Raw genomic sequence first — 72,089 nt, forward strand, 5'->3', positions numbered from 1 at the left:
TCATCTGCACTCCTTGGTACAAACTATGGAGCCTCGAGACTTAGTTCACTCTCCTGAGGATGGTACATCCCTCTCCTTCCCGGTCCGAGAAATACAACGGTGTGCTCTTCTTCATCGGAACTTTCAAGGTCACTGTCCACCACCAGAGCTTCAATCTGTGGTGGTCTCCTAGTCGACCTTGGTCAATGTCGGTCTGCTTCTGGGAAGTCTTGTTGTGGTGGGAGATAATCACAGGGTAAAAATAAATTCCGATGGACTATTCTGGTTTTCTCGTCCCCTCTTTCCAATCGGATTTCAGACACTGGACTGTCATCGGCTTTCCTCTTTATGACCACATACACCATGTCTTCCCAGTATGAACAAAGTTTTGCTGGACCACCTTTCTCACGTACGTTCTTGACTAGCACCCGGCTTCCCGGTGCCAATTCTGCTCCATAACATTTTCGTTCATAGTGCTCCTTACTCTTGCTCTGTCCTTGCGTAACCACTTTGGATGCTATGTTGTATGCCTCTGCCATCCGTTCCTTCCATTTCTGAACGTACTCCGGATACGTTCTTTAAGTCTCTGACACTGGAGTATCAAACATGATGTCGATTGACAGTCTTGGCGATCGTCCATACAATAGGAAGAAGGGTGAGTAACCCGTTGCATCGCTCTTTGTGCAGTTATAGGCATGTACCACTTTTGACAGAGAACTCTTCCAGCCTTTCTTCTCGTCAGCTGTTAAAGTGAGCAAGATTGACAATAATGTCTGGTTAAAATGTTCCACTTGTCCATTACCCTCTGGGTGATAGGGCGTTGTGTGGGATCTCTGAATTCTACAGTACTTTCCTAGCTTGGTAAAGAGCTGGTTCTCAAATTCTCTTCCTTGGTCGTGTTGCAACCTCGTAGGGAACCCAAACCTCAAAGAAAAATCATTGAATATCTTCTCTGCCACTGTTCGACCAGTTTTATTGGTGGTGGCATATGCTTGGGCAAATCGAGTAAAATGGTCCATCACCACCAATATGTATTCGTAACCACCTTTGCATGTCTCGAGATGTAGAAAGTCTATTGAGACCATCTCAAACGGATACGTAGTTTGGATGTTGCCCATAGGTGCCCGGGTTGATGTGTTGGGACGTTTATCTTTCAGACACCCACACTCCCTGGTCACGTACCTCTCAATATCTCTCTGTATGTACGGCCAGAAGAAACGTTCACGGATCAATTTGGTTGTCCTTTCCACTCTCAGGTGTCCCATGTTTTCATGGAGTTCTTTGCAGACCAACCTACGGAATACTCTGGGTAGTACCAACTGCCGGTTTTATCCTCCTTAACGATACAGGATACCGTCTTCACTGAGATAGAGCTTCGTCCATTCTTTAACTAAAACAGACACTGCTGGTGACTCATTATCTCTCTCCCGTTTACTTGGAAACCGATTTTGGTCCACATAAAGTAGTATTCTACCAATTATCTGATCTTCCCGTTGTGCTCTATGGATTTTTCCTTTTGGTAGTTGTTGAATGGACAAGGGGTGATCTTGTTCTCTCGCTTTTATGGTGGTTACCACCGTCAACGGACAGCACAATGGTGTGTCTTCCTCTTGATAAGCTAGCACTGCTTGGTTAGTGCTCTCAATTGCTTTCAGACTGACTTCCTCCGAGCATTGTTGCATGACCTTCTCAGGCTCTAGTGGCATTCTCGACAATCCGTCAGCATCCGCATTGCATTTTCCTGGCCTGTACTTGATGCTGAAATTGAAGTCAGCTAGTTCAGTGACCCATCTCTGACCCGTTGCATTCAGTTTGGCTGTAGTGAGGACATAGGTCAAAGGGTTGTTGTCAGTATATACCTCAAACTGTTTGCTGTAATAGAGATAATCTTTAAATCGTTCACAGATAGCCCATTTCAATGCCAGGAACTCCAATTTTCCGGAATGTAGATGGTAATTCTTCTCGGCGTCTCTCAACGTTCTAGAAGCATAACTGATGACTTTCAATTTTCCATCTTGATGCTGATACAGGGCAGCTCCCAGTCCAACTTGAGAAGCGTCACAATGAAGAACAAATGGTAAGTTGAAATCCATATATCCCAAGATGGGTGGTTTTACCAGGTAGTCTACTAGTTCTTCCAATACCTCTTGGCGGTCGGCTGTCCAGAGAATGGGCTGTTGGGACGAAAAGGCGTTATTTCTTTTAAGTCCGGTCCTACCCGCGTTCTTCTTTTTCTTCGTGGGTGTTGTTGACTCTGTCGTCCCCCCCCAAGAGGAGTTATAGCGGGGCGGCAATCCTGGAGAAGTTCCGAACATAAGTACGATAGTAGGAGAGGAATCCTAAGATCAGCCTCAACTCCCCAACAGTAGAGGGCCGCTTGTCTTTTAAGGCCAGTACCGGAGGGATTTCTGCTGGGTCTATAGTTTATATTTCTCCGGACAAATCATTTTCCCTAGAAATCGGACTTGCCTTTTGAGCACTTCTTTGGGGTTCAACTTAACTCTGTGTTGTTGATACCGCTGTAATACGGTCCTCACGTGTTCAACATGCTCCCGGAATGTTTTGCTGTGTACCACATTGTCATCCAAGTACGGCTGGCAGATATCGTCCCTCAATCCTTCCAAACAGGTCTCCATGCTCCTCTGAAATTCTGCTGGAGCTGAACTGAGCCTAAACAGTATGCGGATCCAATCATATAACCCCCAGGTTGTGATGAATGCTGTCAAGGTTCTACTGGACTCTTCAACAAACCCTTGATTGTATGCTTTACCCTGATCGATGACAGAGAACCTGGTACTTCCTGATAGGCTAGCAAGCATATCTAGAATATTTGGTATCAGGTGCCGATCAGGTACTGACTTTCGGTTTAGTTCCCGGTAATCACAGCAGTCTCAACATACCGTCCTTCTTACTGACACAAACAATAGGAGAGGAATAAGACGACTTCGACTTTTGAACCCAACCTCTGTTGATTAGATCTTGTAAATACTATTTCACTTCACAGTGTAATGGTTTCGGCACAGACATGTAACTTCTGGTTACTGGGGTCGTGTCTTTCAAATTGATTTTCAATTGCAACGACGGGATACACCCTATATCAGAGTCATCTTTAGAGAATGCGTGACACACTTCTCTCCACATATGTTTTGCTATCGCTCTATCTTCAGCACACAAGTGTTCCAGGGATACTGGGGGATCCCAGGACGCTGAGATGGGTTGTACAATTTCCTCCCTTGGGCAACTCCTGTTCCTTGGTGGGGAGACTGAATTCACGATAGACCCCTGGGCGGGTCTCACACTGGCTGGATATACCGTTTTAATGGTTTCAATGTGACCTAACACAGTCTTTGGATCCAGTCTATTTTCGTGTTTCATAGTATTCATCACTGGTACTGTCACTGGAGCAAACCCACCAGTAGGAATCGTAAGCAGTCTCACCTTGAACTAGGGCTTCCGGAAGTTCTGAGGAGATTTTTGGCATGAACAGTCTTTTCTGGACTTTTCTTCCCGGTTCTACCCGGACTCCACACGTCACCCTCACCATTTGGTTTGCAGGGATGATGGTTGGGCGCCAGCCTAGCTTGACTTATTTTAGGTCCATTGTATTCTGTGCTTTCCTTACTCTATGAATCACATTTTCCGCCACGGCATTGGGTATGGCAAGTGATGTGGCAATAGCATCCACCACCAGCGTCCCTGACTTGTGTTTCGTGATGACCTCACTGATTACATTATAACCCAGGATGGGATCCTCTGCCATGTTCTGATCACTGGTCACTAGAAAAGGTACCAAAAGCTCAATGGTGTTGCTGTTGTTCGCGCCAAAAAATCGGCTCCGCACATGAACATCCCTGATGTTATCTGCGTGACAGCGTGGCAAATCAGGGACGTTCATGGGCGGAGCCCATTTTTTGGCACGAACAAGCCGGAACCCCGAACATTAACCCGAATTTGAAATGCCAAACAAATTCGTTCAACACTAATTACTTCCTCCCAGTCAGCGCTGGCGGTCCTCTCTTTTGTTGGTGATTTAAGGTTCCCTCTCGGAGGTGGCACTGGAGGGTCTCCATGATGATCTTCGGACTGGCCACCGAGGGTGTACAACCTCAGCTGACTCATTCTGGTGATTTTAGGAGCAGAGCCTTTCTTTAACTTCTGTTTGCTCTCTAACTACAAACTAGCTGCCTCATTCATTTTTTCATTTAGGACTCCGTCCAGGATCTTCTAGGTACTGTTTCAGCTGCAACTTGATGTCTTTGCTGATTAACCCCATTCCCAAAGATCTCAAGAACTTCTTCTGGACTAGTCCAGCATCAAACTTCTCCTCCGCTTCTACATCTCTGGATGCAAACAACAGTCTATCCTTCAGTTCAATTGCTCTGAACAAGAAACTTTGGAGTGATTCATTATTTTTCTGTGAGAGGTTAATGAGTCGGTGGAACAATTCTGAAGTATTCTCTTCTTTATTGTGCCCTTTTAAAATCATCTTCAGCTGTTGCAAGGTCAATTGACTCTTCATTTCTAGCATACTACGGAGGTTCAGTCCTGGGCTGATCGCTTTCACCACCCCCTCGACGATCTTATCTGGCTGGTAGCCTTTAACTGGTGTAGCAAAGTTGAATTGAGGTGCTGTGCTGCTGCATTTTTCCAGACACTTTTCCTCTTCTCCCTCTACACACTAATTCCCACTCAGGATTCCCCATACGGGCCACCAATGTTACACGCACGCCGCTAGGTTCAGATAGTGCGAGACGGGTTTCATTAATTTTTTGGAATCCTGGGGGAACCGTTACTCAGGGCGACCATAGGCTGCAGCTTCTCTCAGGCACACGATAGATTCAATTGCTGACCAGACACATCTGACAAGAGTCTTTTTCAACAGTTTAACAGTGGAATTTAATCTGAAGCACGGCCAGTGTAATTCAGGGATATTACAGCAACAATCTTCATTACAGTACAGTCTGAGTTTCTTGAGCAACTGGCTCCAGTAACAATACAGTAGTTTCTTCACAAGGCACAGTATTACAGTCTCTTCAGTAGCATAATTCAGCATAGATTGGATCTCTTAGCAGCACCTTTCTATTCATACACAACCACAGGCTTTTCCTTCACAAGGACACAATAGTACACAGCATTCTTTATCCTGCATGGAGATGGAGAGGGGGAGGGTTTGATGAGGGAGATGATCCCTGTGACACAATTCCTTCCAGTCCTAATCTTCCTGCCTGATAATACTCTGCACTGTTAGTTCAGGGAGTTTATCTGACCTGTGTTTAGCTTCTCTCCTGATCTGAATCATGTTCAGTTGCCTTCTGTCAGACACAGATAACACACCACCTTTGTCTTCGGCTTCAGCCTGACTTCAATAACAAGTTCCCCACAATCCCCATGCGGCTCTGCTAAAATACTCCCTGTCTCCTGTGACTGTGTTAACCCCTCTAGTCGCTGGACGCTTCTGAAGCACAACACTTCCTGTCTCCTGTGCTTGTGTTATTTGTAACAGTTGCTGGATACTTTTGAAGCAACAGCACTACTTCTGCATGTCACATATATAGTGAATATATGGGGTCCCCCCTGAGGGTGCTATGTCTTGGAGACCTCTAGAAGTCATAATGGGCTTTATTGACTGTTCTCCAGTGGGGTCTAAAGGATCTATTAGGGGTTTCCTTAAATGGTTCTTGTGAGAAACTGGGGAAGTATGATTGCAGTAAGGATGGTCGCCCCAAAAACATATTGGTGCTTGTGATTTCTCTGAGAGATGAAAGCCATGTTGAAGCTCCTGAGTGTCTAGGGGTCTCCAGTGCTGCTGTGAGGGTCTTCACGGTGTCCTCTATATTGGAGTCTCCCCCTTAAGTGACCTGTATATTGGGGTCTTCAGCTCAGATGTCCTGTATATTGCGGTCTCCCCTTCAGATGATCTGTATATTGGGGTTCTCGGTATAGGGGGTCACCCGGGTATCTAGGGGTCTCCCCCCTAGATGATCAGTATATTGGGGCCTCCCCCTCAGGTGACCTGTATATTGCGGTCTTCCTTCCAATGATCAGTATATCGGGGTCTTCCCCTCTGGTTATCTGTATATTGGGGTCTCTCCCTCAGGTGACCTGTATATTGGGGTCTCCCCCTCAGGTGATCTGTATATTGGGGTCTCCCCCTCAGGTGATCTGTATATTGGGGTCTCCCCTCCTCAGGTGATCTGTATATTGGGATCTCCCCCTCAGGTGATCTGTATATTGGGGTCTCCCCCTCAGGTGATCTGTATATTGGGGTCTCTCCTCCTCAGGTGATCTGTATATTGGGGTCTCTCCTCCTCAGGTGATCTGTATATTGGGGTCTTTCCCCCTCAGGTGATCTGTATATTGGGGTCTCCCCCTCAGGTGATCTGTATATTGGGGTCTCCCCTCCTCAGGTGATTTGTATATTGGGGTCTCCCCCTCAGGTGATCTGTATATTGGGGTCTCCCCCTCAGGTGATCTATATATTGGGGTCTCCCCCTCAGGTGATCAGTATATTGGCGTCTCTCCTCCTCAGGTGATCTGTATATTGGGGTCTCTCCCCCTCAGGTGACCTGTATATTGGGGTCTCCCCCTCAGGTGATCTGTTTTTTGGGGTCTATCCCTCAGGTGATCTGTATATTGGGGTCTCCCCTCCTCAGGTGATCTGTATATTGGGGTCTCCCCCTCAGGTGATCTGTATATTGGGGTCTCTCCTCAGGTGATCTGTATATTGGGGTCTCCCCTCCTCAGGTGATCTGTATATTGGGGTCTCCCCCTCAGGTGATCTGTATATTGGGGTCTCTCCCCCTCAGGTGATATGTATATTGGGGTCTCTCCTCCTCATGTGATCTGTATATTGGGGTCTCCCCCTCAGGTGATCTGTATATTGGCGTCTCTCCTCCTCAGGTGATCTGTATATTGGGGTCTCTGACCCCTCAGGTGACCTGTATATTGGGTCTCCCCCTCAGGTGATCTGTATATTGGGGTCTATCCCTCAGGTGATCTGTATATTGGGGTCTCCCCTCCTCAGGTGATCTGTATATTGGGGTCTCCCCCACAGGTGATCTGTATATTGGGATCTCCCCCTCAGGTGATCTGTATATTGGGGTCTCTCCTCAGGTGATCTGTATATTGGGGTCTCCCCTCCTCAGGTAATCTGTATATTGGGGTCTCCCCTCCTCAAGTGATCTGTATATTGGGGTCTCCCCCTCAGGTGATCTGTATATTGGGATCTCTCCCTCAGGTGATCTGTATATTGGGGTCTCCCCCTCAGGTGATCTGTATATTGGGGTCTCGCCTCCTCAGGTGATCTGTAAATTGGGGTCTCCCCCTCAGGTGATCTGTATATTGGGGTCTCTCCCCCTCAGGTGATCTGTATATAGGGGTCTCTCCCTCAGGTGATCTGTATATTGGGATCTCCCCCTCAGGTGATCTGTATATTGGGGTCTCCCCTCCTCAAGTGATCTGTATATTGGGGTCTCCCCCTCAGGTGATCTGTATATTGGGGTCTCCCCCTCAGGTGATCTGTATATTGGGGTCTCTCCTCCTCAGGTGATCTGTATATTGGGGTCTCCCCTCCTCAGGTGATCTGTAAATTGGGGTCTCCCCCTCAGGTGATGTGTATATTGGGGTCTCTCCCCCTCAGGTGATCTGTATATAGGGGTCTCCCCCTCAGGTGATCTGTATATTGGGATCTCCCCCTCAGGTGATCTGTATATTGGGGTCTCTCCTCAGGTGATCTCTATATTGGGGTCTCCACCTCAGGTGATCTGTATATTGGTGTCTCCCCCTCAGATGACCTATATATTGGGGTCCCGGTATAGGGGGTCGCCCGGTATCTGGGGTCTCCACGGCCCGAGGTCTCCTCCCCCACCCGGAGGTGATGTCACGGTGACAGACCGCTGCTTCCCGCCTCCCGCTCGTCTCCTCCTCCTTCATCCCTCACACATAGAAGAGGACGAAGCCGACACCAGCACAACCGGGACACGGAGGACAGGACCGGGACACGGAGGACAGGACCGGGACACGGAGGACGAGGGCCGCGCACCGGTCAGTGTCTGTGGGGCCGGGGGGCTAATGAGACGAGTGTGTGGGGGAGGGGCGCAGAGTCACGGGGGGCTGTGTGACTATAGAGCATGTCGGCGGCAGAATGTGTGTGATTGGGGGTCGTGCAGGAGGTCACGGCAAGATGAGGAGGGGATAAGGGGTTATATACTGAGAGGTGGGGGGGTGTATGAGGGGGCACGGCGAGGTATGGGGAGAGATATATTGTGGGACAAGGAGGGGATACACAGAGGTGGGGGGATATAGATGAGTGGGGACATTGAGGTGTGGGGGTATAACGAGGTGGTGGGGGACATGGAAGGTGTATATTAGGGTTGTGGGGGTGAGGTAGAGGGTGTTTACTAGAGGGGATGCAGTGAGGTATGGGGGTGTATGAGGGTTGGGAAGCGGTGGGGTATGGGGGTATATATGGGGGTGGCATGTGTTGGGGTACTGGGGTACATATGAGGGTTGTGAAGCGGCGGGGTATATAAAGGTTGGGATGCTCTGGGGTATGGGGGTATATATGAGGGTTGGGATGTGGTGGGGTATGGGGGTGCATACGAGGGTTGGGATGTGGCGGGGTATGGGGGTATATAAGGGTTGGGATGTGGTGGAGTATATGAGGTTTTGGGAAGTGGTGGGGTATGGGGGTATAGATGAGGGTTGGGATGCGGCGGGGTACGGGGGTATATATGAGGGTTGGGATGTGGCGGGGTATATGAGGTTTTGGGAAGTGGCGGGGTATGGGGGTATATATGAGGGTTGGGATGTGACTTGTGCATACGAAGGTTGGGATGCGTCGGGATACGGGGGTGCATACGAGGGTTGGGATGCGTCGGGGTACCGGGATGCATACGAGGGTTGGGATGCGTCGGGGTACGGGGGTGCATACGAGGGTTGGGATGCGTTGGGGTACGGGGGTGCATACGAGGGTTGGGATGCGTTGGGGTACGGGGGTGCATACGAGGGTTGGGATGCGTTGGGGTACGGGGGTGCATACGAGGGTTGGGATGCGTCGGGGTATGGGGGTGCATACGAGGGTTGGGATGCATCGGGGTACGGGGGCGTATATGATTGGGAAGCGGCGGGTTAGGGGGAACATACTGAGGTATGGGGTGACACTTCAAGATATGGGGATGTACAAGGGGGGGACACGGCGAGGCGTGGGGTATATACTGGGGTCATGGTGATATACGGGGAATATGGAGGATTCCAGGGAGACATGGTGAGATACTGGGGTGGGGGGCTATCCTGCTGGTGATGTTTCCTGAATACTATAGAGCAGCGGGCCTTAATGGCGCTGTGATACGGTGGGACATGTGGTGAGATGCTGCAGTCTTTATTGGGGGAGATGTTTGTGTAGTGGTACATCTTGTAAGACTTTGCAGTGTGTAGCGGTGTTGTGTAATATTGTGGCATACCTTTTGACTAGAGCGATGGTGATTTGTGGTTAATATAGTACATGGTAATAGGTTGCAGTGTATAGTGGTGAGATATTGGGGTGAGGGGGGAGCTGTTGATGTAGCTATTGATGGGCGCTGGTGTAGGGCCGATTATTACACCCCATGTAAGATCTCTGATGTGCTCGGTCAGATGGTTATTGCTCTTATCTGGAGGGACGTAAAGGAACCGGCGGGCACAATTCCACCTATTTGGATCCTTGTTTCTCCTGGTGGCCCCTGCTCATCAGGCCTGTAGCCATTGGCAGTGTCTTGGTATCGCATAGACCTGGAGTATTGGTTTCTCATATCTGTGGAGTTTTCAGGGGAAAGATGTGACCGGCGAGATGTAATACTCTGCTGGTGGTTTGTAGGATTACATGGCGGCCTATGTTTCCGATCAGCAGCTCCACTTTCTGCTTGTCCTCGACTCAAGTTGCCCGTGTTGGCGCGTGATCAGAGCTATGTGGAGGGGGCTGGCTCGTTGCTCATTTCAATAGTTAAGCCCCCCTATGTTCTGTAATGGCTGATGAATAGACAGAAGATGGGGGCTGGCTTAGCTGAAGTTTATCCTGTAAGCCATTTTGGACACGTGTGATGATGGTGCAATTGCATAATTTTTTTATTATTATTCTAAAGCCTAATAAACCCATTAAGTAGCCGTTATGCCCCTGATGGCACAGGGAGATCTCCTAGATGTTGCCTTTCTTCAGGTGCTTTTAGCTCAGCTCCTTACTCCTTTCAGTCTTTTGCGTGGGAATGAAGTGACGACCCCTGGGGGTCCTCAGTTGGCACATTTCCCCCCTCTGGAACCAGGTCATGGTGCAAATCATGAAGTGTGAAAAGCTATGCATGATATAAGGGGGTCAGGAATTTTATTTCTATTCCTGTTGTCAATCCCAGCACTGCAGCTGGCTTCTCTTTGGCTGATAGCAGGGAGCAATAGATTGCATTCAGAAGTGGGCAGACTGCAGGTGTAGTGTCCCCTTTAAGGCCTCGTTTTCCTTCATTAGGCCCATGAAAGAAATGCTTATGCTTGTGAATCTTCGGGCCTTAGATGACTCTGGAGAAAGGAAGCGTTTGACTTCCGAGTGGAGGATATCGGTGTTAAGCTCTTGCATTATTAATAAGGAATGTGCAGCATTTGGGACGGACCTGGAGCAGCTTCGGAGGCAGGACGGGAGCGATCCTGGGGCTGCACTGTGCACGCGGTGGGGAATATCATGCATGATGCATGGCCTGTCTATCAGCAGGCTGCTGGCACCACTTTGTGCTGCAGAGGCTGACTATTACCGCTGCCCGTCCCTTTTGTTCTGCTGTGTTTGCACCTCTCGCCATTGTAGGCTTTATCCTTTTCCTCCTTCGACCGACTGCATTTTTTTTTTTCTTTTCTCCCCCCTAATGTGCTTTCAATAAACTACATTGCAGTCGTCAAGTTCTTTGTGCTCTGAAGGACACTTGCAAATCTGCAGCTCTTCAAAGAAACGTCTGGTGCAATTGTGCTGCCCTCCCGGGAGAGGCTGAGTGTAATGTAATGCAGCTCCCAGATACCTGTAGTGTAGCGGATAATTAACCATCATGCTCTGTGCGCGGATAAACACAGAATCACATTTGGTATGCTGCATCTGCGGCTGATGAGACTGACAGGCGATGAGTCTGCTCGCCGGATCCTTGCACGTGTCCGAAATGATTTAGCATTGTTCGAGCCCGCTGCGTGTTTTAAAGCTGGACGTACCCGGGATGAAGAGAAGGCGCCGCAGCACACTGCACATGGTGAGAACCCCGCCATGATGTACTCGCAGGCTGTAGAGGTGCAACTCGCTTACGAGCCGGCGCCATCTGTTCTTCTCTGCATCATTTTACCCCCTAAGGGCAGCAGACGAGAACATAAACCTGTGATTGCCAGCTGAGGCAGAAACTATTTTGGGCAGAGCGACTTCCACATTGTCACAATGCTGCAGAGTCGAGCAGGAGATGCCGCCTCTGACTTCCCCATTTCACCTGCTGCAGCCTCACGTGACGTCTCATGTAGCGGCTGGAATATTGCTTTATCTAAAACCTATCCCCTCCTCTTCCACAAAAAATAAAAAAAAATGCATGCAGGTAAAATCCACCTACATTCGGGGGGGGGGGGGGAGTCCAATATTCAAAACTGCATGACAAGCGATATGGTCAGAATTGCACAAATTGTATTCATATTTGCAAATTTATTTTTTATTTTTTGGGCTGCATTTTACTTACTTTTTGGGGTACCCAGCTAAAAAAAAGTAAAGTTCTCACTGGAATCTGCAGCAATTAGACAGGAAGTCATGGCCGCTGATTTGCTGCAGTGGACATGAGTCTTATTTTAAGGCCTCCATGGGCTCATTTATATAATAAGAGGAGGGTATTCTAGTCGTCTGGCCACCCATGGTTTCCCCTTGCAAAATTGGTCAAAGGTTGACTTGTTGTATCCTAAAACAGCGTCACACTTTTTTTTCACTATGCTCCATTCACTTCACACCCCATATACAAGTGTGGAGCTCGTCTTAATAATTCTCAACAACCCTCTTTAAGATTCCATAAGGTAATTGGGTCAGATCATTGAAAATATGACATTTTGTTGAGGCGTTGTCGCATCTTGCGTTTGATTACTACAGGGCGGCAGCGCTGCTGATTAATCAAATTCTGAATGTGCTCTTTCTGCAGCAGATTAATGTGATTTATCAGACGTTGTCAGTTCATGTTTTTCTGTCCTTGCGCAGAAAATGTCACCAAAGACCAGGTTACTGTTTTGATCCCCCTGATTCCAGCAGTAAATGTCGAAAATGGGTGAGGAGGCCGCGGCCCAGGCTCCTCTGCGCCCTCCCTTTGCTCGGCGGCCCGGGCTCCTTTCCTGAAAAATAAAAAGGATTGGCCGTTATAATTCAACATGCCCAATCCTTCTTAGAGCATACGTGTCAAACTCCTGCCCGTGGGCAGGGGTCTATTATACTGTATACTGGTTGGTCCGTGACTTTGTCCAAGTTTTTAATTTTCGCAATCTGCATGTTTAAGCTTGACATCCCTGTCTTAGAGGGTGTTGGAAGCCCCCCATATATATTAGATGGCTACTCGGGCCTAGTGCCGGCCACTTTCTAGCAATGTGTATGGGGGCTTTTAACATTTCAGCAGTCTGAGTAGCGTGTTGGACCTTCTTTAACTTTCAGAACCATCGCTATCCATCAAGGAGTAAATTCCAATAGGAATATTGACCCAGGCGGACAAGATAATTAGATGGAGATGCCAATGTGCTCTGAAGCCTGTTTTACCTTGTCCTGGAGATGACCTATAGCAGTGATTTTCCCCCCAACCTTTCTGACCTTGAGAACCACATCAAGCTCCTGCCCCCCCTCTCATTAGGGGGAACCAAAGCCCCCATTATGGGTATAACTAGAACAAAAGCTTTTCCACAGAAATCACCCCGACGCAGTATACCAAGATCCAAGGGTCCCCACAATACCTCCAATCAGTATTCTTCCATCAAGCCCTCACAAAACACTGTTGCATCCAGGTTCAAGCACCTCCTCTGACAGGTAGCATCATTCTGTCTCCAGCATACCATAATTAAATTATTTCTAAACGCCTAAGACCAGTACATCTTCTCTGTAAGGTTACTCTCAAAAGTCACCATTTTGGGATGTGATCTTCATATCTGTCTTGCCAGACCTTGAGCTGATGCACAACAGATGCAGACAGACGTGAGCCACAATTTATGGGACAGCGAATCACATGTGGCTCCTGAGCTTCAGATTGAGGACCACTGGTCTATAGGATGAAGATCTTGGGGAGATGCAAAGAAAACTATCATGTTTCTGGAAGCAATCCATAACTGTAAAACCTCTGTGACATGGTCCATCTGCCATAGTGTAAATGCTTGGTAATATCTGTGCCTGAGATGGTTTAGTGAATCCTGCGTTGAGCAGGGGGTTGGACACAACGACCCCGGAGGTCCCTTCCAACTCTAATAGTCTGATTTTTATACGTATGTCCTATGAGGAACGGTTAAAGATCTGGGAATGTTTAGCTTGCTAAGAGGAGACTTAATAGCCATCTACAAGTATCTGAAGGGTTGTCAGTGTAGAGGGATCATCCTTATTCTCATTTGCACATGGAAACACTAGAAGCAATGGGATGAAACTGAAAGGGAGAAGATACAGATTAGATATTAGATAAGACCCACAGTGAGGTGATCAATGAGTGGAACAGGCGGCCACGAGAGGTGGTGAGTTCTCCTTCAATGGACGTCTTCAGAGGCTGGACAGACATCTGATTCCATGATCTAATGTTCAAACATGCCTCCATGGGTACCGGAGGAGCCAAGGTGCACCAAGAAACCATTACACCAGCCTGACAGGAAGGTGTCCAAACCCCCCCCCCCCCCCCCATTTATACCTCTTGCTCCAAATTCTGACCTTCTAATCAGCCTGGTGCAACACAAACCTGGTTTCTTCAGACCAAGCAATGCTTTTTCCACTGCTCAGTGACACCATTCGATGGTGTAGTCTGTTATGCTTTTGTTTCCAACATCAAAGATGGATACGGCCAAAGGGAAAAAAATAATTAAACGGAGGCCAAAGTTGTATATTTTGGATTCCATTTGATCAAAGTCTGTCAATCTCATTTTTCGGGTGTTTGCAACGGAGCTGCTGACGGAGTCATGAACGCATAGCTGAAATGTGATGTGAACACATTCCCGGCACAAGTGAGCTATAACATTTTTAAGAGCAATTACCATTTAAGGAACGATCAGTTTCTTTATTTCAGACGCTTTAGTTGGACCCCACCGTTAAGGTTTTCTTGACTGGGCATCTCCTGTTCAGAACAATTCTTCACTTCCTCCTCTGATCCTTTTTGTAACATGTCGTTTACCTCCACGGTATCCTCTTTCGCTGAATTGTTTTTACTGGATCACACAATTTTACTAGACACTCTTCCTCACCATGACACAAGACGTTTTTTTGTTTTTGAAGGCCTCTCCTTGACCATTCTGGCACCAAGACTCTTTGTAAGTAACTCTCATCGCACTCTCTTTACTCATTCACTTCCTGAAACTGATCAGTGGAAAAGTGATCACTGCACTCTGTGATCATGTGTCTATGATTTTCGTACAGAGAAGCTCCAATGTTGAAAGGGCCGGTGTCTCTAATAAAGTCGCAAGAGTAAAAAAATCCAGCAACAACCCTCTGACGTAAACCCAGGAATAAAGATGTAAAACTCGTGATCGTCTTGCCTCGAGCTTCGCTGGTCCTGTACTGCTTAGTTTAGGCTGATATCTTTTGAAGGGTTCTATGACCTTGATACGGTTTGTTTCTCCTTTTTGCTACAGAAAAGTCATGTAGTAAAGTTCTTCCTTGCGTCTGACCTGGAAAATTTTCACTTTAATGTGTAACAATTCAGTGTGAACATACGTCTGCGCCCTCCCACCTGCTACAATAATATTTGGCGAACCGCATGGGATCCTGTTACTGTTTTACTACCTTGTAGCCACACTGCCATTATCCACTCTTGCTGCATAGAAACTGTGAATTTTTCACTTTACGCATTGAGGTTGTGTATCGCTGGGTCGTACGAGTTCACGGCAGAGAATACATCACACTCTTGACTTATTACATCACTTCTATCTTTTGAGCTCTATGCACACATCTGGGATTTCCAGACTGGTTGCAGATCTTCTCACCTGATGAGGCTGTCACGTTTGGGTCAGACCCGTGGCCGGTTTGTGAATCACTGATGTGTGCGTGCAGCTTTACTCTGTATACTTGTGGACCCTCGGGATATGTTCACACTTAGGTTTTCTCCTTATGCAATCTGCTGTAGCTTCTACCACAAATTCTGGCGCAAGTGCATGAAAGCTTTTTCTAATGTGCGTTTTCATCCTTGTGATCTTTTATCAACTGCACCCAAAAGTTGTCTGTCGACAGACCTTTACCTTTCTCACTGCTCAACCCTGATATTTTAGGCTGCAAGTTGATTTTTCTAACTTGTCCTTGTAGAGGATCCTTTCTATCCTGCTGCATTTAATAATCTAGTCACCCACCTTTTATGAACCCTCTCCACGTCTCCTATATCCTTTTCTTACAATGTGAAGCACAAAACCTAATCCCAGATTTGGTCTTGCAAAAGACTTAGATGTTTTTCAATTGACAATTTTTTATTTTTTTTATTTATTTATTTTTCCCAAAATGTGTTTTTAGCTCTTGCAGCAGCTGCCTGGCATTGAGAATTCCTGCCCAGATCACATTCGCTTCAATAGTATCTAAGCTGCAGTACCCATGAGCGGCCACTAAACAGTGTTTTGGCGCTATGCTGTTCTCTTTACACCTTTTTACCCTCTGGTTGGTTGGCGGGTACTGGGTTTTGGATCCCCCACCGATCTGATATTAATGACTTAAGGAGGGGTCCTCCAGTATCTGTAACCCTTGGGCAACACTTTTAATATACATTAAATCTTTGTGGCCTTAAGAGGAACGTCATTCTAGGATTAGACCCTTGACAAAGCAGCTCATCGATGGTCCTTGTTTCTTCGGCGAACTGCTGGAACTAATGGAAATCTTTGACTATACCTCATTTTCAGGGCAGCACGGTGGCTTAGTGGTTAGCACTGTACGGTGGCTCAGTGGTTAGCACTGCGGCCTTGCAGCGCTGGGATCCTGGGTTCAAATCCCACCATGTTCTCCCCATGTTTGCGTGGGTTTCCTCCGACACTCCAAAGACATACTGATGGGGAATCTAGATTATGGGCACTGTCCCCATTGGGGCTCACAATGTCTGTGAAGCGCTGTGGCGCTATATAAGTGAGTAAAATAAATTTTAATTTTGATGATGCACTGTTAGTGTCGTATGGACATTAGACATGCATCCATATAATATAGGGGGAAGTGGACCCCCTTTAATATACTCTGCCACCCATGTAGCTGCATATCCTCCCCCTCTTTCTTTGCATTGTCTTCCATTTTCTCTCCCCCATTGTGCTGGCGGTGCAGGTGATTAGAGCGCAGTCTCAGCTGCTGGCGTCAGTGAGGAGGAATGCTGCTGGCCGGGAGGACTGCAGGTGGATTGGGATGCCGCAGGACTCCACCAGACCCTTCTTTGTCTCATTGTGCCTCACAGCTGCCGTTTGACCTCCTGCCCGTCTTCTGATATCTGATTGTCCATTCATTGTCATGTTCGTGGGGTCTCCGCACTTCTCTCCTTCCGCAATCAGTACTGTTAAGCTTCTCTTGTCTGAACATTTCAGTAATTTGCAGTTGTTTCGTGTTGATGTTTTTGTTTTTTTTATGTTTTCCAGCTTTGCATGTACAATGGCCGATTTTTCTGCTTTTTCTCAGATTTAATGACAAGATGAAAATCACACAAAGCTCAGTGATGTGCTGGCATCGAGCACTCGTATAGCAATCGGATGAAGCCATCGTTTTGTAGAACGTCTGTAATTGTGGCAACGCACATCATTGCTTCACTATAAACCAGTGATTTGGCTCAAACTGTAGAAAAAAAGAAAAGCTCCGGCTTCTCATGGTGCACATATCCATCTAATATATTTAGGAGTTGTCTGTGATTTTAATATCCACTAATGTGAAAAAGAAACCGCCTACTAAACATTGTCAGCACTACAGGTGCTGGAACTAGCTTTGCCCTCACTTAGAAACATGCATTGCTTCTTCCTTTGTCCAGTGACATTCCTGTCCTGAAATCCAGCCTATTGCTATCTACGGACTTGTGTCTGCTGTAAAGCAAATATCTGAATGCTGTTAACAGGGGCTCAGTCAAGATGGTCGCCCCAGAACGTTGCTTAAAGAAAAGCTGCACCTCTCCTTGCACAAGTCAGAAGAAGTAATGTATGTACACAGTGACTGCACCAGCAGAATAGTGAGTGCAGCTCTGGAGTATAATACAGGATGTAACTCAGGATCAGTACAGGATCAGGAATGTAATGTCTGTACACAGGGACTGCACCAGCAGAATAGTGAGTGCAGCTCTGGAGTATAATGCAGGAGGTAACTCAGGATCAGTAATGTAATGTATGTACACAGTGACCGCACCAGCTGAATAGTGAGTGCAGCTCTGGGGTATAATACAGGAGGTAACTCACCTCCTGTGTCTCTTACATTTTGGCTCTCATTGTATAATGCTCCATTGATGGAGGCATATGTAATGTGTGAGCGGTGTCGATCCCGCCAGCCTCCGCTCTGTTTCTTAGATTTGCTTGTGTCATCAGGGAAATGTTTGCCGGTGCTACGCCAGCACAATGGCTGCTGCAGTGACTTTGATTACCTTCTGTGAAGGGCAGCTCTTTATTTTTTTCATGAGGTTTGAGGGGGATGGATGTGTGTTGATTTCTTGGGGGGGAGACAAAGTAGGAAGTTCCTCTCTTCCAACACCCCCACCCACCGGATGGAAGCTGTAGTTGTAAAAAAATGGAAGTTTTCACGCAGTACAGATCTTTTTTTAAAAAAAGGCTTCTCAGTTGCAATAAGTATTTGGTGTAAATGCCGCTTTTCTCCCGAGTCTGGCGCTGTTTCTCTTCTGTTCATGCGCCTCTCTGTTCCCGACATATGGCCCTTTCTTCCTAGTCCTTTATTTTAGCCAATTGGGTGTAGACCTCCACTCCACTCTTCTCTGTGGGTGTGGCTTTGGGGACCCCGCCCCTTTAGTAAAAAAAGCTAGATTTGTATACAGGCAAAAAGGGGGGCCATATCTCCAGAATGGAGAGAAGCGGGAACAAAAGAAAAACCTCGCTGGATTCAGGAGAACAGCGGCATTTACACCAGGTAACTATTATATACTTGTGACGGGTCCTCTTTTGGGCCTGATCTACACTGATGAAGGTATAAGTCCTGCCTTGTAAAGCGGTGATTGGGTCAGGATTTACATCTGAAAGACAAGATGCAAGAACAGTTTACGGTCTGATTTTTGGACTGGTTTGTAGGTTTTTCTTTTTACGCTCCAGTCACATCCAAGGCAGCATTTTAAAAAATGTTCTAACTGAAGGATTTTTTTTTTTTTCTTCACATTCTGCCCATATTTCCACATGTAGCTATTTGAATTTGTACAGGAGTTATGTTGCGGGGGTTATTGAATTCTGCTCTGGAGGATTCTTATTTTTAATTCTGCCTTTTTTTTATTTTCACTGAAATGTCGATGTTTGATCATGCTGCTCGGGTATTTAAATGTCAGAAGAAAATGTAAAGGTCATACACTTGGTATTAAGTCATATCACAGAGCAGAAAGTCCTCCAGAAAACGAATATTCCCTGGTGGCCGAGTAATGGACTTCTCCTGCTGGTAATGACTGCCACTCACCCGCTGCTATCTGATGAGGGGGTCCTAGATGCATTAAAAGACCTACATTGGGGGACTACCATTTCCTTCCATAAACCGTGAAACCCATTGGGGTCTTTGGAGGGGGTTTGGCAGCGGCTTACTCCCCCTTTAAGAAAAACTTGACATTAGATCAGAGACTAATGGATTGAAGATTGTGGCTGCCACGGAGGCCATTGCTGATGGATGCTTTAGGCTTGTTTCATGGGGACCCCCCCAAGATGTCACAGACCAAAAGTGCACATGACGAAGAGCAGGGGGGGGTCTCATAGCTGATTCTTGATGAATAAACACAGAAGAGGGGCGAAAGAAGTGCCGCGATAGTATGACAAGGGGCTGCCTTGCAGTGTATGCTTGTAAGGTCAATGTCAGGAGGCTGTCCTAAAGGGCAGCTGCAGAACGGGATGCTCTTGCTCTCACTATACCTCATTTGGGCAGCCAGCCCTGTTCCTGTCTGCAGTGCCAGGCCTTGGCTTTGTCCCCTGCAGTTTATTTGCAGACGTTTTGTCTGGTATCGGCGCGTTTCTCGCAGAGAGATCTGGAATTTTTCCCTCTTTTTCATCGGAGTGTGCATCTTCTTAAGTTGATCTTTGCGGTCTCGGCCCGAGCGTTTGTTCTGAGGAGTTGTTGACCGTCCTGCATGCGGTGCGTTATAGGAAGGGGCAATTTTTATATATATATATATATATATATCTCTCTATCTATCTTAACAAAATCCTTAATCAAAAACCCACAAGGTATATCGCCTGCATAGTAAGAGGGTCGGCTCGAGGCACATGCCTCAGATGACCCTGCAAATATAATGAAAGTACTGTTATGGAAGCATCAGAGGATTCGAACTTACCAGCCAGACCAAAAGAAGGACCCCAAGATCCCCGAAGCGTGTTTCGCTGTTTCATCATAGGGGGGTGGATTATCCTGTCTTGCTTGCAGCCCCATGCCCTCGCCGCTTCTCGTGGTTGGACCGGAGTAGAACATCCTTTTAAACACTTCTTCATAAGAGAAAAATAATAATCAGAATTTCATTAGTGGAATCTGATCTACAGAGAGACCACTCACCGGACCCTAATCTAGGGCGTATCTCTGTGGAGGACCCATCAATTAAAGGAGACTCGCTGAGGCCCTCCAGTCTTGTGCTGATGCCCCCTCCATCACGAGAGCGGCATTTAAACTGCTGGATTAGCGGTGATCTTGCGTTACTCTTGGCAATCGCAGGATGCCAATATCATGGCAGTGTGTTGGCTGGCTGAAGGCCCTCATGGCTGCCATGTTGTTCTTCCCATTGAGCCCAGCTTCCTAGAAGAACGTCTATTTAATCTTCCGTATTGCATTATATATCATAAGTGATTTTTTTATTTTTTTCTCAGTTAAAATCATGTTTGGTATTGTCCCATTTATCAAACCATAAAAGGTATTTAAACAGTCACCAGCGATTTTTAACTTTTTATTTTTTTTTTATTTTGTTTACAAAGTTGTCAACAGGTCACACACAAGTTTCGATCAGCTGACGAGTGATCGTCGCGATCTCTGACCTCTTTACACTGCCCAGTTTTTGTGGGACCAGGGTTCTTTAAATCTTGTGATGTCCCTTTTCCCCAGGTTCCTTACAATATGAACTTGTCAGTAAGAAGGCAAGTAAAGCCGTCAGTAAATTATGTGTCTGTACAATGGGACCCTTATTGGCGTTTTGGATAATCACTTGTCACATTTTACATCATACGCCTCTGTCCATAGCAATAATGTGTTTCTAGTTGTCCACGCAGCGCCACATGAGGTGACAATCTTCTCTGTATAAGGTCAGTGTGACTAAGTCTGACCATTAGGCCACATTCACATGTTCAGTGTTTTCTCATCAGTTATTTGTAAGCCAAAACCAGGAGTGGAGCAATCGGAGGAAAAGGTATAATAGAAACGCGTCACCACTTTTATATTTTTCACCCACTCCTGGTTACTGTTTAAAAATACTGATGTAAAATACGTACGTGTGAACGTGGCCCTAAACAGATGGACAATGAACCCATACCCGGCTTATGCCTTTCTGACTAGAACACGGAGCTCTTGTCTGATTACGAGCGTCTATCATGCCCGAAACGCGTTAGAAAATGTGCTCTTCTGAATCCTGTCTTCTTCTGAATCCTGTCTTATCTCACTGATGCTTTTATGATGAAACCATAAACTGTAGTGTGATCCATTCTTGAATTCTATGACTTCTTTGCAGTATTATTGTAGTTACCGTACTTGTACGTGTGGTGCAGTATTGTAGTAGTTAGTCATGGCCAAAAATGTTGACACCCTTGAAATTGTTCTAGAAAACAAAATATTTCTCCCAGAAAACTATTGCAGTGACTTGTTTTGTTATACACACGTTTATTTCCTTTTGTGTGTATTGGAACAACGCGAAAAAGGGCAAATTGGACATAATTCCACACTAAACCCCAGAAATGGACTGGACAAAATTGTTGGCACCCTCAGCTTAATATTTACTTCCACATCCTTTTGGAATAAATAACTTCAATCAATAGCTTCCTATAACCATCAACAAGCTTCTTACACCTCTCACCTGAAACGTTGGGCCACTCTTCTTTTGCAAACTGCTCCAGGTCTCTGCAGGCGTCTTCTCCCAACATCAGTTTTTAAGATCTTTCACAGATGTTCATTGGGATTTAGATCCGGACTCATTGCTGCCACTTCAGAACTCTCCAGCACTTTGTTTCCATCCATTTCTGTTGGCTTCTTGAAGTATGTTTGGGGTCATTGACCTGCTGGAAGACCCATGACCTAGGACGCAAACCCAGCTTTCTGACACTGGGCACTAGATTGCAACCCAAAATCCTTTTGGTAATCTTCAGATTTCATAATGCCTTGCACCCAGTGCCAGTCAGCCAAACAACCCTAAAACATCTTTGAACCTCCACCATATTTGACTGTAGGTACGGTCTTCTTTTCTTTGTGGGCCTTATTCAGTTTTCAGTAAACAGTAGAATGATGTGGTTTTACTAAAAAGCTCTTTCTTGGTCTGATCTGTCCACGAGACGCTTTCCCAGAAGGAATTTGGCTTAGTTGCGTACATTTTTGCAAACTGCAGTCTTCTTCTTTTTTGTCTCAGCAGTGGGGTCCTCCTGGGTCTCCTGCCATAGCATTTCATTTCATTCACATGTCGACGGATAGTTCGCGCTGACATTGATGCACCCTGAACCTGCAGGACAGCTTGAATTTGTTTGTATCTTGATTGGGGCTGCTTATCCACCATCCGGACTATCCTGCGTTACAACCTTCCATCAGTTTTTCTCTGCCGTCCACGTCCAGGGAGATTAGCTACAGTGCCATGGGTTGTAAACTTTTTGATTTACATTGCATACTATGGACAAAGGAACATCAAGATCTCTGGAGACTGAGACTTGTAACCTTTTTGATTCTTGATATTTTCTAACCATTTTGTTTCTCAAGTCCTCAGTCAATTCTGTTCTCCATGATTAGTGTGGCACACACAATGCAAAAAATTGAGTCAACTTCTCCCCTTTATCTGGTTTCAGGTGTGATTTTCATATTGCCCACACCTGTTACTTGCCATAGGTGAGTTTGAATGAGCATCACATACGTGAAACAAATTTGTTTACCTACGTTTTTGGAAAGGTGTCAACAACTTTGTCCTGTCCATTTATGGGATTTAGTGTGAAATTATGTCCATTTTGCGTTTTTTTTTTTTTTTTTTTTTTTTTTTTTTTTTTTTGTGTATTCCAATACATAAACATTTATAACAACGTGTAATTGCAATAATTTTCTGGGAGAAATACTTAATTTTCTGGAACAATTTCAAGGGTGACAACATTTTCGACCATGACTGTATATTCTTGTATGTAGGGGGCAGTATTATAGTAGTTATATTCTTGTCCGTAGGGGGCAGTATTATAGTAGTTATATTCTTGTACGTAGGGGGCAGTATTATAGTAGTTATATTCTTGTACGTAGTGTTTGAAATATTGTTATATACTGTATACTACATGTTGGACTTATTAGCACTGTTGGTTCTTTTACAGGATCGCAATATTGGATCACTTCTTGCTGAATGATCTGAAATGACAACGATCTGATATATATATTTTTTTTAATCAGCCCCTTATTTCTTTGCCTCTGAATCTTTTGCTTTGAGGTCTGAGCAGGCTCCAGGATCATTCATCTTTGCCGAAGAGGTAAGTTGTCATTTATACTTTTCCTATACTGGACCATTGGGTTCTGTACTTTTAATGGGTTGTGGATGAGAGGAAGTTCGGTAGGGCTGTGTGTAACTAAAGAAGTGGACTGGGTTTCATCCTTGTGTGCACATGCGCTAGGATCCATTTTTGGTGTGGACCTTCCACAGTAGAAACACTTCTGTGAGATTCACAGCATTGTGAAAATGTTGCTAAGATCAGTTGAAATTCTGGGGCATTTGCTTCGCTGGTCTGTTTACCTTTTTGTGATTTATGTATTTTCCAACACTGGCACGAGGGAAGGACTGACGGCTGTAACGAAATTGTGGGAAGAGGGGCTTGTCTGATGGGAGGGGTGTGTTTGTTTTTTTTGGACCCTATTACCTCCCATCTCCTTCAGTCCCTTTCCCCAGATGTCACCACTCGCATAACGAAAAGGTTTAACCTTTTCTTCTGGTATTTTCTTCCTCTTCTTTCACTCTCCAGCATACACCCAGTGCTTTAAACTGTCCCTCGACCAGAACTGCGCTGCTAGCTAAAGACCAGTCTCTAATTTCCCTTTCATCTCTAAACTCCTGCAATGCTTGGTCCACTAATGTGTAATCCACTATCTCTGAGAATGCTCTTCTTGACCCTTTACAATCCGGTTTCTGTTCTTTAGTCAGGGCAGTTTCTGTAGAGTGTAAAGTCTGCAATGATATAACAGCTAAATATAATGGTCCCTGCTGATTCTCCTGGATCTCTGCAGCATTCGACACTGTGGATCTTCAGCTCCTCCTCACTATGCTCTGCTCTATTGGCCTCAAGGACCTGCTTCTCTCCTGATTTAGCTTCCTACTTCTGACCGCTCCTTTCCCCTTATTGTGGGGGTTCCTCAGGGCTCAGTCCTAGGCCCTCTTCTATACTGCCCCTGTTGGACAAACCATCAGTAGCTTCTGTTTTGAGTACCATCTTTATGCTGATGACGCCCAATTATACACATAGTCTGCTGACATCACCTCTGCATTACTACAAAATATCAGTGACTGTCTTTCCGCTATCTCGATCAAAAACTGAACTCCTTGTGTTTTCTCCCCCCACTAACCTACCTATGCCTGATATTGTCACTTCCGTGCGTGGTTCCAAAATTACTCCCCAACAGCACGCCTGCTGTCTTGGGGTCATATTTGACTCCGATCTTTCCTTCACTCGCTCATGTCATCTACACCTCCAAAAACCTCTCTAGATTTGAACCTTTTCTTACCTGTGACTCTTACTGTTGCTCTTATTCATTCTCGTCTGGACTATTGCTCTGATTGGTCTCCCTCTTGCTAAACTTTCCCCTTTCCAACCCATCCTAAATGCAGCAGCCAGGATCATATTCCTGTCCAGCCACTACACCGATTCCTCCACCCTGTGCCAGACATTGCACTGGTTACCCATCCGCTACAGAATCCAATATAAACTTCTCTCACCCACAAAGCTTTCCATGGTTCCGCACCACCTTGTATCTCTTCCCTCGTCTGTCTACCACCCTACCCGTACCTTCTGTTCCGCTAATGACTTAAGACTAACATCTCAATAATCTGAACCTCCCACTCCCGACTCGAAGACTTCTCGCGTGCTGCACCAATTCTCTGGAAGGCACTTCCCATGATAATTTGATTCCCAATAACCAGTTTTAAGCGTGGTCTAAGGCCAGTCTAAAGAAATGTGGTTTATCGCCTCACCTCACTTATGTAACTATTCAAGTTCTGCCGTTCCATAATTTTCCCACAGATCTGATCCCTCACAGCCTCTGTTCACACCCTCCGTGCCTCGGTCTGTGCTGCACACACTGACTGGTGACCGGTTCATGCAGCATTGTGTGAATACCCCATTTATTATAATGATGGTTGGACCGTACACTACAAGCGCATTTTACCATTCCCCTTTTGTCTCCCCTATTTCCTTAGACTGTAGCGTGCGAGCGGCGGGACCCTCGCTCCTCCTGGTATCTGTTATATGGTGTTCTTTCTGTAATATAAAGTGCTGCGGAATATGACGCTATAGAAATATTTATTAACCCCTTTGTGACCTTGCTATTTTCCCTTTTTTTTTTTTTTTTTTTTTTTAACGCATTTGTTTTTTCCTCCTTTTCTTCCAAGAGCCATAACTTTATTTTTCCATCAATATATCCATATGAGGGCTTGTTTTTTTTGCGGAGTTGTATTTTTAAATGACACCATTGATTTTTTTTACCATATAGTCTACTGGAAAACGTGGTTAAATTGTTAAAAAAATCCATTGTGGAATTGCTTCTTTTTTTTTTTTTTTTTTTTTACTATGTTCAATTATGTGGTAAAACTGACATGACAATGATTCCCCAGGTCAGTAAGAGTACGCAGATACCAAACGTATACGTGTTTTTTTTTGTTTGTTTGTTTTTTCACAAGTATTCAGAAAAAATGAAACTCAAATTTGCAAGAAAATTAAACTTTCGTTTGCCAGATCCCCAAAAAAAATGGAAACGCTACAAATGTCAGAAAATGAGACCCATAGTGTTTCCATTTTTTTAGTAACTGGGGCTGGGTGAGGGTTTATTTATTGTGTCCTCAGCTGACATTTTTATTGATACCGTTTAAAGCAGATACAATGTTTTGATCGCCTTATTGCAATGTTGTGGCGGCTAAAACAATAGTAATTGTGGCGTTTTGATCTTGTTTACTTATTTGGATGGATAGTTTTTATATTTTCATCAGGCTTTTTGTAATGCAACAATACGAAATGTGTTTTTTGGGGCTAAAAAAAAGGGGGTGATTTTGAACTTGTGTTCTTTTTGTTGTCATTTTTTTTACTGACTTCAAAATTCTGCCTGTGCTATATATTTTATATTATAGCCCTGCTATCTCCTCTGAATCCACAAACCGGCGTTCACAAGAGATTCATAATGACAGGCACAGGGAGGGGTCTTATGACAACTGAGGGTCTACAGGACAAACCATCAGTGCCCCACAGTCACGTGATAGGGGTGCCGATGGGCGGGATATGTGATGCGCTTTCTACTTGCTGACGTGTTAAATCTTGCTGGCAGTGAGATTTAAGAGGTTAACAGTCATGGACGGAGCTCCACCCGCAGCTGTTGATGGCTGATCAGCTGTCAAGTGCAGGGAAAGATGCGGCCTCAGCGCTGGAGCCCGCGTCAAAGGCAGAGACACTACCTATGACGTAAATGTACGTCATTGGTCATGAAGGGAGTTAATGAGAACACGTGCACGCTCAGCTGTGGCCAGATTTCATGTGGTTGTCGGAGTTGGGCTTACTCCAGTGTACTGTAAAGAGTGGACATAGTTGTGTGTGTGTTTTTTTTTTTTTTTGTTTTTTTTTTTTTTTGTTTTTTTTTTTTTTTACAAAGTGCCTTTTTCTCATTTCATGATTACATTTTTAGAAAGGTTATCATGCTCCCTTTCAGGGGTCTTTTTGTTCATTTATTCTGAGAATTTGGGCTGTTATATAACTCTTCTATTCTCGGGTCAGCGGAGTTTAGCATGACATGTGCTTTCATATCTGACCTCCAAGAGCCGGCTTCCTCGTATCGCTCGTCCGTTCTACTCGCAGCGAGCTTTCTCTCCTCACCAATGTCTTCTACTTTACCAAGCAGAGAGTTACGGGGATCTGATGAGTGCTGGGGACATGATGTAGGTGCAGTAATGGCGCCAAACCACCCACTTACATTATAGCGGTCAGCTTGTGCTCATTATGCTGCGGGAACATTCTGCTACAAGGACAATAAGATAATTCTCCAGCGCTTTTAGTTTTCTCAGAACAGCCCTGTAGGACACAAGTTCTCCATGTTGTAGAGCAACAAAAAGGAAAACTAGCTCTCATCCAGAAGGAAGAAAATGATCTTGTTGCTTCCTATAGATGGCCGACTAAAAGTGACAGTTGGTGTTTTGGTGATGGTCAGCTGCTGATTTCCAGCTGAAAGGGCCTTTACGGTTCTGTGAATTTTCTCTTGGGTTTGCTTTTCACATGGTGAAAACAGAACGTCATTGTGTCCCGTATCACTGAAAAAAAACTCAACGGTTATTCGATTTGCTCGGTAGGCGGGAGGTTTTGGCTTCTTGTTTCTTACCCAGTATGAGCTGTAACGTCACATCGACAGGTTCTCTTTACTGACAGACTACCACCAGTCACAAGGTTCAAGAACGTCCTGGTTCGGACGAACGGCATCTTGATTGATAGCAAACTAAATTGGAGTGCCCAAAGTCAGGCGGCTGCTGTAAGGGCAAACAGGGTAATGGGATGTATCAGAAGAGGTATAGCTGCAAAGGAGGAGAACATTGTTCTTCCACTGTACAAAGCACTGGTCAGACCACACTTGGAATACTGTGCTCAGTTATGGGCCCCAATATATAGAAAGGATATAAATGAGCTTGAAAAGGTACAAAGGAGGGCAACAAAATTAATAAAGGGAATGGAGGGACTGCAATACCCAGAGAGGTTGGCAAAACTAGGACTATTCAGCCTGGAAAAGAGAAGGTTGAGGGGGGACATAATAAATGTGTACAAATATGTTAGGGGACAGTATAGAGATCTTGCCCGGGATTTGTTCAAAAGGAGGGATATTACGGTAACAAGAGGGCATTCACTAAGACTGGAAGAGAAAAGGTTTCAGCACCAGCATAGGAAGGGGTTCTTTACGGTAAGAGCAGTGAGAATATGGAATTCACTGAGTGAGGAGACGGTAATGTCAGATTCACTACACCAGTTCAAGCGGGGACTGGATGCATTTCTAGATACCAGGCAGATTTCAGCATATACTTAAAAATAAAAATAAAATAGTAGGTTGATACAGGGATTTATTCTGACTGCTGGTTTCAGAGTCGGGAGGGAATTTTTCCTCAGGTGAAGATTGGCTAAATCATTTGGGGTTTTTGCCCTCCTCTGGATCAACTTTAGCAATTACAGAACTAACCGGTCGAACTTGATGGACGCAAGTCTTTATTCGGCTTTACAAACGTATTAAAAGTCCAGGTGCTGTCCGTAGTCAAAAAGGATAGCAGACGGACAGCACACTTCCCGAAGCAAGTCGTCAAACAGACGGTCCACATGTAAACCATCGCAGCATGCATTGGTCTGTTCTGGTTTCCTTAACTTCCCCTTTAAATTTAATGGCCAAGTCTGATGCGAAAAAACAGTCCTTCCTCTCGGAAGAGACAATTACCATAATAATAATAAAAAAAAAAAAAAAAAAAAACATTCTTAAATGTTGATGTGAAAAAAATGGACATGTGGATACAAATTGTCCCATTATTTTTGGATGAAAAATGAATGGTTTGTCATAAACTTAAGTGAACTCGACCAAGGGAGAATATTTCTGTATGATTTGGGTGCTGTCAGACAGCTGCAGGGTAGAGGACCAGCAGGTCCTGGATCGGGCTCTTCATCAGGATTGTGTAGGAAGGGGAAAGAACGGAACATGAAGGTAACTGAGCAGTAGACAAGCGTTATATCAAGGTCTTGTCAATTTTTTATTTGAGCTTTTTTTTTTTTTTTAAATATGCAATATACCTTTTATCCTATTTTTGCTATTAGCAGTCAAGTGATTATTGACTGTATCAATCGTTTTATTAGTCGCCTTTCGTTACGTAGAGCTCAGATCACACACCCATCTCACGCTTCGTCCTGATGCGCACGCATCGCCATCATCGCATACAATTCTCGTTAGGAAGCCGTAACGTGCCATTATTTAATCTCGACTGTCTGAGAGCTTCCCTCCGTCTTCACCCCGGTACGATTCTCACCGTCTGGTTTATGTTGCGTTGCTTGGTAACCGCGTTGAATTGTCTCTTGGAATTGTCATCGGAGTATTGCAAACTTCCTCTGCTCCTTCCTCCAAAAAAAAAAGCCTTCTCTCTCCGTTCTGCTTAAAAGGGAAATGAACCTCGATATATAAAGAACATTTCATTGTCCCATTTAAAGCAGGGGTATTTGGATATTTATACCATCCTTCGGGGGCCGTACAAATTGAAGCCTAACTCCGCCTACAAAGTACGTCCTGGTACTGGTGTCGGACGTAATCATTCATTGCACTACTCGGCGTTCAGTAGTAACACTGCATGCACATACTCAGAGCAAGAAGAAATTAATGGCGGCTGTCAAAATACAGGTGCCAGCCGGAGAAAAGGTCATCGAGGGTGGTAAACGGCCCGCGGGCCTGAGGTTCCCCACCCCTGCATTAAAGGGTGATATTTTGTTCCACAATGACCCTATTAAAAATTTATAAGGTTTAAATGTTCCTGAGTGGCATTAGCTTCATAATTTTTTTTCAGTGGTTGTCCACTTTGCATAAACACTTTGGTTCCCAGAGATCAATTGTAAAATTCTAAATAGGCAGTCAGCAAGTGCTTAGTTTATCTGCAGTGCCCCCACAGGAAAAATGATGCATTACGTATTTCATATTAAAGTATAACTACTATAATACTGCCCCCTATATACAAGAATATTACTATAATACTGATCCTATGTACAAGAATATAACTGCAATAATACTGCCACATATATACAAGAATATAACTACTATAATACTGCCCCCTATATACAAGAATATAGCTACTATAATACTGCCCCCTATGTACAAGAATATAGCTACTATAATACTGCCCCCTATGTACAAGAATATAGCTACTATAATACTGCTCCTATGTACAAGAATATAACTACTATAATACTGCTCCTATGTACAAGAATATAACTACTATAATACTGCTCTTTATGCACAGGAATATAACTACTATAATACTGCTCTTTATGCACAGGAATATAACTACTATAATACTGCTCTTTATGCACAGGAATATAACTACTATAATACTGCTCCTATGTACAAGAATATAACTACTATAATACTGCTCCTATGTACAAGAATATAACTACTATAATACTGCTCTTTATGCACAGGAATATAACTACTATAATACTGCTCTTTATGCACAGGAATATAACTACTATAATACTGCTCCTATGTACAAGAATATAACTACTATAATACTGCCCCTATGTACAAGAATATAACTACTAGAATACTACCCCCTATGTACAGGAATATAACTACTATAATACTGCTCCCTTACTGCAGATTATGCTAGTTTTGGTCTTGTACATAGGGGGCAGTATTGGCCTCATAGGAGATGAAAGATTTTCTGTTATACCACCGACAGGTTATTGCTTAGAAATCTACTTGGATAATGTATTTTTGCTTTTTGTCCTCTAGTTGTGGACCCCTTAGTCTTCCCAGTGAATAGTCAGAGCCCCCTCAGTTTGTACAGTGTCAGCAGACAGATGCAGCGGTGCTATTCTCTCTCCCTCTTATTGACTGTCTGCAGCCTCTATATACAGATGGGGCTTCTTCAGACTGAATGTCGCCTACAGCAAGAATCGTTTGTTCATCATTTTATCTTTGTCTTCGACTACAAGGATTTTTTTTCTTTTTCGGAATAAGTCTCTGATTAATGTTATCCTTAAAGACGCTAATCCGCTCCTGGCATCTCCAGATCTTCACCTATTGCTAAACTGGGGCACTTTTTGTTACTAGGTTCAAAACAAAGTAAATGTGAAGTCACATTATATAGCATCTGATGTTATCTGGTCTATGCTGAATTTCTCTAACTCTGCAGTATGATGCTCTAATTCACACTGATGTAGTACAGTTACGTGACTTCTGTCCTGAGATGCGGACAGGGGGGGTAGCAGAACTCTTGAACATCAGAACTGCATAATGGCTATATTCTTGTACATACAGTTGTGCTCCAAAGTTTACATACCCCCAAAATTTTTTTTCCTTTCTTGGCCTTGTTTCAGAGAATGTGAATGATAACAAAAAAAAAACAACTCATGGTTATTGGTTGGGTAAAGCCATTTATTGTCAAACTACTGTGTTTTTCTCTTTTGAAATCTTAATGACAACCAAAAACATCCAAATGACCCTGATCAAAAGTTCACATACCCCGGTGATTTTTTTTTGGCCTGATAACATGCACAGAATTTGACACAAATGGGTTTGAATGGCTACTAAAGGTAACATCCTCACCTGTGACCTGTTTGCTTGTAATCAGTGTGTGTTCATAAAAGCTGAGTGAGTTTCTGGGATCCACACAGACTCTTGCATCTTTCATCCAGCCACTGACGTTTCTGGATTGTGAGTGATGGGGAAAGCAAAAGAATTGTCAACGGATCTACGGGAAAAGGTAGTTGAACTGTAGAACACAGGAAAGGGATACAAAAAAATATCCAAGGGATTGATAATGCCAGTCAGCAGCGTTCAAACTGTGATTAACAAATGGAAAATCAGGGGCTCTGTAAAAACCAAACCACTGTCAGGTAGACTAACAAAAATTTCGGCCACAACTGCCAGGAAAATTGTTCGGGATTCAAAGAAAAACCCACAAATATAATCGGCTGAAATTCAGGACTCTCTGAAAACTACTGGTGTGGCTGTTTATAGATGCACAATAAGGAGGCACTGGAAGAAAAATGGGCTGCATGGTCGAGTCCCAGAAGAAAACCATTTCTGCACCAATGCCACAAAGTATCTCACCTACAATACACCAAACAGCACAGAGACGAGCCTCAAAACTTCTGGAACAAGGTAACTTAGGCCACAACCATAAGTTACCTTCTGGAACTCTAACTTTTTGGCCACAACCATAAACGTTACATTTGGAGAGAGGCCAACAAGGCCTATGATGAAAGGAACACCATTCCTACAGTAAAGCACGGAGGTGGATCGCTGATGTTTTTGGGATGTGTGAGCTACAAAGGCACAGCAAACTTGGTAAAAGTTGAAGGAAAGATGAATGCAGCATGTTATCAAATACTGGAGACAAATTTGCAGCCCGGAAGCTGTGCATGGGACGTACTTGGACGTTCCGACGTGACAACGATCCAAAACACAAGGCCAAATCGACCTGTCATTGGCTACAGCAGAACAAAGTGAAGGTTCTGGAGTGGCCATCTCAGTCTCCTGACCTCAATATCATTGAGCCACTCTGGGGAGATCTCAAGCGCACAGTTCATGCTAGACAGCCCAGGAATTTACAGGAACTGGAGTCTTTTTGCCAGGAAGAATGGGCAGCTTTACCATCCGAGAAAATAAAGAACCTCATCCACAACTACCACAAAAGACTTCAAGCTGTCATTGATGTTAGAGGGGGCAATACACGATATTAAGAACTGGGGTACGTGAACTTTTGATCAGGGTCATTTGGATGTTTTTGGTTGTCATTAAGATTTAAAAAGAGAAAACACCGTAGTCTGACAATAAATGGCTTCACCCAACCAATAACCATGAGTGGAGAATAATTTTTTTTTGTTATCATTCATATTCTCTGAAACAAGGCCAAGAAAGGAAAAATTCTGCCGGGGTATGTAAACTTTTGAGCACAACTATATTGGCAGTATTATAGTATTTCTATTCTTGCACAGAGGGGGGCGGTATTATAGCAGTAATTATTGCTTTTTCTTATCTGTGAATATTTTGTTACTTGTAGTTTTTAAGAACGGATTTACAGTGTCAAGATGTTGATGATTTTTTCCTGGTAAGCAAGTGGAGATGTATAAAACTGAAAATAATTGAATGTGAGAGCTTAGAAATCCGTGAAACTCTCTCAATCTGTCCTTGCATACACAGTGATTGCAGGAGGATGGCCATCATCCACATATGCCCTTTGTGGCTGATTTCCCTCGATCTTTTATTGAAGTTAATTTAATGCCATTTCCTGAGAAGCGTTGTGGCCCCCGGGCCCGGAGCAGATGTCACACTTGCAGCCGTGTTCAGGTGTCCTGCGTTGGTCTCCTGCAGGTTCCTCTTCGTTCTGTGATCCTCTCCCTGGGGCGATGTAGCAGATGTGCTGTGATGCCGCGTTGCTCTCCAGCTGTGCTGCCACCATCTCCAGCAATGTCCCCTCACCTTCATCCATCAAGATGTTCTAGATTACGTCTGCACCATCCATCTTGTGTGTCAGGGGGGTTCCTGTGGTCCCAGGTGCCGTCATCTCTAAGCCAGTGTATACCATCCCCCTCATCAGTATGCCAACATCTGTCATCTACATAATGGGGCACACATCCACCCCCTCTTGTATTTTGTCCCCTTTAATAAAGGGTGCATGTAATGGAAATCTGATCAATTATGTGTAACTGTCTGGATCAGGCCTTATTTGTCTTTTACACCATTTCTCCACTTCACATTGCTTTCCTGCAGTTGATGACATGTGAGGCTGTGCAGCGGCTGACTGTGTGGCGTGAGGCTGTGCAGCGGCTGACTGTGTGGCGTGAGGCTGTGCAGCGGCTGACTGTGTGGCGTGAGGCTCTGCAGCGGCTGACGCTTATTTCTTATCCTGTAGACAGTTGAATGCAATTATTGGCAAAATTCTCTTTAAGGACTTTTTTTTTTTTTTTTTTTTTTTTTACCAAATATTGATCTGGACATAAGATATAATAGTGGCTGTAGCAAGGAATAAAAAAATATAGATATTTTTAGAATTTCATATAGATAAGTTAACTCACTACGTGCCAAATAGTTTTGATTGAGAAGTCCAAGTGGGTGTTATCAGACAGTGTTCACTGGAGGGCGTGTCCTTCCTCTCCCTGTGTGATGCTGACCAATCGTAAGCAGGCAGCAACATTCAGTTGAAAAGAACACGCCCCCACCACAGCTTAGAGCAGGTTTCTCTGTGTAGGAGATGCATGACAGACTGCGTTTGTCTAACCTCTTGCATAGTTATAAAGTACAGATGACTATCGGCTTTCAAATGAAGTTCCTGCAGTCAGTGTGAGGGCAGGGGCAGCACTGCTGAGTTTACCGGTGTCTCATTACAAACCATGTCAGCTCTCCTCTCATGGCACTGTCATCTCTGCTGTACTCCCAGTGATGGCTGTAATTACACTATACTGTGCTCGAGGCAACTTGTAACCATTGTGCAGAGAGCAGGATCTCCTTACATCTCACACAGGTGTAGCCCAGAACGGTGTGCATCATTAACACTGCTGTACTTTCAGAATCTACAGATATTTGGTTTCTTGGGCCTTTAAGTGGTGCTGATCCCCATCCTCCCATCCATCTTGGATTTTACGGAGCTCAGCATGTCTAACTATTCCTAGACTGCATAAAGGGAGCAGCTGCGCCCGGCACACAAGCTGCTCTGCTCCTGCCAGATGATGAATCCTCGTTCTGTCGCATTACTTAATCATTCAAGTTTTCCTGAACAACTTTATAGAGTCTGGAAAGTTTTTCTGTGCCAACGAAAACTGCATATTTATACCGCACTGATTATCTGCCATTACCGCAAGTTAATTAACAGTAATGTGCACGTGGGGCTAGAAAGGAAATTCTGTTATAATATAACTACTATAATACTGCTCCTTTATGTACAAACCCATTAGGTGGCTGTTGGCCAGTCGTTCGGCTTACACTTCCTTACACAGGGTGGTCTCGGGTGGTCCATCACTCCTGTTCTCTGTGAATGCCAACTTGCCTCCGGGAGAACATTTTGCTTTTAGCAGTCCGAAATCAGACATGCCTGATCGACATCACTCTTGGTCGCCTGTCGGCCGGCGGCACCTCCATACACATTACACAATCAGCCACACCCCATGATATTGACGGGTTTTGGCCGTCGTTAGCCCAGTATATATGGGGGGTCCTTAACTGTGTGCGCGCATCTTTTGCGTCCGAGTGCTGCTGCAAATCTTTTTAATGGTTTGATTCTTGCCTATTACAATCTGAAAGATTTCAAGTGATCCATTCGTCCAAATATATATTTATTAAAACCCAACATCCTCCATAACTGAGCTTTATGTGAACGGTAGGAGTCTTCACGGTACCAACTGTGCAGATTTATACCTGTTTCGGGTGTATTATGTTCACACGTTGCTCTTTTTCAGCAGTTGGAACCTGGAAAACGCTGCGTTTTCTTGCCACTGATTGTTTTGAGAGTTGTCCACAGTAGATGTTTAATAAAGTTAGTAGTATTCACCAATAATGCTGCAATGATGCTGAAAGGACGGACATGCTGCAGTTTTCCAATTTGGTTAAATAATAATAATAATAATAATAATAAAATATATGCATGTGATTTCTGAAATCTGTTTTTTGCTGGTACTGTAAAAAGCCGCTTTTAATTTGCAGAGAGAAAAACCTGCTGCAAAAACCGTGTGATCATAGCCTTATTATTGAAGGTGCATCACTTTCGTTGGTTCTAGTTATAACACGCGGTGCCCACTTTTTTTTTTTTTTAACTTGGTGATGAAAGTGCCATATATTGGCCCCATTACTTGGTAAATCATAGCCCCTATTTAGATTCGTAGCCCTGCTCCCCTCCCCATTCTCCCTCTTTGTACCCGCATTTCCTGTTCTCTTCTGTACTGGCATGTATACTCCGCTGGAGTTACACTGCCCTCTGCTGGTAGCTACTTGTATCATTTTATACAGTCTCATTTTATTTGTGTACAGAACCATTTTCTAAAGGCTCTGATCCTTCAGGACTTTTGTGATACTTAAGATTCATGAAAAGTGAGATGGATTACCTTTTTTGACTTGCTTAATTCTCAGCCCCGACTTTCTGTTTTTGACCCTCTCCGCACAATCTTTGTCTTTTGAGGGTCCCGCTTCAACTCCTCGCTCTCAGTCTTTGGACCCACTCTCCTCTAGATCCGTCTTTGGACCCCCTTTGACGCCACTCTCTAGATCCGTCTTTGGGGGCCCCTCTTTGAGCTCTCTCTCTCTCCTCTAGATCAGTCTTTTGGGGGCCCTCACCTCGTCCCCCTCTGCTTTTTTTACGCCTTTTTAAAGAGGCTGTCCATTATTAAGAAAACACCTGTAGTGGCTCTGTGAACTTCGGTCGTTGGCTTGGTAGTGAGATAAGTATTACAGACTCTGGCATCATATGGAGCTCGCTGGTGGTTTTACTAGTTACTCATTCTGCAGTTTGCTATGTACGGTGATACATAGAGGGTGTAGAAGGTGAACGGTCCATGATTTCTAATGAAACCCTATTACAAAATTGTTTTTTTACAACACAAAATTGTCCTCAAAGTTGTCTATATTCTCTAAAGAGGACAGATCACTCGGGTCCAGAATCCTGAGAATAATTAGCACTTCTACACTGACAGTAATAATCTCCATCTGTGCACGAGAACCAGATTAAATGGTGGTTTGTGGCCACTTCTGACTAAAGCCATGGAGCTCGGCCTCGGGATCCTTGTATCGTGGTGTCCTGGGGTCACCCCCACGGTGGAGGATGGGCGATATCTGGGGAGATAAGTGTAGGCGCCCGGCCCCAGCTGTATGATGAAGATACTGGGAGCCTTATCGCTCATGCCACGTTCTGCTCACAGTACTAAGACGTCTTCTGATGTCACTTAAGATCTTCCCTTATCTGCAGACAGCAGAGCTGTGGAGATGTTTCAGTGGATCAGCGATGGCCCTTCAGGATAAATCTTGGAGAGGTATCTCTGCTCCACGGCCATCCAGTCAATATCTTTCACCTTTTTTGGGGGTTTAATGAAGAAATTTGTTTCTAGCTGCAAAAAGAGACCAAATAAAACCAGAAACTACGAGCACTCGGCATGTACTCCTCTTCTGAAATCTCTGCTGTAAGAGGAACCTGACGGGAACAGGGGTGTAGACCGGTCAGTCTAGGTGTATGGGGGTCTTCTTGGTCTCCCCCCATCTCCCTGTCCTACACTCTGGTCTCCACTAGCCAAAATAAAGGTGTGTTTGTTTCTCCAAAACGGTAAAACATCTGATGTTTTGGGGGGAAAGGTTGTTGGATGGGACACCGGTCACCATTCACTTGTAGACCATGAACCGGTTGGCTCCCATGTGCGCTGTCTTTGTTCCTGATTATTAATGTAGGTGAAGTTCTAATGGTTTTTTATTTTATTGCATTTCTTGCAGAGATATCAGTCTTCCACCATGAATCCGGTTTACAGCCCTGTCCAGCCAGGGGCTCCCTATGGAAATCAAAAAAACATGACCTACACAGGTATGAAGGAAAAAGGCATTGATCAGACTCATGTATTGTATGTGTATCCGGTTGTCGTGTACAAGGCGTTGTGTGAATGAACCTTATTACATGGAGGTTGGGTTGCAAGAACCTTCTCGGCCTGTGCAGCCTGCGCCCGTTACCCCACTTTCCTTGCGTAGCTTAATGTATGCCTTTACACGACTGACTGTGTACAGTCACTATTTATGGCCATTATATGACACTTGTTTTACATTTTTCACCAGTTTTCCCATCTGCAGACTCTGATTTTTAGTTCATTTTGAAGCTAGCAGGAGCAGACAAGCTGTGTTTCTCATACACAGCACACACGAGGGATTCCTGATCTCCTGTCTCTATGTAGAACATGTTAGGAAGAAGCAGTACTGAGTAGTGTAGCTGCGAATCCAGCACTGGCATGAAATTAAATACTAGTAAGCAGAAGGCAGCATAAAGGATATTGTACTGCTTTACTGACTAGTGTAGCCGAGTCCAGCACTGGCGTGAGATGAAACACTAGTAAGCAGAAGGCAGCATAAAGGATATTGTACAGCAGTACTGACTAGTGTAGCTGCGAGTCCAGCACTGGCATGAGATGAAACACTTAACCAAATGCAGCAGTCCTGAACAGTAGCTGTGAATCCAGCACACAAGTGGTGGGGGGGAAAAAAATCCAACAACTTGCTAATAAACCAAGTGCCCTGGAGGACATTACAGAGCAGTAATCATCAGTGTATCTGTGAATCCGGCACTATGGTGAAAGGGAAAAAAACACTACTAGATGCAGCAGTATGAAGGCCATAATACAGCAGTACAGTGTACCTGTGAACCCATCTCTAGGATAACTTTCTAGAAAGCAGAAAGTACTTTCTGTGCTATTCTCGCATCCTCCTTTTTTATTATTTTTTGACGAAGATGGACTTTCAGTTTCATTTTCTTCAGGAGGAGGAGAAGTGGCTGATAAGTAGAGGAAGAAACGGATGTATCCCAAATTAGATGTATTAAAAAGTTTCTGTCGCTTGTACTATTGATTTATACAAAGTTTAATGCGTCAGTGACCATTTAATACCTGGGTCTCAAAACAATAGTTACTATAGGACTTACGGGAGGGAAAGAGGGGGCAATATAACTGCGCAGATCGCGTTTTCGGTGACCTCCGCTGATGTATAGTAACAAGCCCCTCAGCTGTGAGGACTGGCACCTAACAATATCGTTTATTAGGAGGAGATGATGTAGTAATGTCACTGGAGTATGCTGCCGGGAACCAGTTCCCAATCTATACCAGGGCCGTCGCCTACGTGTACCATTTCTTATACCGGTGACTGATTATGTGGCAAGGGGGCCAGTAGAGCCCCTCAGGAATCAAGGATCAGGTGCGTCCTCTGCACCCCATGATCCCACATACAGGTGCATCTCACAAAATTAGAATATCATCAAAGTTTATTTCAGTTCTTCAATACAAAAAGTGCAAGTCATATGTTATATAGAGTCCTTACACGCAGAGGGATCTATTATATAGAGTCCTTACACGCAGAGGGATCTATTATATAGAGTCCTTACACGCAGAGGGATCTATTATATAAAGTCCTTACACGCAGAGGGATCTATTATATAGAGTCCTTACACGCAGAGGGATCTATTATATAGAGTCCTTACACGCAGAGGGATCTATTATATAGAGTCCTTACACGCAGAGGGATCTATTATATAGAGTCCTTACATGCAGAGGGATCTATATCACGTGTTTATTTCTGTTAATGTTGATGATTATGGCTTACAGCTAATGAAAACACAAAAGTCATTATCTCAGTAAATTAGAATACTTTATAACAACAGCTTGAAAAATGATTTTAAAATCCGAAATGTCTGTTCAGTAAATGCCTCAATACTTGGTCGGCTCCTTTTGCATCAATGCGGCAATGTGGCATGGAGGCGATCAACCTGTGGCCCTGCTGAGGGGTTATGGAAGCCCAGGTGGCTTTGATAGCAGCCTTCAGCTCGTCTGCATTGTTGGGTCTGGTGTCTCATCTTCCTCTTGACAATACCCCATAGATTCTCTATAATAGATTATCTATGGGGTTAAGGTCAGGCGAGTTTGCGGCCAATCAAGCACAGTGATCCTGTTGTGTGTAAACCAGGTATTGGTACTTTTGGCTGTGTGGACAGGGGCCAAGTCCTGCTGGAGAATGACATTTCCATCTCCATAAAGCTTGTCGGCAGAGGGAAGCATGAAGTGCTGTAAAATGTCCTGGTAGACGGCGGCGCTGACTTTGGTCTTGATAAAACACAGTGGACCTCCACCAGCAGATGACATGGCTCCCCAAACCATCACTGATTGTGGAGACTTCACACTAGACCTCCAGCAGCTTGGATTGTGGCCTCTCCACTCTTCCTCCAGACTCTGGGACCTTGTGGAGTGTGTCTGTGACTGCCTTCTGGACATCTGTCAAGTCAGCAGTCTTCCCCATGATTGTGGAGCCTACTGAAACAGACTTGGGGACCTTTTTTAAAATGCTTCGGAAGCCTTTGCAGGTGTTTTTATGTTAATTATTTTAATTTACTGAGATAATGACTTTTGTGTTTTCATTGGCTGTAAGCCATAATCATCAACATTAACGGAAATAAACACTTGAAATAGATCACTCTGTGTGTAATGATTCTATATAATATAGGAGTGTCACTTTTTGAACTTAAGAAATTTAACTTTTTGATATTTTAATTGTGAGAAGCACGTTTATGTGGCGGTCATGCAGATACAGAAACTGACCGCCAGAATCGTAGCTAACTCTGATCCAGGCCGTTTAATCCTGTACATGCTGCTGTCAATAGCGACTGCTGCATCAGAAGGGTTTTAAACCTTCTTGCATGACAAGATAGAGGATACTTTAAAGATTAAAGGGACGAGCGTCTCCTGCTATCGTTCTCACTCAGTTAGTGCTGGGCTGGGGCATGCAGAGAACGCAGTGCTCTTGTGTAAGGTCGGCCGCACCATCTCTCCCGAATACATAAAGGACATTGTGTACCAGAGCGCGGGCACCGGACCCAGAGCTCTCCGATTTGAAGCCTGGCATTCGTAGAGCATGAATACTAATGTCTTGTATGGATGAATGCGGGGTGTTCCTGATGAACGGCGGGCCTTGCATCCGAACAGGACCATGGAGCGAGGGAAGAATGTGCCTGGTCCAATCGATCATCTTCGGGATGTGCTAGAAATCAAGCCCGATTCATGGAGGATGGATTTGAGCTTCGCACAGGATCTAGGTGCCGATAGCACAGGACTTCTCTGACCTGACGGAGTCTGGGCCTCGAAGGCTCAGGGAGGGGGGGGCTACACAATATTAGGCGAGAGGTAGAACTGGTCCGGCGAATCGATTCGCACTAACTATCGGTCATGAAGGGAATTCTATGGCTGCTGGGCGGGAGCCCTGAGAATTGCCTCTAACCTCACCATCCAGCCGGCCTGGCGTGATTCATGTGACGTCTCACAAGGCCGGCTAATGACAAGACCCTCAGATGTGATGAGGTAGGTGTTTCTCAGGGCTCCCATCCACGGCCCGATGGAACTGGTCCTCAATCAAATTTTACTAACTTTTAACCAGTGGAATTGTTATTGCTGGTTTGTGATGGATTGTGTGTACGTTGGCAGTGAGGGGTTAATCCCCCCTAAAGACTTTTTTCATTTTGGGTTCTCAGCTTTTCCTGGCCTATAGCTGCTCTGGAGTGGTGCTGTGCTGTGCAATGCTTTGCCCACCAGTTCTCTCGGCGGCATTCTCTGTTGCCCGCACCCTCTTTTTTTCTTCTGGTACCCCGTGTATTATAGCCAGGGCTGTGGAGTCAGTATACAATAGGCAGACTCCTAAAATATATAATAAATTGGGTTCATTATTACAATGCAGAATGTGCTGTAAATGTTTCAATAAGAACTTGGGAAAGTTATGAAATGTTCTATTTCTGAACTCAGAATCTCGGCTGTTAGTTGAGATGAATCTGTGCTGCTCTTTATGGCCACGCTCGGGGTAGTGACCAGTGCTGCGCTTTATGGCCACGCTCGGCAGTGACCAGTGCTGCGCTTTATGGCCACGCTCGGCAGTGACCAGTGCTGCGCTTTATGGCCACGCTCGGCAGTGACCAGTGCTGCGCTTTATGGCCACGCTCGGCAGTGACCAGTGCTGCGCTTTATGGCCACGCTCGGCAGTGACCAGTGCTGCGCTTTATGGCCACGCTCGGCAGTGACCAGTGCTGCGCTTTATGGCCACGCTCGGCAGTGACCAGTGCTGCGCTTTATGGCCACGCTCGGCAGTGACCAGTGCTGCGCTTTATGGCCACGCTCGGGGCAGTGACCAGTGCTGCGCTTTATGGCCACGCTCGGGGCAGTGACCAGTGCTGCGCTTTATGGCCACGCTCGGGGCAGTGACCAGTGCTGCGCTTTATGGCCACGCTCGGGGCAGTGACCAGTGCTGCGCTTTATGGCCACGCTCGGGGCAGTGACCAGTGCTGCGCTTTATGGCCACGCTCGGGGTAGTGACCAGTGCTGCGCTTTATGGCCACGCTCGGGGTAGTGACCAGTGCTGCGCTTTATGGCCACGCTCGGGGTAGTGACCAGTGCTGCGCTTTATGGCCACGCTCGGGGTAGTGACCAGTGCTGCGCTTTATGGCCACGCTCGGGGTAGTGACCAGTGCTGCGCTTTATGGCCACGCTCGGGGTAGTGACCAGTGCTGCGCTTTATGGCCACGCTCGGCGTAGTGACCAGTGCTGCAGAGTCAGTCGGAAGTCGGGGGGAGTTGAGGAGTCTTGAGTCGTTGGTTTGGCTTACCGACTCCACAGCCCTGATTATAACATTACGATGTTTCATCAGTGATTATATATTTATAGATCCGTATTGCCAGGATTTTCTCTAATATAACCCATGACTGTCATTTTTCTCTTTCAACATCCTCTTCGTGTCATAGATAATTCACTAGGGTCAGAGTATGACTCCTCTTTCTCGGGGGTTTCCTTACAGCAGGACTCGTTGAGTGAAATCCTCCTCCCACTCTATCGTCGCTGCGTCTAATAGTCCGTGCCGATATCACTGGATTCGGGCGCTGACGTCCCCACTGTTTTAGTGTGGGGTTACACTGCCCGGCGGGGAACGTGACACACAGGAAATGTAACGGAGTGTTACTCTATTCTGTTGCCACGGCAACAGTTTCCAGATCTCTGTATGGTAGTTATGTAACACACGGGTGAATCTGTCTATGGGGCAACTATCCCTCCAGTAACTCGGTTTAGTGGCCTCCGTTGCCGCTCTAATATCTTTACTGTAATTATGAGCCGTGACATTCATTATCGGGGTCCCTTACTTTTGAAAAATAAGCAGTGTCCACGTATGCTCAGTGCTCCAAATAGTTACGAATAGATTTGTGTTCCGGAAGGTCAGACCAAGGATTGTAAAAATGAAGAGTAAGATCCAGTGAGCAATGTAAGGGGCGAATCCATAACATCTGCCATCTACAACTTGTGTCTGCCCTCGGGATCTGATCAGTAAATGATGCAGGTCGCTGCATTTTCGATGAGTTTTGTTTTCTTTCTTTAACAAATTTCCCCTGATTCAAGGTGGTCCCCGGAATTGGAGGCTGGCTCTGTGTACAAGGCCGCTTTCTCTTGTTTTTGCACCATCTTTCACTTTTTCTTCTGCCTCTGTAATCACTTTCCTTTTACATTTAGGCTTTTTGTGCTTCTATCCTTTTTTTTTTTTTTTTTTTTTTTTTTTTTATATATACTAATTTTTGATTTGCAAAAAAAATATATATTTTTAATATTTTTCTTCCTCCGGTGATTGCACAACATGCTCCCGTCACTTTTTGTTGTTTTGGAGGGGTGCTGTATTTGGCGTCAGCCCCCCCGAGGGAGTAGGCCGCGATTACAGAAGTCCGTATGAGATGCCTGCTGGTGTTCGGAGCGATACCTGCATCTGTGCCACCGCCACCATGGCACAGCGAGCGCCCACAGAGGGGCAATGTACAGATTTAAGGGGCTTGTGGAAATGATGCTCCTTATGGTGAAGAGCTGCCTACATTTCTGATGTATATGCTGTGCTGAATTTTAGTATCTCTGCTGTATGTGAATGAACCCCTATATGAAATGCTATCTTAACCTTTTATAGATATGAGGGTTTGCTACAGGTATCGTCAAGACCAGGGGTGGGCGAATCCAATTTTCTTGAGGAGCCACAGGAGACTGACTGTTGTGGAAAGCCAAACCTATAGGCTGAAATGTAATTCTGCTCCATATTTAAATTACAATTTTGTATTTAATATAAAATGATATCACTTTATGTTGAGCAGAAATGAGTATGCTGACACCCCCCTATAGTGGGGGGGGGGGGGTATTTAGTCAGCCACCAATTGTGCAAGTTCTCCCACTTATAAAGATGAGAGCGGCCTGTAATTGACATCATAGGTCGACCTCAACTATGAGACAAAATGAGAAAACAAATCCTGAAAATCACATTGTCTGATCTGGAAAGAAATTTTTTTTTTTTAAAATTTTGGTGGAAAATGAACTTTTGTAGGTGACCAAATGCTTATCTCAATACTTTGTTATACATCCTTTGTTGGCAATGACAGAGGTCAAACGTTTCCTGTAAGTCTTCACAAGGTTGGCACACACTGTTGCTGGTATGTTGGCCCATTCCTTCATACAGATCTCCTCTAGAGCAGTGATGTTTTGGGGCTGTCGCTGGGCAACACGGACTTTCATCTCCCTCCAAAAGTTTTCTATAGGGTTTAGATCTGGAGACTGGCTAGGCCACTCCAGGACCTTGAAATGCTTCTTATGAAGCCACTCCTTCGTTGCCCTGGCGGTGTGCTTGGGATCATTGTCATGCTGAAAGACCCAGCCACGTTTCATCTTCAATGCCCTTGCTGATGGAAGGAGGTTTGCACTCAAAATCTCACGATACATGGCCCCATTCATTCTTTCATGTACAGTACAGACCAAAAGTTTGGACACACCTTCTCATTTTAATTTTTTTTCTGTATTTTCCTGACTATGAAAATTGTACATTCACACTGAAGGCATCAAAACTATGAATTAACACATGTGGAATTATATACTTAACAAAAAAGTGTGAAACAACTGAAAATATGTCTTATATTCTAGGTTCTTCAAAGTAGCCACCTTTTGCTTTGATGACTGCTTTGCACACTCTTGGCATTCTCTTGATGGTTCAAATCTGCAAGGATAAAAAAAAGTTTTGGAAAACTCCTTCACTTTGCTAGTACTGTAAAACAGTGTGAACAAGCCCTTTTTTTAGATTTTTTTTTATTATTTTTTTATTGCGCTTATTCCATTTGTTAAACACACAGCGGAAAAAGCTCTTGACGTTTTTGTTTTTGCAAGAGCGGTCACCCATAGGATGCCTCTGTCTTATGGGGGCCCACAGTACTGTTTACTCCTCTACCCTTTTCTTGACAAAGCTCAGACAGTGGAAATGGAACTCGCAGTGATTGTTTGTTACCATGGAGACGCACTGATACATTGAGTTGTTACTGCTGGACTCACTTTACAGATGTCGGAATCATTCCGATAGAGGCCCTACACTGAAAATGGGCTCCAGGAGTAAAGCGCCCCCTACAGAACTTTACAGCACAGTTCATTTTCAGTTTAAATAACATCCATCATATGTTCCTCTTTGTTCTCTCCTCGTTTTCTTTCCGTTGATTGCACATCACACGGCCATAAGCAGTTGCCGTAAGGATAATTATCCGTGTTTTTTTTTTTTTTTTTTTTTATGGGAACAGGTCGAGGGCATATAATAGATCTGGAAGTTTTCCTGGACACTACTGATCTCTATTGGTGAAGGCTAGGACCTCATCCTGAGCAATTTGCCCTTTTACTGTTTGTAGTACCCCCTTCATATGCAATAGTAGGCTATTGGGGTAAGACAGTCTCTTTTAAAGAGCAGTTCACCATGAAATATCGGCATCTATGAAAGCTGTGGCGTAAAAAACATGGCGGCTGTGATTTAAAGATTTGAGGACGAAGAAAGAAAGGTCTCCATTGGGGGTGGGGGGGGGACTTGCTGTAATATTGTTAAACGAGTATTGTCATGTAATATCTGTTCCAAGTTTTGTTTAATAAAAATGTATCTGAGTGTAAAACAAACAAACAAACAAAAATAATAATAAAAAAAAAAACTTGAGGACTATAGGAAAGCGAAAAGACTAAAACGATCGGCGGCCTTGCTAATTGTCTCCCAGCTTACCCAGAAGTGGATAATGACGGAATAGTCGTCAGAAGATGACAACTCGAGGACGGAAATAATTGAATACTAGGAGGAACAGGGTTTCCAGCACAGAGTATTTCAGGAGAGGAGTTAACTGAGAATGACACAGCGGCCAAAGTATGTCAGGAAAGAAGCTCCCTGATTTTTATGGGAAGTTTCACAGCTACACAGAGTATTTCAGGAGAGGTGTGCTGCTCTTGTGAAATGTCAAAGGTTAAGAATTCCAAAATGGAAGTGTTGTCCTCAGCTGTGCAGAGTATTTCAGTAGATTAGTGGACTGCTCTTATAGGATGTTGCAGTAATGGAAGAAAGAGTGTGCGCTGCTTGCGACCACATTTCAGGAGCTTGTTGCTGTTGTAGGCTAAATGTTATGTGAGAATCAGCAGCACAGAGTATGTCAGGAACATAGTGGATAATCCCTGTAAACTGAGATGTCGGGGGTGGGGGGTGCAGACTCGGGTCCACATTAAGTGAACTCCCTCTGCATGTTCCTTATCTTTATTGATTGCACCGCTGCTTGCAGCGACCTGCGGGTCCTTGGAAATGCCGCATGTGTAAGATGAAAATCGTACGCCGGGCCCCGGGCGGCCATTATTGCAGCAGAGTAACATTTCTCTCCCGGTACGTCAGGGCAGTAAGAAGTACAGCTCCTCTGCTCCAGGCGACAGGAACCGGACACTGGGAGGAGAGACCGTCTGTATGACTAATGCCCTGGAACTGGGGGGACCTCAGTGCGAGTGATGGGGGGAGGGGGGGCTTGGGGGCACTTGGAAGATAGAAAAAAAGACATTTATATATATATATATATATATAAAAAAAAAAAAAATCTTGAGTTCAGCTGATTCCTTTTAAGGGTCCGGGCCCCTCCAGCACGGAGAGTCCTCATTGTCACCGCTGCTTTGTATTCTGCGCACCTTCTGCTACAGATCAAGGGTAACTGTGACAGAAGCCGGACCTTCTCATCGGGCAACGTCTGCGTATTCTTATTCTTCTCCGTCATGGCTGTCGGGTTCTGTCTCTTATTCTGTTAATTGATTTTAACCCCTTCAGGAATCTTCTCTTTATTATCGCACTACTCACTGAGTGCTGTCTGTTTTTACCCCTAGGTTACCCCGCTGGATACCCCACAGCAGCTCCTGCCTATAATCCCAACATGTACGCCGCCAGCAGCCCCGGCTATGCCCCAGGTAAGAGCGTCCTCCCGCTGCAAGCCTGTGTCAGGCTGGATGTGGCACGCTGGGCTCCTCCATGTATATTTAATGCTTCTCGTCTGTCTGAGGGCAGGCGCAGGCTGTTACATCTACGCCATACAAAGAGGGAGGGAGGGAGGAGGGGGATGGAGCTGCTGATGGAAAATATAGATGTAAGCAGAAATAAAAGGGCTGCGTCGTCTCCATTTTCTGCACGATAGACTGGAGTCTGTGCAGAATTTATCAGAGGAAACACCTCTGATGGGTCTGGATATGTTAGGTTTTTTTTTTCCCCCTATATATGTGTGTGGATGTGTAAAATATATATAGGTGCAGGAACTTGTTTTCCGCGCATTGCTCCTGACATTGCCCAATAGTTAGCCTGCCCTGACCTGCTCTCATGTCAAAGACCTGCCCCCTCACTAGGGGGAGCCAAACGCCTGCTCATGACACTGATTGGCTGCAGCACTCAAATGCTGGACACTGTTGAGCTAAAATTGGGATGACCGTCGACCACTGTAGTTTTTAATATTTCTATTTTCTACAGTTTTGCCATATAATTTCGGGGAATTTTTTTTTTTTATTAATGACCTTTTGTCCCCCAGCTTTCCCAGGAGCAGATGTATGACCTTGGTGTAGGTGGATGTAGGGTGGGAGTTGCCCTTTAAATCGAGACGCAGCAGCCGGATGTTCTCTCTGAAGCTAAAATTAGAATTCTCCTCCTTCTCCTGCGTCGTCGCTGCAGACAAGTCGTGTGCCAGAACTTTACATTATAAAATTAAATATTTCACGATGGCTGTTTCCACATGAAGAGGCTGCCCGCCGGTGCACGGCGTCTATACCGAGGCTCAGTCCAGCTCCCCTCCCCCCCTCACAGCTGCAGCGAGAATCCTAAATCCAGGCATTGTTAGCTAATCTGCAAACCACGAAAACCGCATGACGCCCCTCACACTGCGGCCGCCCCAGATCTCGGCAGTGTAAGTGGCACAGACAAGTGAAGCGGAAAATATTACCAGCTCTGTCTGCCGGAGGCTTTATACCCTCACATCTCTGCTACTGTTCTCCCCCGTAGAGGCCTACAGAAATCCATAGATTGCTAGAAGCTTGGTTATCCAGTCTTAGCTGCGTCACTGGATAAAATACTAAGTGCTCACTATTCTGCTGGTGCAGTTACTGTACATACATTACATTACTGATCCTGAGTTACATCCTGTATTATCCTCCAGAGCTGCACTCACTATTTTGCTGGTGCAGTCACTGTGTACATACATTACATTACTGATCCTAAGTTACATCCTGTATTATCCTCCAGAGCTGCACTCACTATTCTGCTGGTGCAGTCACTGTGTACATACATTACATTACTGATCCTGAGTTACATCCTGTATTATACTCCAGAGCTGCACTCACTATTCTGCTGGTGCAGTCACTGTGTACATACATTACATTACTGATCCTGAGTTACATCCTGTATTATACTCCAGAGCTGCACTCACTATTCTGTTGGTGCAGTCACTGTGTATACTTTACATTACTGATCCTGAGTTATTGTTAGAACCCTCCTGTTAGTTTTTTCCATCTTGTGTTTTGCGGTCACGTGACCATCTGCCTATATATTCCAGCTCCGCCCTTCTGGCCTTGCTGGACTTCAGTGTTTGACTGTTTCTCTAGCCTGGTGCTTCGGTGCCTATCTGTCAGTTCGCTTGGTCCTCTGGGACCTCTAGTACCTTTTTTGTCAGTTTTATCTTTTGGTGTTCTGCAGCAACTTCTCTGTTTAGGAGGTGTCCCATTTTTGTCCAAGTCCTTAGTTCTTTTAGGGACCCCTCCCTTAATTCTATAGGTCTCCGTTCAGACTAGCCGAGGACTAAGGCGGGTCTGTTCGCTAGGAACAGGCAGCCCGCTACATCTTAGGGATTCAGCTTAGTCTTACTGTAGGGACAGCTTTCCCCTATCTTTCCTTAGTACATGTTGCAGATTCTAACAGTTACATCTTGTATTATACTCCGGAGCTGCACTCACTATTCTGCTGGTGCAGTCACTGTGTACATACATTACATTACTGATCCTGAGTTACATCCTGTATTATACTCCAGAGCTGCACTCACTATTCTGCTGGTTGTTGTTAGATTCTGGCCCTTTGAGTCCACATGTGTGGAAGGGTTTCAAGAGTTGATCTTCCTTCATGCAGCGTAGATGCCGGCTTGTATATCTAATAACAGCGACCAGAGCTGAGTATTGATTTCCGCTATTAACAGTTTAGATGCCGCTTTCAGAATTTAAATGAAGCGTTCTCCGGAGATTACATATAAGGACTCCCATGGACCTTCCGATTTGACCAGCAGGGTACTAATGCATCCTGCTGAAGTCCCCCAATGCTGCCCTCTTAGTACTCCCGATTAAAAAAATAATAATATTAAACACATTTGGTGTCACTTCTTCTGTAAAAGTCTGATCTATGTGCCCACGATGCAGAAGTGCTCTGGATTTTTCCTGAGCTTTTCTGCATCTCCCTGGCAGGAAAAACACATGCGGATTTTACAAGTGGATTGTGCATGCGGATTTCCTGCCAGAGACATGCGGATGTGAAGTGTTTCACTTGGAAAGTGCTTGACAACTTGGTGTCACTATATAAATCCATGCAACTGGTATGGATTTTATATAGTTGTGACCAAGTTAGTTAAAAAAAAGATAAAAAATCGAAAAAAAAACAAACAACCATTACACTCTCCTTCCAATGGCCCCCGGTCTCCTTATCCAATGCGTCCAGTCTCCGGTGGTGTAAAAGGACCTTCCATGGCGTCATTTAATCATGTGACAGGTCACGCGACCGCCGATGTCAGCGGTCGCGTGACCCATCACATAACTAAATGACATCATGGAAGGTCCTTTTTAGACCATCGCGAGCTGCCGGAGAGCCAGGACTCATAACTACGGAGACCTGGGGCCATCAGACGGTGAGAATAATATATAAATAATTATTGGGGAACATGGCAGACCTTCTACCAAGCGTTTTTTTAAGCGTTTCTGCGGCGGAATTGCCATTGCTTAAACACATAGTGGGCACACAGCCTTACTCGTATAGTAAAAGCAATGAAGTAAATCAGAAATATATATATATACACTGATAACTCGTTATGCAAAAAAAAAAAAAACAAGCCCTCAAACGGCCCCATAGACAGAAAATCTATAATTTTACAGGGGTAAGAGGAAGGTAACAAAACAAATGAATAACTTGGCTAACTTTTTTCCAGAGTGTTCATGGAAGTTTTGGTATCGTCGTAATAATACGTCCCTTGAGAATCCGGTTTCCAGGTAATTTTACCTGTGAACGCCATAAAAATTTAATCCAAAAGACCATGTCAGAATTTTCATTTTATCTCGCTTAATATTTATTTTTTTATTTTTCTATACATTTTAAGGCGAAGTGATTTGGTGTCATTCAAAAGTGTCCAAAATAAAATCTAAACCCTCGTAGAGTGAGGTGATGGGGGGGGAAAAATATATCAAAGTTTTTGCTTCTTGGAAGAAAAGGGCAAAATAATGAAAACTTTTTGCTGGTCCTTGAAGGGTAAAGATATTTCCAATTAGTCTACATTTTTGCCTGTGTCCCTTTTTAAGACTCCCAACATTTATTACATCCTAATCACTACAGATATCTGCTCCGTAGAAAGCTGGGTGATGACGGCCATTTTAAGTTATGTGCATGAGCCTTCCTACATCTGAATGGAGCCTGGGTGCAAACTGAGTGGAGATGGAAGATGGCACATGGCTCCTACCACACAATATATAGAGAAAAGTATATGCACCCAGCTGTAGGATGAGCTGTGACTTGTTAGCGTCTCGCGTCCTGATCCTCATCCTTTCTGCCCTCCTACGTTACTTCGCTAATTGTTTACATGCCTCTTTCCTGCAGCGAGTCATTGATATTGTGAATATTTCAGCTGCTCATCGCTCCACGCTTAATGCTTATAACTAATCACATGGCCTGACGGGTCCTTCGGCTAGTCAGGATGTGAAGGTCCTTGTAGCTTTTTTTTCCTGCCCTGCTCCGATCAGACAGTTGGGTGTGGGGCAGAAGAGAGCTGTGCCGCTGCCTGTTTGCTAGAAGACGCGCACACTTTTCAGCAAGGTTTTTTTTTTCTTGCTGAAAAGTGCATCACATAGTCTAAAACAAAAAACAAAAAAAAAAGTCATGACCAAGCAGAATTTCCACAAATCAAAAATTGGATATCTATAAAAAGCTGCTTTTACTTATCGGATGAGCGGCCTTGTTTTCACGCTCTACTCTAGGGGTGGGAATGGTAGCTCGCGAAGAGAGGAGGAGCGCATGCTGCAGATGTCTTATCTATAGACTGACACTGGCTATTTCGTTGGAAGGAATCTTCTACATTACCTGCCAGTAGAATGAGCTTTGGTGCCATCAGTACCAGCTGTGAGTGCCAAAAGTACCAACAATTGGAGGAAAAATAGGACCAGAAGTGGTGCCAGTATGATGAGCAGTAGGACCAGCGATGGGACTGACTACTTATATGATGGCCTAGTGCGTGGGGGTATCGCCAGGCACGGTGACCATACGACTGGACCAGGCATAGTGCTGATGGGCTAGAACTAAGACTGGCTGCAGGGCGAGACCAGGCGTTTGCTTTCTGTCTGGGCTTTTCCCTGTGGCCATAAGATCAGTAGAATTGATGCTTCCTCGGGAGACGGCGGGTGATTGACAGCTCGGCTCGCTGCGGTATAACGAGAGTGGGGTCACATTGATCGCGCTCTTGAATTGCATCTGGCCATCAGTCAGGAATGACAGGCTTCTGTGTATCTGCCAGTAGCAATACGAGACTTCACCAGTCTGTCACCACTTGTGATGCCAGTCCCTGGCTCATGGCAAGCTCCCTGGCACCGGCAGTCATCCGAAACCTGCAGAATCTATTTTGTGCTTGGATGGTGTTTGCGCGAGCATCCAGTTCGCTGCCCCTCACCCTGGGCAGCTTGGGCACCGGGGTTAGTCCGTTATCTGCGCCATAGTTTGGTTAGAAGAGGAAACCCGTTCTGTGCCTCCCGGTGTGTTGAAATATCTTTATTTTGTTTTTAAGCGACGCTCCTGATGAAGCAAGCGTGGCCACAGACTCCTTCTTCCTCCTGCACCACCGAGGGCACGTTCCACCTGCCGGTCGATTCTGGGACGGAGAACAGGACTTATCAAGCTTCTTCTGCTGCATTCAGTAAATATACGGTTTTCTCTCCCACATTTTTCACTTTATTGCAGAATGAACTGCTGACGACCGAGGCCTCGATGTTCCGTCATCAAACAGCTGCTTCAACTCTGCACCGTTTTCCAGATTTTAGTTCTCTTCATTCTCGTTTGTATCAAACGCCTTAGATGCCGCATTCTCTATTGGCCGCAGAATTTAAGGGGGTTAAGAGATCGAAGACCAACCTTACTGGTCTCTGATTAGTGTATGATCGAGAAGCTCATGGTTTGATGGCACGTAGATGTAATGTTGGGCAATCCGCTGTTCAGGGCACCATGCCTTACCCCTCCTCTAGGGGGAGCTCATTGCATATAGTTTTATGCAGCTGCTTATTAATTTGCAAACCGCGTAAGTGGACTAACCGATAAAACAAAGTTAAGGTGAAATTGTTGCTCTCTTAACAACTTTGAGAGAGGAGCAAAAGAGCTGAATAAATGGTTCACCTAATGGGGTTATCCTAGTAACAACATTTTGGAATCGGCATATCCTCATGCAAAAGCGGCCAACAGAACATCGTTGTTGGTCCTATAACCTAGGGAGGAAAAGGATGGCCTCATATGCCTTTTATAGGGATGTTCAACAATAAATCTGAGGAAGTGATGGAGATATTGAGGATTTACTAGGAGATTTTGAGACTGGATCTCGTCTTGCAGAGTGTTGTCACACCACCAAAAGCTTCAGTGACCTTTCGTAAAGTTCGGAATTTGAAGGACCGGTTGGTCCATAGTTATCTACAAGCGGTCCAAACCGACCCTACATGGCTAAATCGAACGATTACAGGTACATTTGGATGTGGATCATAAAAAAAAAACAAAACACGATCTTTCATAAGCGATACGACGGGGAGAGCTTACCTGAATAGGAAATGTATTCACTGTCGTGTGGAGGGAATCCTGTATCTGACACCATGTGTATGCCCCAAAACATATGTAGGGAAAACGAGTCGGCAATTTAGGAAAAGGATCCTCGAGCATATACAAGTGCATCTCACTAAATTAGAATATCATCAAAAAGTTGACTTATTTCAGTTCTTCAATACAAAACGTGAACCTCCTATATTATATAGAGTCATTACACGCAGGGGGATCTATTATATAGAGTCATTACACGCAGGGGGATCTATTATATAGAGTCATTACACGCAGGGGGATCTATTATATAGAGTCATTACACGCAGGGGGATCTATTATATAGAGTCATTACACGCAGGGGGATCTATTATATAGAGTCATTACACGCAGGGGGATCTATTATATAGAGTCATTACACGCAGGGGGATCTATTATATAGAGTCATTACACGCAGGGGGATCTATTATATAGAGTCATTACACGCAGGGGGATCTATTATATAGAGTCATTACACGCAGGGGGATCTATTATATAGAGTCATTACACGCAGGGGGATCTATTATATAGAGTCATTACACGCAGGGGGATCTATTTCCAAGTGTTTATTTGTTACTGTTGATGATTATGGCTTACAGCCAATGGAAACACAAAAGTCATTATCTCAGTAAATTAGAATAATAAACACCTGCAAAGGCTTCTTACGTGTTTTAAAAAGGTCCCTTAGTCTGTTTCAGTAGGCTCCACAATCATTGGGAAGACTGCTGACTTGACAGATGTCCAGAAGGCAGTCATTGACACATTCCACAAGGAGGGTAAGCCACAAAAGGTCATTGCTAAAGAAGCTGGCTGTTCAGAGTGCTGTATCCAAGCATATTAATGGAAAGTTGAGTAGAAGGAAAAACTGGTAGGAAAAGGTGCTCAAGCAACCGGGATAACCGCAGCCTTGAAAGGATTGTTAAGAAAAGGCCATTCAAACATATGGGGGAGATTCACAAGGAGTGGACTGCTGCTGGAGTCATTGCTTCAAGAGCCACCACACACAGACGTATCCAGGACATGGGCTACAAGTGTCACATTCCTTGTGTCAAGCCACTCATGACCCATAGACAATGCCAGAAGCGTCTTACCTGGGCCAAGGAGGAAAAGACCTGGACTGTTCTCAGTGGTCCAAGGTGTTGTGTTCAGATGAAAGTAAATTTTGCATTTCATTTAGAAATCAAGGTCCCAGAGTCTGGAGGAAGAGTGGAGAGGCCACAATCCAAGCTGCTGGAGGTCTAGTGTGAAGTCTCCACAATCAGTGATGGTTTGGGGGCCATGTCATCTGCTGGTGGAGGTCCACTGTGTTTTATCAAGACCAAAGTCAGCGCCGCCGTCTACCAGGACATTTTACAGCACTTCATGCTTCCCTCAGCCGACAAGCTTTATGGAGATGGAAATGTCATTCTCCAGCAGGACTTGGCCCCTGTCCACACTGCCAAAAGTACCAATACCTGGTTTACACACAACAGTATCACTGTGCTTGATTGGCAGCAAACTCGCCTGACCTTAACCCCATAGAGAATCTATTATAGAGAATCTATGGGGTATTGTCAAGAGGAAGATGAGAGACTCCAGACCCAACAATGCAGACGAGCTGAAGGCTTCTATCAAAGCCACCTGGGCTTCCATAACCCCTCAGCAATTGATGCAAAAGGAGCCCGACCAAGTATTGAGGCATTTACTGAACAGACATTTCAGTAGGACAACATTACGGATTTTAAAATCATGTGTGAAGCTGTTAAAATATTCTAATTTATTGAGATAATGACTTTTGTGTTTTCATTGGCAGTAAGCCATAATCATCAACATTAACAGAAATAACCACGTGAAATAGATCACTCTGTGTGTAATGACTCTATATAATAGATCCCTCTGTGTGTAATGACTCTATATAATAGATCCCTCTGCGTGTAATGACTCTATAGAATAGATCCCTCTGCGTGTAAAGACTCTATATAATAGATCCCTCTGCGTGTAATGACTCTATATAATAGATCCCTCTGCGTGTAATGACTCTATATAATAGATCGCTCTGTGTGTAATGACTCTATATAATAGATCCCTCTGCGTGTAATGACTCTATATAATAGATCGCTCTGTGTGTAATGACTCTATATAATAGATCCCTCTGCGTGTAATGACTCTATATATAATAGATCCCTCTGTGTGTAATGACTCTATATAATAGATCCCTCTGTGTGTAATGACTCTATATAATAGATCCCTCTGTGTGTAATGACTCTATAGAATAGATCCCTCTGCGTGTAATGACTCTATAGAATAGATCCCTCTGCGTGTAATGACTCTATATAATAGATCCCTCTGAGTGTAATGACTCTATATAATAGATCTCTCTGTGTGTAATGACTATATATAATAGATCCCTCTGCGTGTAATGACTCTATATAATAGATCACTCTGCGTGTAATGACTCTATAGAATAGATCCCTCTGTGTGTAATGACTCTATAGAATAGATCCCTCTGCGTGTAATGACTCTATAGAATAGATCCCTCTGTGTGTAATGACTCTATAGAATAGATCCCTCTGTGTGTAATGACTCTATAGAATATAGGCGCTTCACTTTTTGTATTGAACTGAAACTAACTTTTTGATATTCTAATGTTAGTGATAAGCGCACAAGTTCTTCTCACTAAATTAGAATATCAAGAAGTGTTTTTTTTAGCTTAAATATCCACTGTGACTTTTCTGAATCCTATTGTCATGGTCTCTTACCTTAGGGGAGGTCCTGATCTTTTCAATCCCCTGATATTTGATTGCTTTTGTCTCCCCCATGTTTTTCCCAAATGTGTCTTGATTTAGGGGTATTCTCTTTTTCCTCCAGATATCACCTTTGTAGGTGATGTCTGGAGGATAGAGAATACTAAAGGTGGTCTTTTTATAAATGTTCGCCGTCCGTGCTGCATATCGTGGCTGGGAATTTGTACCCCTGTGCTAATATATTGGAAAAATGGCACTAGATTTAGGCATAAAACCTTGTTAAAACCTGATGTGGCCATCAAATAGGCATGGGTGAAACGCGTCGAGGTGTATGTTAGGTGTCGGTCAATTAAATGCAAGACATTCCGGTCCTTAGGCAGTGTATAACGGTGCAGAATAGGGCGATATAGGGTAACTTAAACACTACTAGGTGTAGGGAATTCAGCGTGCCCGACCGCTGGCCGCGTGGCCCGAACGAGAAGTACTATGAGAGCCAGCACTACTGGATAATTGTGACCTCTCTGAATTTAAGTGGGTATTGCTTAGTCCCTAAATAGAGAGCTTTATTGGACACTGTTAAAAGCACGGCGGGTATGAAGATGGTAGTTTTAAATGTTATATTTTATCAGTTAATCCACTTAGTCAGTGAATTTATTCAATATAGTGGATATTATTTGGGAATTGCTTATTAATTTATCCTGATTTTCTTATAGGGTACACCGCTGGCACCCCATACAAAGTCCCACCGGCTCAGAGTAACAGCGCCCCACCGCCATACTCTGCTTCACCAAACCCCTACCAAACCGCGATGTACCCCATCAGAAGTGCCTACCCACAGCAGAACCTATATGCCCAGGTAAGGGCTCTGCGGCTTTCTGTGCAGGGAGTGGATGATTATTCTTATTTTTGCCACCAAATATGAAAGGGAACCTGTCACATGAAGAAGAAAAAAAAACCAACAAGCTATTAACCTGCAGATATGAGGTTAATGGCATTCTGAGCCCCATCGGTGGCAAGAAATAAACTTTTTATTCCTCCCGGCATCGTTTGGCGTCCAGACACGGGGCGATGCCAGTGCAGGATCAGTCACCGCTGAGTGTTTAGAGAGCGGCGGCTGTAGCTGCGACCACCGGCACTGACTGACGGCTCGCTCAGCACTAGAGCTGGCTGACAGTCAGTGCCGATGGTCGCGGTTACAGCGCCGCTCTATACATCCAGCAGTGACTGAACCCGCATCTGTGACCGCACATCGAACCATGCCGGGAGGAATGAAAATCGTTAACTCTCAGCAGCTGGGCTTTAAGTGCCAGCGCTGGGCAAGGAAAAGGTCAGAACACTACTAACCTGCAGATTAACCCCATAGCTGCAGGTTGATAGCTTTTGATTGGTTCCCTTTAAAGCTCGCTCCACTAGAACGTATTCAGCGCCACCTACAGGTTGTCAGAAGAACCACCAATAGTTTTTATGTACATGCATTGTTTTCTTGTTGCAAATTATTTTTGCTTATTATTAATAATAATAATATTATTATTATTATTAATATTAATATTATTAATAATATTATTATTATTATTTATTATTATTTATATTTTTTTTGAGCTGATATGGGGGAGAAAGGAAAATATCTGGTCTACAAATATAAGATATATTAAAAAAAAAAGACCATTTTAAAATCGCCTTCCCTGTTTTTTTATTTGTATTTATTTTTGTTGTGGGCGGAACCAAAAAATGTGGATTGAACTGTTTTTTTTTTTTTTTTATAGATCTTTGTTGGACATTTCAACATAATTTTTTCCCCATTTACTGTAGTTAGAATATTACAGGATTTATGGCTATACAGCACTGTAGATCTGCACCTGCTAAGACCCCCTGCATCATGTGATCGCAGGGACCCCGGAGCAGGAAGCGCTAATACTTCCTGCACTGCTAATTCAGCACTGGGCATACAGGGATCAGGAAACCAGAGATGTTGTAGATCTTTTGGTCATCCACAAGTAGTTAAAGGCAGATGCCCAGCTTTTAATTTAGTTCTGCCGGCGTTTGCTGACACAACTTTTCCTTCCGGATGGGAGTCCGGGCCAGCATACGGGGCACTGGATAAGACTTCTTTTGTGTTGACCTATCTCTCCGTTTTTTTGCCAGGGTGCATACTACACTCAGCCTGTGTATGCGGCACAACCCCACGTCATCCACCACACCACCGTAGTCCAACCAAACAGCATTCCTTCTGCAATCTACCCGGCCCCCGTAACTGCACCTCGAAGCAATGGAGTCACAATGGGAATGGTGGCTGGAACTACCATGGCAATGTCAGCAGGTAAGGCGCCTAATCCCCCCAAACAGCTGTTTTGGAACTATAACTCCCATCAGGATTCATTTCATTATATTGACTCATAATAATGTAAATTATATAAATAATGGGTGTTATTTTCTCCCATCAGGTACGTTGTTGACCACACCTCAACACACTGCCATAGGAGCACACCCCGTCTCTGTGCCAACATACAGAGCCCAGGGGACCCCAGCTTATAGCTATGTACCCCCTCACTGGTAAACTCGCTGGCCTGTCCATGTAAGTACTGCAGCCTGTGCGCTGATCATAAACTGTCAGGGCGACTTCTGACAGATGGTAGCCTTTCAATTAAAACTCTTTACCACTTTGCAGCTGTAGAGTCTGTGCATCTCCTTTGCATAGTCGGCTGTGCTGCTGCTGCTGCTGCTGCTTTGGGCATAAACCCCAAACTCCCCATTTCCTGATTGCTTTCATTGTCAGCATTTCATATCTATGCTCCACCTCTGCTTTCTCACAGTGACCAGATTCAAATGGCAGCAAGAAGGGGAGAGGATGTTGTATACAGCAGAGCAATCTGCATTTAGAGGAGTGCCCCCCCCCCCCTCTCATTGTTCCCTCTTTACACCCGTCTGTAAATGTCGGAACTGAGACAATTGCTGGAGTTTGGGGAGAGGAATGTTGTTCCGTCTTGTTGGATTTTCGCTGCTCCACAGTTCGGGATCTTTGCCGGATTTTTCATTTCATAATGCACCAAATGCTTTCTGTTGGGGGAAAGGTCCGGACTGCAGGCGGCCGGTTCATCCCGGTACTCTTCTCCTGCGCTGCTGTGATGGAGGCAGGAGACTATGTATACAAGTAGACCTTGTGTATATATCAACTCTATAGAACGCTCAGCATTGATGGCGCGTCTCGTATGTGCGCTGCCTCTGCCATAGGCGCTAATGCCCCCCCCATACATCAGAGATGACAAGCTGGAGGGTCCCGCATCCTGCGTTTCCATAAAGAATTTCACATTTACATTCATTATAAAAGAGCTTTGGCCCAGAGAAGACGGCAGCTTTTTCTGGTTTGTGCCGATATACGTCTTGGTCTTTATGTGACAGAGCTGTTACTTTTACTAATGCGGAGTGGACTCCGATCACCAGCCTCCAATACAGACTGTCATCCTCGTCCCTTGTACACATGGATTTCTCCAGTATCTCTGGATTTTTTTTGCTATTATGTCCTGTAGATGTTGGCTATTCAAAGTCTTTGCAATTCTTTGTCAGACATTTTTCGAAATAGTTTGACAATTTTAAGCCTCAGATTGGTGACCATCTTTGCTTCTGAGAGACTCTGCCTCTCTAACGCGCTCTTTATATAGTCATGTAACCAACTCAGCTGAATGTTGAACCTCCGGATGTTTTTCATAAATACTACTTACTTTTCCAGCCTTTTGTTAACCTCCACAACTTTTGAGATGCTTCGCTGCCATCAATGGGGGGGGTGGGGTGGGGGGGGGTGTCCAACGTTCAACTTCCGATCTGTTTTTTTTTTACGCTGAGGGCCAACTTTTTTAGGGGGATTTACGGTTGCTCATTGAATGTCCATTTCTGACCCTTGGCAGTGACGGAGCGAGCAGATTACGTCTGACATTGTCGTATCATTGCAGGTCTGGAGTAAAACGTTGTATGCAAACTGCTCAAGTCTTACATCGGTGCTGGAGCGACCGGCCGACGGCACCAAGTTTGTCTACAAGAACAAAACAACGAAACACGAAAAGTGCAACGGTCACTTTAAATATTCTTTTTTTTTTTTTTTTTTTTTTATTTTAATTTTGTAAAAGCTGCTTTTTTTTTTTTTTTTTTTAATTTTTCTCCCCCTGTAACCTCTTCTTCTCTTTCCCATACGTCCCCACCGAGTTTAGAGCCCGCGCCTCCTCCGCGGCCGCCATCTATCCGACTCAGATTCCTCTGCTTTCACTATTATTGTACCATCGTTATTTTAAGTATTTGCAACACTAGATTGTTTTGTTTTTTGTTTTTTTTTTCTCCCAGAATCCTTTTCATAAAACAAGTTGTTTTTTTTTTAATAAACTGTCTTCCAAGAGTTATAATTGTCTAAAAAAAACAGCATCTAGAACAACTTTCACATTTTAATTTTTTTATAGGTAAACTGCAATTTATTTTAATTACATTTTTTTTTTTTTTTTTTATCTATTTCTTTTGTGGTTTTTAACTTTCAAGGCTGCTATACTAGTTTTTCATGTGGGGAAAACTATCGGTATTATAATAAGTTGTATAATAGCCACCGGTTTCTGTAAAAGCACAAAAACACCTTTGTGTCGGTTATTTCATTGTTGTGTTTTTTTTTTTTTTTTTTTAAAGGCGTAAAATATACATGTATAGTATCTTTGTAGTGAGACCTCTACGCTACCACAAATAAGCTGGGCAACCAGACAATCACAAATACACCACCACCACTACTATATAGCTGCCATCTGGTGATTGCAGCCGGTGCCAGGGGCCGCTCGCGGTCACGGTTTTACTCCTAGTTATGACATGTTGTATTTGTGAGACAGTGTTACAGTAGAAAGCCTGAGTGTTCTGTAGATAGAACAATACCGAGCTTGCATGTGTGTTTAGGCATCGAAGATTATTTAGTCATCAGCAGTTGGCGCTCGGCAGCGCACCGGGGGGGGGGGGGGGGGGGGAGAGACCCTCCTTGGGCTCGACGTGTCCAGTTACGTCCATCGCACATTTTGGCATTTGCCTCCGCAGCAGATTATACAAAGCATTAATCTTTGCCCGTTTCCTGACTGCAGAACAATAACCCCTGTTATTTATTTAACTCTGTGCCCGTTGTGACTCCGCCTCTTGCCCCTCCCCCCTGACCACAGTCACAGGGCTACCTCAGCTTTGCACTGGATTTTGAAGGAAATGCATACAATTGGAATCACAGAACCTCAGTCACCTCCAAATAAACAGACATTTCATTGAAATCCTTTTTTTTTTTTTTTTTTCTTCTACATTTTAATTCTTTTTTTTTTTTTTTAGGGGAAAATATTGATCAATGAAGTTAAATCACTTTAGCTAAATTGTCGTATGCCGTGTTACTGCTCCTTTAAAATAATTTACACCTATTCTGTATGATGATTTTAAAAGGGAGGTGTCGCTTATAATTTGAGTCCTGTCTAATATATATATATATATATATATATTTTTTTTTTTTTTTTTAACATGACCTTTTCTGTTTTTACATAATTGTGTAATATTGAGAGGAAAAAAAAAGGCAGCAAAAGTGATAACTGTATGACAGCTGGGACCCCCCCACTGATCACTAGAACAAGGGGTCCCAAATTCCCATAACAATTGAGCTGTAATGAGCATGTACGACCACTGCCATGTCTAATGTCTATAGGAATGGTGGTCGCACATGCTCACTACCTCTCCATTGACAAGGGATACATTGGACTCCTTTTGTCTAAGGATTTCCGAGGGTCTCCAAAGCCGGACCCCCATCCCCCCCCCCCCCGCCCCAGCAATCATACAATTATCAGCAATTACTTTGCTTAACTAATCCGTTATATATAGTCTTATACTCCAGACCCAAATGTGCAGCTCTTGATGTGACTGGAGCATAGTCTTTAATAGAACCTGGAAACGGTGCATAATAAATTAAGATGTCATTAATAAAGTTAGACTTAGAACTTTTATCAGGTGGTCGGAGAAGAAATCTTCGGAAATACTTTGTTTCTCAGTATTGTGGAAACTCATTGACGTCTAGGGCCCCCGAAGCTGATGACTTCCCTCGGTGCTGGCGTTGGTAGCCATAAATGCACATATTGTGGGTCACCATGGCGGGTGACTGTTGCTTTAATTGTGGGAGGGGCTGGATGAATATGGGCGGAGTTTATAATGGTCACGGGAATTAGGACGGACGTAATAGCAATAACTTCTTGCAATTCACCTATTCAGATTCTTGTAAAGGTATACTTTGTACGGACGCACAAACTTTTGCAAAAGATACGTGACTTTATAAAACTCAATGCAATATCTTATGTGGAAGTGAAAAACTTTTTTTTTTTTTTTTTTTGTTATATATTTTTTTTTCTCTTGGATTTATCAAGAACTTAAATTAGCTGAGACACCATAATTAAAAAGAAAAATATATAATATGAAAATATAAGCCCCCTTTGCTTGGAGTATAGATGCAGTCTTTACATAACTCCGAGGTATACAGAGTTACGATTTTCCATCCACTATGTATTTGTCAGTCTTCACTGTAATTCTGGTATTCTATTCATGGCCCAGAATAAAAAAAAAAAAAATGTATAAAAAAAAAAAAAACTTATAGGATGGCATTTTGAGAACAAAAAAAGTGTTAGAAACTGTTTAAAATTATGGAAGGACGGATGATAAACCGTGAATGTCAAATAAGGGATCGTGGAGGTGTTTCGTAATAGTAGGTAGCAAAAAAGTAAAATTGCTGTAGACTCGATGAGAACTTAAAGGGGGCCCCCCACATAAGAAAAGGCATCTCTAAACCATTGAATACAAGATTAAAGACCTTTGTCCAATTGTGTAGGGCTCCTTTAAGAAATAGAATTAGATGGGATCTTGTGAGTGAAATGTTGGTTTCTGAAAGTTATACCACGAACCAAAAGGCGTTTTTTTTTTTTTTTTACCCTACTCATTAGTTTTATCTAAATCTGGTCATAAATCCCAGTCGTCCTGCCATCAGTCTCAATCAAAAGTTTGCCCCGCCCCCTGGACTACATGGGGCTGAAACTGCAGAGTCATGTGACTCCCTCTAGCTCTGCTGAATGGCTGAGATGGCTCACAACGGGAGGGGTGTATGAGACAAGCTATCCTCCCATACCCTCTTAAAGGGGCCGTAGGTTGTCTTCAGAAATTGATAAAAATTCGCCTCACCCCCGTAATCATGTGACCGCCCCCGATGAACGTATTATACTGTGCAGTAGATGTTTTATGTCCAATGGAAAGTGTTCTCTTCTAGGATGTTAGTATTTTAGGGCAGCGGTCACAGCGCAGGTTGTTCTACTACACGAGCCAGCGTGGCATAGACCTCTTTCAATATCCTGTAAAGTCCCATATATAAATGTTTAATTTTGCTTAATATCAAGCACTAATCCGTAAGGACCGAGAAAAATGTAAGGTCACTCATGTTATGACCAAATAGATCTAGTCGAAACCTTTTAAAATGCAAATTCCTACTGACACAAACCTGATACATGATAAAAAAAATTCAATCTACCTGTAGACACCACTAGAGGGAGCTCACCGTATACAGATCTTGGATATATCAATCCATATGCAGTGAGTTCCCCCTAGTGGTGACTGTAGTCAGAACATTAGTTAATGGACGTTTTCCTTTTAAATCATGAATTTTCTGCAAATCTGTTACCACTGCTTACAGTAGAGCAGACCCATCTTTATGGGACCTTTTAGGGGTCAATTGCCCACCGGTGTTCTCCATGTCGGCAGACGTTTTTCATTTATTCTTAGCTGTTTTGAACCTGTGTTCGTCCCCTTTTTTTGAAGTAGAGACCAAAAACCTGGATTTGCATGCGTATTCCAAAGTAATGGAGTTTAAAAAAAATTATTTTTTTTTCCTGCAAACGGAAAAAATTTCAATTTTACTATTTGGCCCTGAATCATTTCCATATTAAGAATTAACTTTTTTTTTTTTTTTTTTTTTTTTTAAATTTGGTACAGGTAACTAATAAAGGCAAAAGGACATATTCTTTCCATTACCATTAAACACATCACCTCCTATGTAGGGGATTACAAAAGTAGTTTTATATCTGTGCAGTACAACGTATATCCCATCACTACGCTGGCCCTTATCTATATATAATAACAATATAAAATATATCTTTTGCTTTAAACATACTGTAATGGCAGGACTTGAACGAAATACTCATATTCATGGTTTTCTTAGCCCGAATGACAGCGTTTCGGAGAACACACGACCACTTCATCGGCTTGTATGATGAGTATTTTTCTCTTGTATTTTAATGAGCAGTTTAGTATTTTTTTTTTTTTTCTGTTTTAAGTAATTTATGACACTTTTATTTTTTACCAATAAGTGTTATTTAAGTTTTTGTTTTGAACAGTTGATGTTTATTCTTATCTAGAGGAATTTTGTGGTTACAGATCATTTCAGAACGCAAGACTGGGGGCTTTTTTGTTTCTGGGCAGGAGCAAAGAAATATCTCTTTTATTTTATTTTTTTTTAATTGGTCGGGAGCTTAAATAATTTGTTTAATTTACTTGTATCACGACTGTAAGGAGTGGACTCTGCAGGACTGAAGTATAAAACTCCTTCCTATTGAAGTCCTTTATAGGGATTATTCAACCCCCCCCCCCCCCCCCCCCTAAAAAAAAAAAAAAAACACACCCAGACATCTGCTTGTTCTCCAAGTGAAGGGTTGTTCTGGTTAAAATAAAAAAAACATGGCTGCTACTCTACAAAAAGTGCCACATTTTTATTTTACCGGTTGTGCGGTACTTCACATCCACTGCATTCACTTCAAAGAGCTGAGCGGCAATATCAAATACAACCATAGATGTGGCACTGTTTTGCTTGTTTGTTTTGCTTGTTTGTTTTGCTTGTTTGTCTTGCTTGTTTGTCTTGCTTGTTTGTCTTGCTTGTTTGTCTTGCTTGTTTGTCTTGCTTGTTTGTCTTGCTTGTTTGTCTTGCTTGTTTGTTGGATTTTGTGTGGTTTTTTTTTTTTTTTTTTTTTTTTTTTTTTTTTTAGAAGGAAGCAGCCATGTTTCCCAACCCTGAATAATACCCCTTTTTAACTTCACATTTTAGAAATGGCCATGATTAGAAAAACAAGGCAGAATTCATTGAGAAACTGCGCACACCCATCTATGGATCGCGTCAGGTTTTGTCGCTCAGCTCCACTGAAGTCAATGAAACGGAGCTGCAATGCCGCATAGAAGCCTCCCATATTTTTCTAATCCTGAGCCACACCATTTTAATATTGAAATTTTTATTTGTTACAAAAATCACATTACAGCTTGGATTTCTTTTTGCGGATTTATTAGGTGGGACGAAATAAGCTAAGCAAAAAGTCTTCCAAGTTTTAGGACTGTCTGCTCACTGCGAGGAATTTTACGAAAGCCCATCAGATCATGTTCGTCAATGAGGTGTAAATCTGTTTATTTTAAGGATCATTTCTAGATCTCCCTGAAACATTTAAGCCAAGAGTTTGTAACTGTATGATATTTACTGTAAGATGTAGAACATTCAATAACTATTAAAATGTTTCCATAAAAAATCAAATCTGGATTATTTGTCTTCAACAAGTCGTCTGAAAGTGTGTATAGTCCATATGGGGTCCGATTTGTAGGGAGGGCTTACTGGGCTATCGTTGTGGGGCTTCAATCAAACTTAGACCTGATGCACACAGGAATCCTGTGGGTGCTTTGAACATCCTCTGTTTACAGTTGTTTGGGCCGCAACTCCCATCCCGACCTCTGGTCTAGTTACCAAAATTAACAGCCTTATATGTGCCTATGAGGCTAATGGTTCGGGTCGGGAGAGTCAGCTGAGATGGCTGGCATTTGAAGAATCACCCAGCCATCTAATTTGTATGGTCGGCTTAAGGGAATGTGCCGTTATTTTTATTTTTTGTATCGCTTATATTTTTTAATACAAATTTAAAGTTTTTTTTTTAAACTTTTTTTTTTTTTGCAGCAGCAGCTGAGGGCTGCAATTTGCATTTGCTGGTGTGTAAGTGTCTGAGCAATATACCAGGAAAGATCTTTGAACAAATTATTAAACAGCATGTATGTAAGTACTTGGGTAAAAATACAGTAATTAACCAGAGCCAGCATGTGTTTATAGCAAACAAGTCATGCCAGACTAATCTAATTTCCTTCTATGATGGAATCACGGACTAGGTGGATCAGGGAAATGCGGTCGATTATAGTATATCTCAACTTCAGAAAAGCATTTTGAGATACTTTTTCATTTTTTTTTCAATAAGTAAGATAAAGTATGGGATTGATGAGGCTACGGTTAGGTGAAATCATAACTGGCTCAGTGATTGCACTCCCAATGAGTGGTAATAAATGATTGCACATCCAATTGGAAGAGTGTTTCAAGTAGGGTACCACAAGGCTCTTTCCTGGCCCCAGTGGTGTTCAGCATTTTTATAAGTGATCTACATAAGTGAACTGAAGGTAAACTAATCAAATTTGCAGACGATGCAAAGCTAAGAGGGATAGCTAACACTAGAGCAGACAGGATTCAGAAAGATCTAGATAAGCTGGAACAATGGGCAGCAACTAATAGAATGGTATTTAAATATGGAGAAATGCAAGATCCTGCATCTGGGCAAGAAAAATGAAAATGACAGCTACAGAATTGGAGCAATAGAACTAAACCACAGCACATGTAAAAAGACGGGTATACTAATAGATCAGACTGCACATGAGTCAACAGTGTGATGCAGCAGCAAAAAATGCAAACTGTTCTGAGATGTATTAACAGAAGCATAGAGTCTAGATCATGTGAAGTAATTATCCCCCTCCATTCCTTCTTGGTCAGACCTAATCTGGAATACTGTGTCCAGTTCTGGTCACCATATTTTAAAAAAGGCATCGAAAAACAGGAGCAAGTTCAGAGAAGAGCTACCAGGATGGTGATCGGACTGCATACTATGTCCTACGAGGAATGCTTAAAGGATCTGGTAATGTTTAGCTTGCAATAATAGCGGTCTACAAGTATCTGAAGGGATGTCTGTGTAGAGCAGATCTGGGCAAACTATGGCCAGTGGGCCACATCCGGCCCTCTGGTTGTTTCTATCTGACCCACAGAATGGAACAGCAAGAGGACTGAAAGCAGTGGTTCGCGGGTCGCATGCTGTGGCTGCCCTCCCCCCTTTCGATGTCTGAATTCTGAGGAAGAGAAGCAAAAAGTGGGGCCATACAACGATGCACAGAGCAACGTTCAGCATCACGCCGTGCAGCCAGTGCGCAGGATGGAGGAGTCGCCCCGCAGCAGATCCTCTCCATGATCCTGGAAAGGGGAGCAAGACTGCAATCCCTGAAGAAAGCGAAAACACAGAGTCTGGGGAGCAGGTGGTGCCGCAGGTCCAGGAGGAGAAGCAGGCAGAACTGTGCGTGTCACTAGTGTGCTGTGCAGTCAACATGCACACTTGCTTGGCTGAGTGACCATGTGTTCATTATGGGAAGACTTTTGGACTAGTCATGTGTCAGTTCTAAGTTATTGATCATGTGAGGGCACAGGCCTGAACCTGAACTAGACATATAACTTTTTGTATCTGGTAGATATTGCTGCATAAAGAGGGGCCATTATGTTAGGACTGACCCATCGTGTCCATAATTTATATATCATATATGTTCATTTCCTTTGGTGGGGGGGGGGGCGACTCGCATGCTGCGCCATTCTCTCAGATAAAGAAAGACCCCTAAAAGTCCCCATTATAGTTAATGGGACCCATCAGGTGTAGTTGGTGTCCAACATGAGACGGAAAATGAAAAACAAAGATGTGAACCGAGCACCTGATATCATGTTGACTTGGAGAAATGACGAGGCTGGGGTGGCAAATATTTGAATTTAACACACAAAAAAATGTACCTGCTGTGGAGCATCAGTGTGCAGAGCAATACTGGAGCCATGCTGCGCAATGGGGCGAATTGAGTTGTGGGTGGGTTTGGTGGGTTTTTTTTTTATTTTATTTTTTTTGGGCATTCACTTGAATGGGGAAATATGTGTGGACATTATTACCGTATGTGTTTGGGCACTGTGTATGTCCTCATTCTGTTTGGAGGCTGTGGGGATTATGTTCTGGGGGCGGGGGGTCTTCATTCTTGAGGGCTGAAGGGGCCATCATACTGTTTGGGGGACTGGGAGCAATCATTAGGTTGGGGGCTGCTAGGGATTATACTGTATGGGCATTCATACTTGGTGGGAGTCATCATACTGTGTCTGGTGTCATGCTTTTTAGGGGGTCATACTGTGTGCAGGGCTGTTATTCTGTATATGGGGGTGCTGAGGTGTCCAGTATACTGTGTGGAGAGCTGTGGGACCATCATGCTGTGTTTTGTGGGACCTGTGGGCTCATTGTACTGTTGGGGATTAGGGGGGGAGGGAGATGTTATACTTTGTGTGGGGACAATACTGTTTTGGGGGAGCTATTGATCATAGTACAAGAGCTGAATAACAGGAGTAGTATATTTATACTGCTTTTTAAACTTTATAAAAATCTGTAAATATTATTGAGCAGATCAAAACTATATAAGTAATACAATACATATTCGCAGAAAATAATGTTAATGACACTATTGAACAAAATGTAAACATATTAGTTTGGCCCTCTGCAACAATCACGGTCTCTCATGTGGCCCCTTGGGAAAATTAATTACCCACCCCTGGTTTAGAGAGATCATCTTTATTCTCATTTGCACATGGAAACAAGAAGCAATGGGATGAAACTGAAAGGGAGAAGATACAGATTAGATATTAGATAAGACCCACAGTGATGGTGATCAATGAGAGGAACAGGCGGCCACGAGAGGTGGTGAGTTCTCCTTCAATGGACGTCTTCAAACAGAGGCTGGACAGATATCAGTCTGAGATGGTTTAGTGACTCCTGCGTTGAGCAGGGGGTTGGACACGAGAACCCAGGAGGTTCCTTCCAACTCTAACATTCTGTGACACTTACACACCCTCAACTACAACGGCCCCAGGACAAAAGACACTAGGCTGTCCAGGTTCCAGCTGTGGGGGGAGCCGGGCGCCATTTTTTTGTAGCCCTACAGCTATGCTGCAAGCTACAATTTCCCCGTCACTGCTCCGTGTTCAGGCTACCAAGCTGTTCTCACACTTGAAGAGGTCCCCTCCACAGATTAATCATCACGCTGCTGTGTTTTAAGCACTAAATGAGCTCTGCTATGTCAGTGTAACGCCTCATTCAGACGTCAGCTGAAGGAAACTTTACGCTGATCTAGCAGAGCCACATATCTAATCCCCATCGTGTGATACAATCTGCAGAGCCACATATCTAATCCCCCATCGTGTGATACAATCCGCAGAGCCACATATCTAATCCCCCATCGTGTGATACAATCCGCAGAGCCACATATCTAATCCCCCATCGTGTGATACAATCCGCAGAGCCGCATATCTAATCCCCATCGTGTGATACAATCCGCAGAGCCGCATATCTAATCCCCATCGTGTGATACAATCCGCAGAGCCGCATATCTAATCCCCATCGTGTGATACAATCCGCAGAGCCACATATCTAATCCCCATCGTGTGATACAATCCGCAGAGCCGCATATCTAATCCCCATCGTGTGATACAATCCGCAGAGCCGCATATCTAATCCCCATCGTGTGATACAATCCGCAGAGCCGCATATCTAATCCCCATCGTGTGATACAATCCGCAGAGCCGCATATCTAATCCCCATCGTGCGTGATGTACTACTCTGAACCCTGTATCTAATTCCAGTGTGTGATACAGTCCACGTATCTAATCCTATCCTGTGTGATACGCCGTTGATTCCTTTATCTAATCCCATCATGTGTGATACACTACACTGGGCACTGTATTTAACCCCAGTGTATGATAAACTCCAGCACGTGATACATTCCATGTATCTAATCCCAGTGTGTGATATAGTCTACATACAAGTGCTTCTCACTAAATTAGAATATCAAAAAGTTAATTTATTTCAGTTTTTCAATACAAAAAGTGACACTCCTATGTTATATAGATCACTATGTAATGACTCTTATTTCAAGTGTTTATTTCTGTTAATGTTGATGATTATGGCTTACAGCCAATGAAAACACAAAAGTCATTATCTCAGTAAATTAGAATACTTTATAACAACAGCTTGAAAAATGATGTTCAAATCCGAAATGTTGGCCTATTGAAATGTCTGTTCAGTAAATGCCCTCAATACTTGGTCGGACTCCTTTTGCATCAATTACTGCATCAATGCTGCAATATGGCATGGAGGCGATCAGCCTGTGGCCCTGCTGAGGGGTTATGGAAGCCCAGGTGGCTTTGATAGCAGCCTTCAGCTCGTCTGCATTGTTGGGTCTGGAGTCTCTCATCTTCCTCTTGACAATACCCCATAGATTCTCTATAATAGATTCTCTATGGGGTTAAGGTCAGGCGAGTTTGCTGCCAATCAAGCACAGTGATACTGTTGTGTGTAAACCAGGTATTGGTACTTTTGGCAGTGTGGACAGGGGCCAAGTCCTGCTGGAGAATGACATTTCCATCTCCATAAAGCTTGTCGGCTGAGGGAAGCATGAAGGGCTGTAAAATGTCCTGATAGACGACTGTGCTGACTTTGGTCTTGATAAAACCCAGTGGACCTACATCAGCAGGTGACATGGCTCCCCAAACCATCACTGATTGTGGAGACTTCACACTAGACCTCCAGCAGCTTGGATTGTGGCCTCTCCACTCTTCCTCCAGACTCTGGGACCTTGATTTCCAAATTAAATGCAAAATTTACTTTCATCTGAAAACAACACCTTGGACCACTGAGAACAGTCCAGGTGTTTTTCTCCTTGGCTCAGGTAAGACGCTTCTGGCGTTGTCTATTGGTCATGAGTGGCTTGACACAAGGAATGTGACACTTGTAGCCCATGTCCTGGATACGTCTGTGTGTGGTGGCTCTTGAAGCAATGACTCCAGCAGCAGTCCACTCCTTGTGAAACTCCCCCATATGTTTGAATGGCCTTTTCTTAACAATCCTTTCAAGGCTGCGGTTATCCCGGTTACTTGTGCACCTTTTTCTACCACACTTTTCCTTCCACTCAACTTTCCATTAATATGCTTGGATACAGCACTCTGTGAACAGCCAGCTTCTTTAGCAATGACCTTTTGTGGCTTACCCTCCTTGTGGAGTGTGTCAATGACTGCCTTCTGGACATCTGTCAAGTCAGCAGTCTTCCCCATGATTATGGAGCCTACTGAAACAGACTAAGGGTCTGCACCCCTCACAACAGAGAAATGGTGCCTTATAGGAGGTAAGAATGTATTTTTTTTTTAATTATTCAGCGCATTTTGAACATTCATAAGGGTAAAGTCCAGGATAGGTGAAAATGTCTGATTGCTGCCAGTCTTTCACAGCGGACAAACCCCCCATCCATAAGACAAGTATCGTGTATCTTGGGAAGTATTATCTAATTTGGAATACAACCGGATATGGCTATGTATTACAAAATTGAGTTACTGCAGATTACTCTTGGCTAAAATTACTAAAAAATGCTAACAAAAGTATTTCCAGCCTTCTGTAAGTTAAAAAAAAAAAATCTAGCGCAACCTCTGCATGGGATCAAACTGAGTGCAAGTGACATGCCCCCTGGGCCGTGAGGTACCCGGAACCGGGCCCTGTAGATGCTGGGGGTAGTAGTCACCGTGGCGGCGACCCGGTCCGTGACCCAGGGCGGTCAAACCAGGGTAGTCTATGTGTATCTGGTTTAAATAGTCTGACTACGCCACCTGTGGATTGCGGTCATTGGTAACTGCCGCTGCGGAGCAGTCCGCTGAAGCTGGTGGTACATGCTGCAAGGTAGTGTAACTCCCCACAGGAAGAGTGTAGCTTCAGGGCAGCTTGTATGGATGATGGTGGTGATAGTACCTGGATCAGTAAGGATGACACGGAGTCTTTGCAGTGCAGTCTTAGGGTCTTTACTGGTGGTAATTATATAGGCCCCAACGGGAGTACTTGCTAGGGATGAGGGCCTGGTCAGTCTGGGAGCAATCCTAGAATTCCCCTGACTGTACTCTTTTGGCTATCCCGCTTATAGTCGTGTTGTAGCCCACGTCCCTGAGTGTGACGTACTGTGCTCACCCATATGGCTGGCGACTCGGATCCCGCGTATTCCTCGCTCCTCTGTGGTGGTACTGGTCCTTTCGTGTGGCTGAGCCTCCGGGGGACAGGAGACCTGCAATCTCCTGCCTTGCGGTATCTGCTGCTGGGCTTGAAGGGTCCCACAGCCTTGGACTCCGGTGTCCGGTTCTCTGCATCTACTCCGGCTAAGACGAGCTCTGCCAGCTCCAGTCCTCAGCTCCTTGCTCCTGTGTCCTGCTAGACTCCTGACACTGAACTAACCTAACCCCGCCTCCAGACCCAGTTATAAAGGGCAGGATCATCCCCTCTCTGGAGCAGGAGGTGTTGCATGTTGTGTGTTCCTGACCAGGAAACTCCTGTTTTGCTCCCAGACATGGTATTACTACCACTGTGGCAACCAGACCCCCTGGGGTGCCACACAAGCGCCTTGACAAAGTCAAATGTTTTATAAACATATGACACACTTAAGTGTTATTACAAATTATGAAAATCACTGAAAAAAAAACACAGTAAAACAAATTTAATTCAAAATATATTTTATTTTGGCAAAGAAACAATATGAAGTGATCACTTAATAAATAACAATCACATAGAAAAATACACAAGAAAGAAAATCACCTCGTACAT

General features: G+C 44.1%; 2 protein-coding genes across 6 annotated transcripts in view; one reads left to right on the forward strand and one right to left on the reverse strand.

The window, feature by feature from the left end:
* Window positions 1–7,863: 7,863 nt before the first annotated feature.
* Window positions 7,864–59,686, forward strand: FAM168A (family with sequence similarity 168 member A). Of its 5 annotated transcripts, none has more exons than XM_073661279.1 (9): window positions 7,864–8,022; window positions 22,834–22,986; window positions 36,902–36,989; window positions 46,363–46,443; window positions 51,537–51,665; window positions 56,019–56,161; window positions 57,448–57,622; window positions 57,747–57,877; window positions 59,250–59,686. In XM_073661279.1, exons 3-8 carry the CDS (start codon window positions 36,920–36,922, stop codon window positions 57,857–57,859), a joined length of 711 nt encoding a protein of 236 aa, XP_073517380.1. In that variant the 5' UTR covers window positions 7,864–8,022; window positions 22,834–22,986; window positions 36,902–36,919; the 3' UTR covers window positions 57,860–57,877; window positions 59,250–59,686. The 5 variants fall into 5 exon arrangements, with proteins under 5 accessions (XP_073517380.1, XP_073517382.1, XP_073517381.1 ...); XM_073661280.1 differs by lacking the exon at window positions 7,864–8,022 and adding an exon at window positions 11,098–11,231; XM_073661281.1 differs by lacking the exon at window positions 22,834–22,986.
* Window positions 59,687–72,060: 12,374 nt separating this feature from the next.
* LOC141249328 (heat shock 70 kDa protein-like) overlaps window positions 72,061–72,089 on the reverse strand; it is a 2,224-nt gene continuing 2,195 nt past the window's right edge. The window contains exon 1 of the mRNA XM_073669589.1: window positions 72,061–72,089. This exon is cut by the window's right edge and continues 2,195 nt beyond it. The gene's annotated coding sequence lies outside the window, so the exon portion shown is untranslated.

The sequence above is a fragment of the Phyllobates terribilis genome, unplaced genomic scaffold (genome assembly GCF_046119375.1).
Source record: "Phyllobates terribilis strain yellow unplaced genomic scaffold, ASM4611937v1 Scaffold_2__4_contigs__length_985480577, whole genome shotgun sequence".
Taxonomy (NCBI): Eukaryota; Metazoa; Chordata; class Amphibia; order Anura; family Dendrobatidae; genus Phyllobates; species Phyllobates terribilis.

Excerpts from the sequence above, each read along its gene's own strand:
- FAM168A (XM_073661278.1), top strand. The coding sequence starts at position 40,142 with ATGGAGCGAGGGAAGAATGTGCCTGGTCCAATCGATCATCTTCGGGAT. Across the intron at positions 51,666-56,018 it reads AGCTTCTTCTGCTGCATTCA|GGTACACCGCTGGCACCCCA; the intron begins GTAAATATACGG and ends ATTTTCTTATAG. Across the intron at positions 57,623-57,746 it reads TACCATGGCAATGTCAGCAG|GTACGTTGTTGACCACACCT; the intron begins GTAAGGCGCCTA and ends TTCTCCCATCAG.